We start from the raw sequence: 72,089 nt of genomic DNA on the forward strand, positions 1-72,089 counted from the left end.
CCAAATCTTAGCACATGAAGCTCATCTAAGGTTACATTTATATCAGCCTGTTTTTCTTGTTTTTCCTACCTTGACTCTACACTGGCCCTTTATCTTGATCCGTACTGAGTTCTTATTGTCCCCTCTTTTTGCTATCCTTTTTCTTGCTTTCTGTTAACCTTTGCCCTTGTTGTGCGGGCAAAATCCATCTAAAACCGTGGGTTTAGTAGTGTCCATCAGGTTAGCATTAAGTCTGGATGGTGAACTCCGCTCCGCTCGCGGAGTTTGTGGAGCTTTTACACACTCTGTGTTACACAGAGCTTGCGGATTTCTGAAAAACTTCACTCTGCATAGCGGAGCAGAGATTTTTCCTTGTTCACAATCATCAACGTGAAGTTGGCGAGCGTGAGCATTGAAAATCAACCTTCTGATGAGATATCTTAACGGGGGCAGTCAGATTTCTCATTGTGAGTGGTCGCGTATGCTGGCGACCTCTCGTGCTTAGAAGCCATCTGTTTGCGTTGAGACAACTGGTTCTCAAGTAAAAATCTACTCGAGCGGCAGAAAGGAAGCAGCACCAGCTTGCACTGTGCACGGTAACGTTTGTGATGACTGCACGGTGCACACAAGCACCTGGCACTGAAAATCACCATGAACAGCATTTATCTAAAGAAACTCCTCCACTTGCGGAGCTCCTCTTAGCGCGGCAGAGATTTCTATTTGCACATCGGAATTTCACGAACTCCGCCCAGGCTTAGTACACCCCTCTCCACAGGTGTGAGATGTTGCAATCATCACACCTGTTGGAATTCTCAGCAACTGATTCACTGGTTGGAAACTCATACATCATTTGATTAATCTGTCATCCCACTAAATATAATCACATTTCCTGCCAAACATTAAGATCCTATCCATCTAGTAGTCCTTAAAACTTCTAGCAAATTTGCTATGTTTTCAACTTAATTTCATCTTCAATGTTCTCAAATCTTTCACTCATTAATTGCACAAATCTTATAAAGTTCTCAGTGGAGTCCATTTTTGTATGACATCTGTGATGAACTGAATCTTAGCAAGAATTTTCCTAGTCTCTGTTTGGCATATTTTAACAACATTTTCAATATTCCGATTCAACAATTGTTAGAATTTGCTACGGATTTTGCTACCCACTCCTCTAAACATTTCGGGTCCTGGTTTTCAAATGAAGGCACCATGAAAATTCTCAGACTTTGATGATACTGCTACTCACCACTTGTTAAGCTCCAATCTAGACAAATTTCTCAATCTCTCATATTTTTCCTTGAGTGTAACAGTGATTCTTATATGCACACAATTCATGGTGCGTGCCCCAGTGCTTGAGTCAGAAAAGAGTTCATGCGCTTCCACTTTTCTCTTCACATCTCTAGCAGCAACAATCTTATGCACTCAGTGCTGCTCTGAAAGCACAACCATGACTGTCGTAATTCACTAAAAACAACCATCAGTCATGCTGTAACCCCTACCCTCAGTATGTTTCAACCAGCAAATAGCTGTACAATATCTGAACCACATGTACCCAGAAGCTGGCTATCACACCCTATATCACACTCCTATAGGGTAAATGGCTGCTTTCTTTGGGGGATGATCAGTGTTTGTGGGTCCGGCTTCACTACAATTCACTGCCCAGTCTGTCTCCATATCAGTCAGTTACCTAGTGAATTTTCTTCCTTTCCTGACTCTGCAGATTGTATGTCAGTCTGTCATTTGATTTTTACTTAGAGGCGTTCTTAGGCTTATATACTATCCTATTTATTAAGTTCAGACCTACTTTGCGTTTCAGTCTGTCTATATTCTTACATTTGGCCCTAGCTATTGACTTGGGTCAGTGACTGACCTTATGTTATTCATCTCGCAGATTATGAGTTTGACTATTTTGATTTAGGAAATTCATATTTGACATACTAAATACAAAATACATACAAAATACTTTTTTACTTTTCTAATGAGTTTAATTTTGAATTTACCAATAAGGTTTAACCTGGTATCCTGTCTAACATATGTTATTTGAATTGGCTTTGGGCTCAGTTTTATGAAGATTCAGATGGACACAATTATACACATAGACCCTCAAAATATTAAAATTAGAGCATCATCAAATAAAATGCTCCATATTGACCCAACATGATGATGATAATATTCTTTAAATTATGTAAGGTCTTTCCTTAATTACAAATAGGGCCAGAAACAAAATGTTTAAGGATAGTAAAACAGCAGGGGCAGCAAAATAAGAATTTTGGTTACACATATTTTTGGAAGCCTTTGCCAACTAAACTGTGAGCCTATTCTGACAGATTTCAGAAATTATGCAGTATTGGTAATAGCATGCAACGTGCATTTCATGTTGTGGTTCAGAGGTCCAAATCATAGACAGGTTTCTTTATAGATAATCTATGCAATATTAATGTCTGACATTTACATAAATGAGCTCACAGAGAAATCTTATATTCTGACTTTAGACACAAAAATCCCTCTAGATAAATTTTGACTTCAACAATTTGTAAAAACAAAACAAAACTTTCATAAGGATCTCATTTTCCTTGCATGGGTCTACCTTTTAATAAACAATACCAGCATCCCAGAAGCAATCTGCTGTGGTATCATCCTGTTTTCACATCTCAAGTTATCCTACTATCTCTTTTCTTTGTTCACATGAAAATAAGTATGGTGACATACAAATGGCAGTGGGGGCCAATCTCAATTTCTTGTCTGATGAGTTGGTGCCTTAGGAAGATTGCCTCTTGGTTACACCCAACCGTCTGAGGTTGAAATATTCCTATTAACGTCCTATTGTGTCTTCTTTTTGGAGCTAGCTTCTCAAGGTCACCCGTATGGCAGCCAGGACTTCAGTGGTGCCACTTAGAGATTAGGACTCATTTTAGCAGAGGCAACAAGCAGGGTCCAGTCACGGTCCACTTGTAAGTGGTTATCTAGTTGCTTCCAAGGAAGTATATTTTTAGGTACCTGTAATCACAGCAAACTGATCATTGAAGTCCACTTTTCAGTACTTGGTACATGTGAAAGTAGGGTCAGCACTTCAGGTTTCTCAATGGGTCACAGTCAGCAGGTTTCATCCTCTTCTGTTCAAAGATGTTCCGGGGAGCTGAGGGTGATGTGCCACTGTTAGATTCCTGCTCACCTGAACATCCAGGTAGTTCTGCCGGAAAGATCTGAAGACAGTTCGTACCCACCCTTAAGCCTCTGATCTTACTGCACTGAACATACACAGTGCGCAAAAAAAAGAAGCTTAAGGGAAGGGGAAGTGGTTAAAATAACAAAAGAGAGATAAACACTGCTCCACTCGTAGCGTCTACTGGAGGTGAGTTTAACTTGCTGTAATACCTATCAAAAGACATAAACAACATAAAGTATTACTACTCCTTATCTCTTGTAAAAGCATGTGTCCTTCCTATTCTACAACTTAACAAAAGTGCATTGTGGTCATGCATGCATGCATGTACCTCTCTGTTCCTGGTCTTTACTGTTCACCAGATAGTTTTCTTGAGAAAGAAGCGATATCCTACTAAAAGAAAGAATTACCATTAACTCTTGTTTCTAGTGCATTAAAACCAATTACACAACATATGTAGGGTAGGAACCATGTGGCTTGACTCACTTCTCACTTATCTTGTATATTCACAATAATGTTCCAGGACACTATGCAATGAGGAACTATGTCCATACACTCTCAAATCCTAGGAAGGGCTGAAACAATACCACATTTAACAAAACAGAGAGATAAACACTGCTCCAGTCGTAGCGTCTACTGGAGGTGAGTTTAACTTGCTGCAGTACCTATCGAAAGACATAAACAACATAAAGTATTACTACTCCTTATCTCTAGTACAAGAATGTGCCCTTCCTATTTTACAACTTAACAAAAGTGCATTGTGGTCATGCATGTACCTCTCTGTTCCTGGTCTTTACTGTTCACCAGATAGTTTTCTTGAGAAGGAAGCGATATCCTACTTAAAGAAAGAATTACCATTAACTCTAGTATCTAGTGCATTAAATCCAGTTACACAACATATGTAGGGTAGGAACCATGTGGCTTGACTCACTTCTGACTTATCTTGTATATTCACAATAATGTTCCAGGACACTTTGCAATGAGGAAATATGTCCATACACTCTCAAATTCTAGGAAGGGCTGAAACAATACCACATTTAACAAAACAATAAAACATGAGCATGAAAGTCTCTCAGGTAATGAGGGCTGGAACCCGTCTTAATTGTCTTTAGAACTGGAGCATATAATAATGTCTCATATCGGTTTTGATCATTTGTCTTCCAAAAGAAAGAAGTCTCTCATAAGCATAATCTCAGCGAAGAAAGAAATAAAATGCCCTAAATATTCTTTGATGCACCATAAAGATTGTCTGTGCCTTTTTCACCTTGAAATTCCTTTCCGAAATATTCCTTTCCGAAAGCTTGTTAATGTACTTACTCGAACAGCTGTTGTGGTGATTGAGCCGTAACCTTTGTCTTTTTATGTTGCAGATCTTTCCGTTTTCACTGGGGACCGGAAATCAGGAAGTGCCGGAAATGCGGGGGAAGAAGTTGGAGCCGGACCCGGAGACGACGACTAGATGCAGCCCCGAAGAGCAGAGGAGCCTGGGACGAGGGAACGAGCAACCGGAGGACAAACACAGGTGCAGGAATCAAGATGTGGGATCTCCAGGTGAGTGGGAATAGTCCGATGAGCACAAGCAACTGCTAGCGCTCCCTGGTTTCTTTTATAGGCAATGGCGGGTGGGGTTCACACGCCCTGCACGTTGGCAGGGTTTCAGTTGTAAAACGTGCAGCGCTTTATTAGTTATGTGAACACAGGATTCCATGGGCACTAGAACTTGGAAAACAAACCTTGGTAAAACCAATACCCCAATATCTGATTGTGCAACTTGGCAAAGAAACCTTAGTAAAGTCAATACATGTGCACTATTGTGGTCTTTATCAGTGATTCGTTATTTATCATGCACAAACAAATGATAAATGGCACCATGTACACACTGTAATAACAATCATCATTGCGAGGAGAGGGGACAGGCTCTTTGTTTCGAGGCAGCGGAGGCAGCGGTAGAGTACGTCAACAAGAAAGGAGTACTGTGGGCCTGTGTCGCAGAGGCCGTGATATTCTGAGGAGGCTGCCAAGGTCACAGGCCACAGCTTTGGTGCTTGAACTGGCACGTGGAGGGCCCCCTTTAACACACGCTGGTGTCAACAGGTGAGCAGTGAGGCCTGGGTGCGCAGGGGCGGCCAAGACGGGTTCCGAGACCTGTGGCCCGGGGTGCGACAGGTACATAGGATCACGTTTAACACAGCTAACGGCGTCAGTCTCATGGCAGGGTGAGAGGCTCTGCCCTGGCAGACACGGTGGCCATTCGAGAAAAGAACCACGCACAGGGCTACGTGTTTTTTATTCACACCCCTACGCTAGCCTGGCGTATGCTGGGCCATCCCACTCCACTCACGCTTTCGGAGGGAAGTAACAAGCTACATTTCCCCGATCTTCTCCACTGGCTGGGGTGACATGGTTGCGTCCACTGTCCACTACACTGCAAACAGCAGCAGTGTATGTCGACATGGATATGTCTGTGGTCTACAAACTGCAGTCTGGCCAGCATATCCATGCCACACTTGGCATTGTGTACATTCTCATTCTTGGGTCACTTGCCTCCTCCACACATGCCTGGTTCCCACCTCTCCTCACATTCTGCTATTGTGTGGCTTGGGTGCCATCCCGTTGTTGGCTCATGTACATGGCTAGCCCAGATTACCATAGTAAGTTGTGCTGTTGTGTCTGGTGGGTGGGCATGTTGTTTGGGATGTTGTGTGTGAGTTTGTAACGTGTGCATTCCCGGAGTTGTCAGTTGTATGATTGTGGAGTTGTGGTGTGTGGTGTGTTCATTTGGTACTTACCAACGAGCAGGGCATTTCCGTAGGTGCCATCCAGGAAGCACCAGTTGAAGTTGGACTGTCGGTAGATGGAGGACTCGTGCACACTACCTGGGTAGTTGGCGATGACATTGGTGAAGAGTCCCCGGTGGTCCACTATTACCTGCACATTAATGATCTGTGTGTGCTTTCTGTAGCGGTATTTGTGTACAGTCTTGGCAGGGTGCACAAGTAGGAGATTTGTGCAGTCAATTGCCCCAACACATCCGGGAAGCCAGCTAATGCGTTGAAGCTTTGCTTGGTCTCCAGTTTTTCCTGTGCAGTGGGGGGCAAGTGACGGTGCTGGGGTATCCAGCTGAGGATGGCATCAGAGGCAGTTGTGATGAACTATGATGGGGCTGGCTGAGAGACTCCTCTGACTCTGGCAGTTGATGGTTGGACGGTACCTGAGGCCAACAGATGCAAAAAAGCCAGCAGCTTTGTCTGCGGAGGGTTGTTGGTTGTCCGCTATGTGGGTACCATCAGCCTGTGGGCAATGAGGTTCAGGATGCGGAGGATGGTTGTCCTTTTTGAGCTTGTAGTGGGCAACAACATCATCTTCTGTTGCATCTGTGAGTCTGGTATGTTTTCTGAAGGTCTCCTGTCTTGGTCTGCGCTGGTTATGCGGTAGTCCGGGGGGGCGGGGTGGTACCTAGGGTAGGGCCCAGGGGGGGTCTTTTGGGTGGTGATGGTGGGTGTTGTGGCCCTCTTGGGGCTCCGAGCTGCATGATCAGTGGCTCCATTGCATCTGTTGTTTTTTAGGTGTGGCTCTGGCCTGGGCTCCCTTTTCTGGTGCAGGTTTTCGTCCGACTTTACACCAGGTCAGAGCAGGTGTTAATTTCCTGCTGCTAACACGTCTTATCACCTGATTTGGGATCTCATCGCCGATCTGGCTGGGTGTTGAGATTGTTGCGGAGTGATGTTATCACAGATTTTTGCACGGGAACGCCTACTCTGCATCTGATTAGCGATAGTTGCCGGGGTCATCTGTGGCGATGTTTTTGGCGGCTGCTATCGCAGGTAAACTTGTGATATGGGCTGTAAGCACCAGCTTGTGAATGAAATTATCACCACTTTGGCTGCGTTAAAGTACTGTTAACTTGCCAAACAATCCTTGAGAATATGCCCCTACATTTTTTAAAGTTTTTTCTTTACCAAAGGAAACTCTCAAGTTTGTGATTGGAAAAGAAAACAGTAATGGCACCAATGCCGTGGACATTTTCTCCCATGGTGTGGGGGTCATTTTTTAAAATTTTTACTGTCCCTCACCAACGCACACTTAAAAAAAGCCATTCAACTACCCACTACATAGTGCTCCCTTTAGCCTTTGGAAGGTTTACAATGATGAAGTAAATTGTGCTCCACAGATGTAAAAAGGGTGATCTGCCTGACTCAAAATATGGCGGGCTGACCGAGAGTTTAGCAGCCATGGTACTACGTGTCCATTGCGCTTGAGTACCTTGTCTGCCAAATGTAACTCAGCCTCTTGGTTACAATATTAAGCATTTAAGTTACCCTTTATTATGAATGTTTGCTAGTGGTGGTTTCAAAGCTCCTATTTCACAGAAAAGAGATCTTCAATGTGAAATATATTCCATTGTTCAATTGTCTGAATTCATATATAAGAAATTCAGCGTCTCTAAACAGATAAAACTGTTAAATCAATGGTAAATGCTTTTTTTTTTTTAAATCATGTATTCTTTGACATGCCTACTTTTACAGCAATGAGTAGCACTGGACCCAAGCATGTATCAAAGAATCCTCACCAGTGTGTGCAAATACTTATTGTAATTGCAGAACCCTGTTAGAAAAAAACCTAGATACGGCGTCCAAAATGCACTTTGTTTTCTCATTTAGCAGTTATAATAACTATAACTTGCAATCTCTCCATGCCCAGTATTGTCAGCAATTATGTCATTTCAGATGTTGCAATGATATTATCAATGATGTCATGCAACATGTCATAATTTAATATGTAAGGTGATTAACAGTGTATGGCGGGGATACGAGTCATAGTTACTTCTGTTTTATTTTATTAGACCTTCCCCACCCACAGCATTTGGCCCAACCCCATGATGGCTGCCAAACCTCAGCAGCAGGCAGCCTCTGGCTGTGCATAGTGTGAGGTTATTGCACACCCCTCACAGGTAGCCAAGACCCATTGGCTAACCCTAATGATCTTGCTGTGTCCCAAGGCTCCACAATTTTTTGGGGCGATGGGGCACTTCTGCAGTACTTCAGCAAAATGAAATAGGAGCTGCTCTTAGTATTGTGGCAGAACAGTAGTACAGTAGCACCACTAAAACATATTTGTAGTTTACCCCCAGGTAGTGTTCCCCCTCCCAATAAGGGGCAGGAAGTCAGAATACCCCATCCTGTCCCCCAGCCAATCAGATCATGTATTTTGAGCTTGCGCTTCACGGTAATCCACAGCAGTACCACTGTAGTTCCTCTTCACCATTATACATACATTTTGAACCTTACTTTCTAAAACACTAATGAATGAATTAAAAAAAGCACACTTTCTGGGTAAAGATCTAGCTTTGTGCCAAATTTGGTATAATTACGGTCAGCTGTTTTGCTTGTAGTGCTAGTTAATTTTCCTATGGGAAATTGCATCTGGAAAATGCATCCACATTTATTTTCACCAACAGGAAATATTCAGCTATGAGATTCTTTTTTGTAACCCAGTAGTCAGAGAAAGTTAAACAGGGCATTCATTTAGTTTAATTATTTTTTGTAATTAGATTGTTTGCCCAATAACAGCAAAACGAACAGCAATAAGAGAATGACCTTGTAGAAGGATTAATAAAAAGCTAAGAAATGCATTGGTCTATGATGCAATAGAATTAAGATGCTTTTATGTAATCAATCGAAAGCATATAGACGTTCTACAAAAAAGAAAACAAGAAGTACTAGAATATTAGTTTACTGCCAGAAAGAAGAGCATTACTGCTTTTCAAGTGTATTTTTGTAATGTTCAAATAAACCCCAAAGACAGAAGATCTAATGGATGTGAGACTAATTGGACAGCAAGACTATGGTATCCTTTCGATTAATTAACTGATGTAGCTTTAGAGCGCATCCAACGTAAGTAGAGCCCAATTAAGGAAATAACATGAGTGCACAATATTAAAAGGAGACCAGTAAGGAAAATTCACAGAGGAGGTTCATTGCGGGCCAAGCGACATCGTGCAAGTACACATGGTCCTGGCCCCCGGCTGAGCTCCATGCTGAGTTGTTCGCTTAAATCAGGTGTACAACTCGAGAGGAAACACCTCTTGCACATATAAGGACCGTAGCCTGGCTGAAACTAGTTGACAGCACAAGACGTCGGAGGCCAAAAGCCTACCTTGCACGTCCGAAAGCCTTTGTTTTTATGGACTGTCTGGGGCCCACCATTAAATCAGTCTTTGAGACACCCAGGACAGTATTTTAAACCTCACTCAGAGCACACTCACAGCACCCTCATGAACCAAAAAACCCGCTCCGCAGTAATCTGGCATCGTAGCACACCTGAGGTACACTCGATACCTCGGGTGGTGCCCGATGGTGAAGCATGCCACCAACTAGGTTGGTGGGTGAGGGCCTTCATAAAACCTAATGGTTTTCCTCCACCCGCAGAATTACAAGCATTTTTAACCAGTGCTAGTTCTCATTGATTGCTAACACATATCACAGTAATACATAATAAACATTGTGCTTCGTACATAAAATCAGATTGTATGGGATTATTGCTAGCATACTCTACATGGACATCAAGAATATGACTGCTAATAGAAAAGTCATTACTAAACTATACATCGTGTCTATTGTCAATGGCATTAACCTAGTGGATTAAAACCTTGTGAAAAGTGCCCTCTTTCTGCATGGTATGCCCCCACTTTTTGCTGAACTGCTGATGACCTCTGACTAAGTGTGCGCTGGGCTCCTGTCAATCAGGTACGCAGGCCCTATGTTCATTCCCTAAAACTGCATAATAAACAAAACCCAAATGGCATTTCTGGCCACAGGTCAGTCCCTGGTAAATAGTACCACAGGTGTCCAGGGCACTGTGACCAGGGAAGACCACTAAGGGCTTCAGCACTTATTGTTCTTCCCTTTGAGTTCCTTTACCACTACACTCACACACTGCCTTTGCAGGCTGCGTGTTTTGGTGCAGAACAAAGTGAAGAGTCGACATGGCACACATCCCTGTGTGCCATGCCGACAACCCACTGCCCCTGGCATAGATCAGTCACCCCTCGAGCTTGGTGCACAATGCCAGAGGTGAGGTTACACATGCATGAGCCCTGTACCTCTACAGTGTCTTAGTCCATTCTTAGACATTATAAGTCAGCAATTGGTCTGAATTTCAGTTTTTGAGTGTGTGAATTAATTTGCTGACTGACTGTGTACAACAAATGCTTAACACTGTCCTTACTGCTCGACCACAGTACCACAAATAGAGAGTAAGGTGCTATATAACTTTACTTCTGCCTACCTTTTGGGGTTCCACTGGACTCTGTGCATACTATACCTCACTTTGGTACAGTATATACAGATATGGCCAGTATGTGGGTCCATGTCTCTCACTAGTCACTCTTTACATTGGCGGTCCAGGGAGGCGATTGCTCACCTCGATTACCCTGACGAATGTGCCGCTACTTTTGAATTGGCAATGAAACATGTTGGCTGTCCTTGAAGTGGTTCACAACATGCCGCGTTTTTAATGTTGGGCGAACTCACGTTTTGGATTAAAAGCTACGAGTATGTGTGTGAGTTTAGCTAAATTTTAACTAGAGACTTCTTGTGTCTCATTTTCCAAGTGGTCTTTTCTTTATATTTAATCATCACACCCTCCCTACACTGGACACACATCTCTTTTCATATGCGAAAGTTATCAATGATGATAAGTACATGGGCAAGCTGGTGAGAACCTGGCAGTAGCTCCCCCTGTGGTGCACACATGAGATAATTTCTAATTTCTCCACACTTTTTTCTTTGTGGTACACATACACTTAATTTTTTGAGTGCTGTTTGCTGAGTGATCTGACTGATGACTGGTTTCTCCTTTCTGGTTGTTTTAAATTATTAATCAATTAGGCACAGGGGATTGCGTCAGAGTGCATAAAAAAGCATCTGAGTTTGGAAAAAGATAAGAAAATCGTCCCATACCAATCCTATATACTGATAAAATAAATTGATGAGAGTGCCCAACAGTGCTAGGTCTTTGCTGTTAGATTATATGTTGATTGGAGGGTGACCTGGCATATAAATTACGTCCGCAGTTCCTTGTTGAGAATACAGTATATACAGAGACAGCTACCTACATTGGTGGATCAGCTATGGGATATACAACTTTGTATTTGTTGGACTACTTGGTTACCACCTGACCACACACTTGAACTCTTAAATTGTCTTTAGAATTTTTTTAGGGCCTTGCTTAGGTCCCTTTAGATTTTAGAAAAAGTTCACTTTAGCTAGGGTAAGAGAGGTTAGAAATCCTGTTAAAAAAGGTCTCAAAACAAGAACCCAAATGTTAGTGAAAATAACCACAATGCCATAGAGGACCTGGTTGTGGTGCCTGAACTCATCTCTCACCTTCATTTGTCTTTCAAGGAGGTAAGGTCCCTATGTAAAATTAAACATAGTCACCAAACAAAAGCTCCAGGAGCTGTTGGCTGGGTATGCCAAGGATCACCCATCGAAAAATGATGAAGACCAATCAGATGAGGAAGAAGAGGAAGGGGATGACCAGGTAGATCAACCCCCTCCACTTCATAGGGAGAAAAGGGCACAAGTACACCTGACTCCAAGAGTCGACCTCTCAGTACTTAGATGCTTCCCATATAGGTGGATCAGGTACCACTGAGGACATTGAGGACAGCCTCAATAAGGAGGATAACCTTTTAGCAAGGTTGACCAAAAGATTGGATCTAGAGACCAGGTTGCTGGCTCTAGAGTGTGGTAGAGAGAGCAGGGAGGGGCCAAGCACCCCCCATTGGTGGCAGCATTTTACTTAATAAGGATAAAGAACAATCTTATGATCTTAAAACCCCCTCAAAAATTGTCTTCAATTATGAAGAGAGTAATGATATCACAAAATGGTTCACAGACTTTGAGAGGGATTGTGGAATGAGAAAAGTGAAGAAGTCACACTGGGGGCACTCCTTCGGGAACTGTTCTCTGGTAACTGCAGAAACTGACTCCTGACCCTTTCAGGGGAAGATGCTGGGTCTTATGATCTCATGAAGAGAACTCAGATTGAGGGATCTGGTCACAGATCTGAGGAATATAGAATTAGATTCAGGGGGTCTTCCAAAACTCCAAACCAATTGTGGATAGACTTCGTAGACTACTCAGTCAAAACACTAGATGGTTGGTTAACTGGACACAATGTGCATGATTTCAATTAACTTTACAATGTGTTTGTGAAAGTACATATTTTAAGTAATTGCACTAATGAAAGGTTACATCAGCCTTTGGTAGACCTAGGTCTAATTTCTCCCCAAGAATTGGGTAAAAATGAAGAACATTGGGTGAAGACAAGCGTGACAAAAACTACCACTGGGGGAGACCAAATGAAAGGTGTTACAAAACCTCTCCAGGGGAAAGGTGGTAAGAATACCCAAAGTAAAAAACTCTGAGTCTTTAAAAGGGCCTCAAACACCTGCACAGGGGGTTGGGTCCCAATCCAATCTACTAACAAGTACAGGGGAAAGAATGTTCATCCTTTAAAGGCCTGATGTAACAACTGTAGAAAGTTGGGACACTTAACTGGTGTTGCTGATTGACATAACAAGAATCCCCCTAGTCCTAGTACAGGACTAGGGGGGTGTTAAACTTTGCTCCTCTCGGGACTGTCTGGTTATTTTGATAGTGTATCGCCCCCCGCGCACACCCTCGGAGTTTACGGAACCATTCCTGGAGCTGGTCCAGGACTTACTCTCCCGGTACAAAGAAATGTTGCTGTTCGGAGATTTTAATTTCCATTGGGAAGTAGTCCCAAGGGAAGGTCAGGCGCAACAACTTGAGGAGGCCCTTACTGCGATGGGGCTGAACCAAATGGTGGTAGGTCCCACCCACGAGAAAGGCCAGTTTTCTTTCACCCAACAGATATCTAACGTGCCATCGAAATGGAGTACGCGGCGCAGTTGGTACAAGGTTAACGCCAATGACCTGGCGGCTATCTTATCTGGTTCCAATTACGCCCTACCCATAAATAGTATTCTGGACACGGAAAGTGCTATCTTAATGCTAAAGCTTAAGGAAGCGGTGGAGATTGTAGCACCTGCTCGTAGGGTCAGAATGGCCGACAAGAACAAGGCGACCCCTTGGTTTAATGATGCGCTTCAACAACAAAAACAATCTCTTCGCCAGTATGAAAGAGCATGGCGAAAATCCTATGACTCCACCACACGTGTAGCTTACACCGCAAAGTTAGCTGCCTATAAAAAAGCTATTTTAGCTCGTAAAGCTGAATTTTATGAGGCTATGATCACTGAGGCTGCTAACCCCCAGAAAGAGATCTTCAGGATCTTAAATGAACTCAGGAAAGAAAGGGTGGAAAAACCGGCTTTCACACAAGTAGACTGCCAAAAATTCCAAGCGTTCTTCACAGGAAAGATTAGTGGCTTGATGGCGGCAATTCAGCACACTCCAACCTTTCCCTGTACAATTCAGCCAAATTCTCCCCCACCAGTGGTGGGAGATATTCTGTCCTCCTTCCCCACTCTTACACAGGAACAGCTGACCGGGTTAGTCAGGAGGGTGAAATCAGGCTCACCGGCTGATCCTTGTCCCCCCAAGATCTTTAAAATGGCATTACCAGGGATTAAGGACAGGTTGCTCTCTCTCCTTAACTACTCATTGGAAACTGGACAGGTCCCCAGTAATTTCAAAGAGGCTCGAGTGATTCCGTTGCTAAAAAAGTCAGGCGCGGACGAGTAGGATCTGAAAAATTTCAGACCGATCTCGCAGCTGCCATTTTTAGCAAAGATATTGGAAAAGCATGTGCTGCAGTCACTTGCCCGTCACCTGGAGGCTAATCATCTCCTCAAATTCAACCAGGCGGGTTTCAGACCTCATCACAGCATGGAATTGGTTATGCTTTCCGTGCTGGATGAGATGAGAAAGAGAGTGAGTAGGAAAATGCTATGTGCTCTGGTTCTGCTTGATTTATCCGCGGCCTTTGACACGGTTAATCATGGTCAACTTTTGTCACGGATTGCTAACTTTGGGATCCAGGGCATAGTCAGGGCTTGGCTTGCTTCCTTCCTTAGGGACTGCTGCCAAAGAGTCCAATTAACAGACTTGTTATCACTCCCAGCGACCTTGACATGTGGAGTGCCACAGGGCTCAGCACTGTCCCCCCTGCATTTTAATATCTATTTACAGCCTTTGGTGACCACCTTAAACAAGTTGGAATGTAGGGTATATAACTATACAGATGATACCCAATTTCTCATCCAAATTGACCAGTCGCCAACTTCACAGGCGAGAATGCAAGATATCTTGAAATTTAACGTAAATTGGATGTCGGCAAACTCATAAAAATTTAATACAGATAAAATGGAGGTGTTGGCCGTTACCACAGTGGCAAACCCCTGGATTGAGCTGTGCTGGGCTATTGAACTTGGGCAGTTCCCAGAACCAGGGTCAACAGTAAAAAGTCTCGGCATCAAAATTGACGCTATGTTGTCAATGTCTCAACAGGTCTCAGCAGTGGTGGGAACCTGCGTGGGATTACTGCGTCAATTGCGCAAATTGTCCCCGTTGCTGTCTTTCTCTACTCTCAGGCTTGTGGTCTCAGCCATAATCCCGGCTCGCCTGGATTATGGCAATTCCCTATATTATGGGCTACCAAAAAAATCCTTGGCCAGGCTACAAGGCGTCATGAACGACGCAGCCAGACTAATTTTCAAAAAACCGAGGCAAACCCGTGCTACTTCTCTGTTGCAGGACCTACACTGGCTTCCTATACTGCAGAGATCCAAATTTAAAGGCCTCTGTATCATTCACAAAGCCATCTATGGCTCATCCCCGAGCTATATTAAGGACAGAGTGACCAAATATGTACCTAGCAGGAGGCTCCGCTGAACAGAAGCGTGTCATCTGGTATGCCCGCGTTTCAAGTGGTCGTCGATGGGGGGAAGAGCTTTTTCAACAGCAATACCAACAGTTTGGAACAGGCTTCTGGAAAGTTTGCGTAAAGAAACCAACCTCCTTACATTCAGGAGGAGGCTAAAAACTGTCCTCTTCCTGGAAGCCTGGAGTTCCCCTTAAAGCACCCCTCATGGTTGGTTTATTTTTCTTTCTTTATTGGCAGTGCATGTGTATTGCTCAGGCTACCCTACCTTGCAGTACACAAGATGCTTCTCACCTCCTTGCTATGCAATGTCTCCCCATTCTGCCACAGCACCAATTCAATGTACTCTGCAACATTTACAGTGCACTTCACTACCAAGGGCACGCAGGGCTCACACACCATCTATTCCTTCAACAAATATACATGAGGGCTTCTTAATGAGAGCCTTGTATCAACTTTGCACCATGTGTAGTGGTACATGAGTCTCGCAGGGCTCTGAATTATATTTCTGAAGCCACGCAACGTCACCCTGCATGGCTTTGAGTGACCTAAAAAATGTTGAGTAGGGCAACGCAGTGCAAATCACTGGCTCACCTTACTCTGTGCACATGAGGTCTTCCATAGGCATTGCAGTGGGTATTTCACACAGCACCCATGGATTTTGATGTTGCTCCAGATTTAAAAAAACATGCAAACCTGGGGAAGCACAAATTTCTAATGCCTTCTGAGGCGACAAGGAGTCATTTTTCCTTATTTTTTCCTATCTCTATTTGTGTTGTATTCTGTATTACAAATGGAAGGAGGAAAAAACCTCTTAGGATTGTTTTTCTGTGCCGGCAGGTACCCCTTTCTCCACAAAACACTATCCTGCATGTAAAGGAAGCACCCTTTCACTCTGGTGCAAGGGTGCATATGTTGGCACCAAGCTGATGAAACAGCACAGGCGCCGGGAGAATAGATAGGAACACATCATATTGCTTACATACGATGCATTCCTTCCCTTTAACTTTTGCATAGGGCAGAGCAATAAGTGACTTGCTGTAATGCACTGCGCAAAATTCCCATCACTGAGGCCAATGGTCCTCTGGTGTGTATCACTTGTATTCAACCCCAACACCAATATGAATTTGTACATGACAAGAGCTAGGGTGGTCTCTACCATGGAAGGCAACACCTGTGTGCGCTCTTACCCCTCACATCAGGACAGCTGTGTGCAATTCAGTTTCATGCTAGTGACTATGCACGTGGCTCTTCACATGTTCCTATGTGGTGTTACTGCACATGGCCCACACCCGACCGCCCTTGAGGTGAGGAGTTTACCCTCTGATAACCCTATTCCATTCCTTTGCTTTACGGTCCAGATTTGGCTGAATGGGCGCAAGTAAGACACACTAGCCTCATGATGCCACATGTTGCAAAGGGCTCTGTATTGTCACCGTAAGATTGGACAGGGTTCAAGTATCCATGCATGATGTGTTTATTTTATCTATATTTTTTGCTTTCTATTTTGGGAGATCAGTTGAGTCATGTTATACATTCCACTACAACTACCTGCGTACAAAGGTCAGCCTGAACTAGTACTGCACATCACATATGAAATGGACATACTTTTTTAAGTTCAAGAAAATTTTATTGATAGTAATAAGAGAGAAAACCAGGTGTCAAAACAAAGTACAACGTGGTATCAAAGTAAAGAATCTGAGCAGAGTAATACAATCATACAAATGCGAGCAATATAATAAAAGAAATCTGGGTACAAGATGAGAAAAAGGGAAAAGGCAAGGAAAAAAAAACACGGTAAGCATAAAATATGAAAAGCATGATAACATTGGAAAGTATATAAGAAAAAAGGTTGGTACAATGGAGGATAAGTGGAATGTATCGAGCGATTAAGGAGGTTTAGGAACTTCCTGTTGTGGAGGCGGAGGGTGAAACAAGCGTTTACTACATGAGTCCAGATAAAGTGTGACGGGAGTCCATAAGTCCATGCGTTTTGTAGCCATACACGCCGGGAAAACATGGGCAGTATCGAGTCTATGGTTATGACAGACATTAAACCACCACGCTTTGAAGGAAATTTTGGAGAAGTCTTTCCAGTTGACCGTTATTTGTTGGAAGGCAGCAGCAAGTAATAGGTCAACAATCTAAGGTTTTAGATCAACGGCACCCCAACAAGGAGAGAGGCTACCCACAAAAATATGTGTGTGAGAAAAAGGGATAGAAGTGTGGAAAATTAAATTAATTTGAGCCCAAACCTGTAACCAAAAATCACGAACATGAGTGCATAAAAATAACATATGAAATAAATTGGCTTGTGGTGAGGAACAAGACCAGCATGTGTGGGGAGTATTAGGAAAGCGTTTGTGAAGGTCAGAGGGTGTGAAGAGGAGTCTATTGTAAATAAAAAACAAAGTCTGAGTGAGGGTTGCTGCTCTGGAAGATTTGCAAAGTTTGGTCCAAATTTTGTCCCAGAAGGAAACCGACCAAGAGACAGATAAGTCATGCTCCCAAAATTCTTCTACTTTAGATTTAGGCCTTGGGGCCTCACCAGAGTGAAAATATTTGTAAATAGCAGCAGCTTTTGGTGTAGTGCGTAAGAAGGAATGAAGTGCGGGAGTGGGAGTGGAGGAAGCAGGAGAAGGGCATGGCTGAGAGAGGTCATTGTATTTTGTTAGGACTGTAGTTTTGAGCAGTTGGTATTTGCGTGCAAAGGAAGTGGGTAAGTCATATAGGGAGCGAAGGGTGTCAAAAGATAAGAAAGAGGAGTGAGAAAATAGTTGGGAGATCCACTGCAGACCCCGAGTATGCCAAGTTTTCCAAAAAAAGGGTCTGTTGCGGATGAGTAAGGAAGTGTTATGCCATATGGGGGAGGAAAGGAAATCAGCAATGGTAGTAGGAGGTAAGTGCGTGGAAGAGAGGAGCAGTTTAGTGGTAAACTTATGAATCGGAGTAGAGATAGAGGTGGGTTTGCGAGAGAAAGAAAGATATTCAGCAAAGGAGAAGGGAGAAAGAAGGAGGCGTTCAAATTTGGTCCATAAAGGACATGGGGTGTCAGGGTCCTGTAGCCAAAACGAGGCTTGCCTCAACTGAAACGCCTTGTGGTAGGCTGGGAAGTCGGGAAAGTTAGCCCCACCTTCTGATTTAGGACGAATCAAACGGGCTAGAGACATTCGTGACTTCTTTTTACTCCAAAGAAAGGACATTAAAATAGAGTTGATTTTTTTGAAAAATTTGGAGGGGACAGGGACTGGAATATTGGAGAGGGTGTAGAGAACAATGGGAGACAACATCATTTTAATAGTGTCAAGGCGACCCCACCAGGATAGGTAAAGGGGATGCCACTTGGATGTGAGATCCGTTAATTTTTGAATACATTTGGACATGCACAGGGAAACGGTATCTGGGATGGTAGGGGTAATATGCATTCCAAGGTACTTGATATTGGAGGGTTTCCATGTGAAGTTGGAGGCGGCAAAATCGGGTTTGAATGTGAATTTAGTCAAGGGAAGAATCTCACATTTATCGTTATTGAGTTTATAGCCAGATATTTGGGAATAAGCATGGACTTCAGTGAGAAAAGCAGGAATGGAAACGGAGGGGTTGGAGAGAAATAGCAAAATATCATCAGCATAAGCGGCCAGTTTGATGTGGGACTCTGACAGTTGGAAACCATGAATGGAGGGATTTTGACGAAGCTTGGAGAGGAAGGGTTCTAAGGCCAAATTAAAGAGAAAGGGAGATAGGGGACAGCCTTGGCGAACACCTCTTTTTAAATCAAAAAAGGAAGATATTTGACCGTTGGCACAAACCGCTGCGCGTGGGTTTGAATAGAGTAGTGAAATTAAGGATATAAAAACGGGACCGAAACCAAACCAACGGAGGGTGTGAAAAAGATAGGTCCATTCGACCCTATCAAACGCCTTTTCGGCATCCAGGGCAATGGCCGCAAGGGGATGGGGTAAAAGGCGGGATTTAGAAAGAATGTTGAAGAGGAGTCTGGTGTTATCAGTTATAAAACGACCCTTGACAAAGCCCGCCTGTTCCTCACCCAAAAGGTCTGGAAGAAGAAGGTCAAGACGTGCCGCAAGAGACTTTGCAAAAATTTTATAGTCAATATTGACTAAAGAGATTGGCCTGTAGTTTTTGCAGTGTTGAGGGTCCTTCCCCTCCTTGGGTATGAGGCAAATGTGGGCGTCTGAAAAAGAGCCTGAGGAGGAACCCAAGGAAAGGAAGGTACCAATGAGGGAGTGGAGTCTGGGAATGAGGAGCTTTGAAAAGTGGAGAAAGAATTCTACTGTGAAGCCGTCTGGCCCAGGGGCCTTATCTTTTTGAAGGGTTTGAAGCGCATTGAGTAGTTCTTGTTGGGATATATCAAGTTCTAAGTGAGAGAGGTCAAGTGGAAAGTGAGATGGTTTTTTAATGGAGGAGAAAAATGTGTCTAGAGAGTGGGAAGAAGGCTGAGTTTCAGAAGAGTATAAGGTCTTGTAGAAGGTAGAGAATTCAGTAAGAATGTCTGCGTCTGTGTGTTTGAGATTCAAATTGGTGTCGTAGATTGATTCAATGTTTAATTTGTTGTGTTTCACCTTGAGATAATTGGCTAAGATCTTGCCAGCCTTATTTTTGCCTCCATAGAACTTGGCACTAGATTTTAGTAAGTACAGGGATGCATCGTCCGTAGATTTTTTATTAAATTTAATCTTAGCACTAACCAGGGCAGTTAGAGTTTGCTGTGAGCGGGAAGTAAAATAAGAATGCTCCAATTTCTTAATATCCAGAAGGATAGCCTTGGTAGAATCGCGAGCAGCTCTACGTTTTTTAGCGACAAAGCCAATGATGAAATCTCTTGCCGCCGCTTTAAAGGCATCCCAAATGGTGTGTTTGGGGACAGGGGAGTTATCATTTAGGGAGAAAAATTCATGGGCGAAGGAAGTGAAGGAGGTAGTAAATTTAGGGTCTAGGAGGAGAGAATTGTTGAAACGCCAGCGTTTAGGGCCTATTGATTTGGGTAAGATGTCCAATTGAACTAATGTGGGGCCATGGTCAGAAAGTAAAATTGGACCAATTTCTGCATGAGTGAGAGTTTGGGCAATATTGTGGGTAACAAAAATGTAATCAATTCGGGATTGGGAATGGTGACACGGAGAGTAGAAAGTAAATTCCTGGAGTTCTGGATTACATAGACGCCAAGCATCAGTGAGTTTGTGGTGTGAAATAGCTTGAGAGAAGGATTTATGAGATTTGTTAGGGATGAAGTGTGCTTTGGAGTTCCTGTCAAGAAAGGGATCTAGGGGCTGATTGCAATCTCCGGCAAGTATAAAATTATCATCAATGAATCTGGTGATATGCTGGGAGAATGAGTACCAGAAAGTGGGATCACCAGTGGTAGGGGCATAAACATTTAGAAGAGAAATTGGAACATTCTTGATAGAGAGTTTGGTATATATCCATCGGCCTTCAGCATCGGATTCTTGGGCAAGCAAGGAATGAGCAAGAGCCTTGTGACATAAAATTGCAACGCCATTACGTTTACCATCCCCAGGAGAATAATAAACATCACCCACCCAACTTCTCTTCAATTTGACAGATTCTTCAGCAGATAAATGGGTTTCTTGTAAAAAAGCAATGTCCACATTCAAACGGGAGAGATGAGATAAAATTCTTTGTCGCTTGATAGGGGAGTTGACGCCCTTAACATTCCATGTGATTACCTTCAGAGACATATGATATCAGAGAAGAGGAAGAAGACAGAGGAAGAAGAGGAGGTGCGAAGGGGACCCAGAGGAGCAAAAAAGTCAAGGAGAATAAGAAAGTCGATGAAAGTCATTGCAGTATAACATTGAGTAAAAGGATGAGGAAAGAGAAAATAGGATGAGGAAAAGGAAGAGAGAGGCAAATGATGTGGAAAAAGTGAGAAGGTAGTCCAAGAAATAGTTAGAATGATAGAAAGAAGACGACAATAGAAGAGTATTCGAGAGGCAAGAGAGAGAGACACCTGTGAAACAAGGGAAATTGGGGAACTTAAAAGTGAGAGAGATACAAAGAGGAAAGTGAACAACCGGGAGGAAAGGGAAAACATACTTACGAAGGGTAGAGATGGGGAGGGTTGAACACCAGGGGGAGGATGCGCGAGGAAATGGATGAGGGGGGAGCGCCAGGCAGAGGAAGCAAGCATCCAATGCAAGCGAACCAACAGGTCGGGGGGAAGACGCCATACGTATTGTAAAACCTGCAGGAAAAAAAGGAGGAAAAACAATAATGCATGAGAGGAATGAAAGAAGAGGAGAACAAAACAATGACGAGTAACAAAAAGGTGTGCGAAGAAATAGTAGTAAGCAATACTAACTGACGTACAAGAGTACAGGAGAAATGGCGGAGGGTAAGGGGGAGAGCTGGAAAATTAGAGTCGCTGGAAACGTGACATAAACAAACAGTAATACATGCAACAGTGCATGATAAGCATGCGGAATAATTGAAACTGCAATGCTGCGTCACGCAGGAATCATGGTATAATCATCCAACCGGGATGCATGAGAAATGGGGAAAAGCAAAGAAAGGAACATAGAAATTGAAGTCGCTAGGAAACCTAGCAAAGGGAAACAACAGCGCAATCTGCAACAAGTAAAAACATATAGGTTAAGTAAAGCATCTAAGCTACATCATGCAGAAATCATGGAGGGAAAGCTGATGAAGAACTGGAGGAGTCCATTGCAGATGATTGCGTTGCATTCAAGAAGCTTCGGAGACGAACAGGATCCTCGTAAGTCGTTGTCTTGTTGTTGTAAGTTACTCGGAACAGACAAGGATGAAAGAGGCCGTATCTGGCTCCAAGGGCACGAAGTTCTGGTCGCATATCCAGGAAGGCCTTGCGGCGACTGGCTGTGGCCTTGGCGTAGTCCTGCGCGAAGAAGAGATTGGAACCTGACCATTGAAGACGAGGGGAGGCACGGGCCGCTGAGATGACTTTGAGTAGGTCAGATATTCTAAAAAGTACATGATGACACCTCTTGGCCGTGAAGAGGGGGAAGGAGTAGAAGGTAGGCGACCTAGCCTATGTGCACGCTGAATGTTAAGCGTTGCGCCTTCAGGTAGATGAAGAAGTTTGGGTAAAAATGATTTGAAAAAGGCAATGGGGTCAGTCCCTTCACAATTCTCCGCCAGGCCGTAGAGACGGAGGTTGTTGCGTCTGTTTCGGTTCTCCAATTCTTCGACTTGTTTTTGGAGAGAGGAGATCTGAGACTGCATGTGTGTCACCTTGGAAGATGACTCCTGAAGAGATGTGATAGAGTGTTCTACATTGGTCACCCTAGCATCCATCTGAGACCAACTATCAGTAAGAACTTGCAATTTAGAATTAGTCTCTTCCATGAATGGCTTGAGGGCACGGATCTCTTCTAATAACAACTCCATGGAGACAGCCGATGTGGACCCAGTCGGTGATGGAGGGGCTTTTTTGAAATGGACATACTTGATGGAGCTGAACTGAGCTGTACATGTGACTGGGCAGTAGGACTTACATTGATGTGACATATGACTGTACATGAGGAAGATTAATACCCTTTCCCTGCATGCAGTGCTGCGTAACTATATAGGTTGGTGTGCTGCACAGCATAACATTTTTACCCATTTTGTTCCTTGCTGCAACTTACCCTGTAGGGCTTGTTTGTTCTTATGGCCAGCACTGTCTTGTCCGGGAACTCCTGCCACCCAATCTGCTGGGATGACTGCTGCCACCTGCTGCTCCAAGGTGATCAGCTCCTACAGCTCCTCAGGTCCTCCTACTCCGGTCTGTATGGCTGCTCCCAGGTTTGTGGTTGGTTTCTCTGTGGTAAATAAATAAATAATACCCTATTTTTGACTAGACATATATCATAACAGATAGCTCAATAAATAAGAGTCAAGATTCGAGGTAGTAGGAGTTTTGCAGGTTTAATACAGCATAAGGACAGGAACAGGACAACCTGCATAGGAATAGGATGACAGGGCCCAGCAGCTGCTGGGGCTGGGTCTGGGATGAGCGCGCTAACTTTTGATAACAATACACGAGCATATATACATAGCGCAAACACATAGCATTACATTGCAGTAGGCGTGACGCGTAGCAGTCGCGAAAGATAAGAGTAAAAGTAGGTGTAACTGGGCGTATACATAGACATGTGGTGCAGACGTAACAGAATATGTCATGAATGGGCGGAAACATAGGAGGGGGCTACCTAAGGAGCCGGGACCTCTAACCTGGTAGTGCGCGCAAACTGGCAATGACGTGTTACTAGAAGAAGCTGGGGCTATGAACTCTGTGCTAGGAGCAGAGACTAAAGTCTGGAGGGTCGGAGCGACATGTACCTAAGCAGTATCTAGTATCTGATGTTTAGAGAACATGTTGATATAAACTAGAAGTCAGGAGGGGAAAGGCTAACTGACTCTAAGACTGGACCATGCATTATTCTACATGTAGTGCGTGATGAAGAATATTAAATGACCATTAAATACAGTATTTCTCTTAACATGGAGCCCTGAAGGCTAGACAATGACGGAAACTATTGATGCAGTTCAGTAGCTTAGGAATGCAGAGAAGGAGGACTGAACTGATAACTGGAACTATAACATAGTCTTGGCAGACTCAGAGGCAGAGCCAAGCTGCACCGGGCACTGCGAGGCAGGAAGTAAGTGAAAGGTCGAGGATACAGGTGGGGGCTGTATCGCTCCTCAGCGAGGCTTCAGGAGACAGGAGCTGAATCTGATGTCCAGGCCCTTTTGAGGCCTAGAAACGGGGACTTTATAATGAAATAACGTGCACACTGAGAAACGTGGCAACATTATTTTACATAGGCCTGATATCCGTAGTATTCACGAGGACTGGAAACTAGCATACTAGAGGTGGACACAACTGTAATTGCGTCATTAATCGGACATGGGGAATAACATATGCATATTGGTCATGCACACATAACATATGATGGATGACACGTAGGGACACAGAACATGACAAAATTTACTTTTCCACATTCCCTCCTTGTCACTACGTTTCCATCAGGAAACATCAATATTCATGATACCATCTATCATTTCATACAGTACCATTTGTTCATCTCGAATTGTCTTGGAACGAGATTTAGAACGGGGCTTGGGACTAGGAATACAAGAGGTAGCACACATGCCGCAAATCGCAGGGCCACATTGTATACAGAGGCAGCAGCTGAATATGATCGCTACTGCAATACCTAGGAAGGACAAGACTTTCCATCCCCATGTGGAAATTATATTCCAGAACCAACCGGACCATGTCCAGGTGCCTGGATTTTGGTGTAATAGATGGGCAATTTTATGGAGTCTGGTTATAGCTGAATAAACAGACGGCGCGTTATTTGGAATGAAAATGCAACAACTGGATCCGAGGACTCTACAGGCCCCGCCCCTATCGGCCAGTATGACGTCAAGGACGAGACGATTCTGGAGCACAACAATTCTCATAAAGGATTGCTCTTCGGTTAAGTTACCTAGAGCGGAGGCAGTCTCATCTACTACTGCTTCAAGGGTTCTTGTTAACCTACGGATTAGCTTACTGTTTACAACTGTACCTAAATAAGGGAACACACCTTTATCAATATCAATGAATTGTTCTGCAGCAGTTTCAGTATAATCGACAATCGGGAGGTTTCTCTTGTGTCTAGTATGTACTAGGAAGGAATTCCTATGGTAGTCAGGTGGGGCTAGGAAAACAGGTGGCAGTAGGAAAGCAATGTAACAAGTTCCCTCCCAATTGAGGGGCAGACGAACATATGCAGTTTGACCACAAACAAAATAAGAATGACGTGAAGCTTTAAAAATAGATTTCCCACTGTCACTATACTTGACAATAGTAGTACAATCACTATGTCCTACGTGTACGGAACCCTTATTTCGGACACATAATTCGCCTTTGACTGGTAGTACTGAAATAGCAGGTGAGTCTGGAGTAGTATCAGACTGAACATTCAGGACCATAAAATTCGACGAATAATTACCTAAATTATATACTTCATTTTCTAGATCTAAACCTGTTCTGTGGGGGAGACCTTGCTTGTCTGGGAAACATGTACTGTTAAGAAAAGACATATCTGTTGAGGATGACGTTAACGTGGACCATGCTCCACACGAACCATTATGTGAGAACGGATAAGGAAAGAGTGGCAGAACTCCCTTTGACGTCATGAAAGGGGGGAGTCGACCACACACCCAACAATTAGTGGCATTGCTGGTCTGGTGTGAGTAATGTAACATGCGGATAAACGAGTTATTACGCATAGCGAGGCGGTATGAATATTCGTGAGGAGGCAGATCACTAAACGTGTGCTCTACGGTAACATTAGAATGCTTATTTACATGAGGAACTGGAAAACACAGGAAGAATGCGTAACTAGTGCAGGAAATCAAAAGGCTGAGAAATGATATGAAACTTAGAAAAACGATACATCGGTTTGAGTTATGACTGACTCTCTCACTATGGGGGTCTATTTTATACATGTCAGAAACAGTCTAACCGTTTCACCTAGGGGAGGACTTAGACAATCAAACTGGCTGACTTATTTTACTAGACCGGAGTTTTTGCTTATACTCCTGCTGCGGAGTTTTCTCTACCAAGGGAGGGGTTGTATCAATGTCATTTGCGGGACAGTCCTTAGGAACAATGTTTTGACAAGTCTTGATATCCTGGGAAATGTTTTTAAAGACCGGCTTTAATCCGTAGAATTTCTTGACGTGCGAAAGATGCACCCAGCCGCGGCGTCCTTCCAATTTCACGGCTGTACGGGTGGTGAGGAGGACCTGACGGGGCTCTTTCCAACGTGGCTCCAGCGGACTTGATCTGTCAAAGTTCCGGACGAGCACCATCGAACCTGGAACGATTTCATGCGGTGCCACCTCGGTATTGTCTGGAAATGCGGCGGCAACCTGTGAACGACATGAGTTGAGGGCAGACATCAAGGAAGCTAGGTAATCTGTCAGCATATTACATGAAACATCAGTAATACTTCGGGGTCTAGGAGTACCCCACATGTTAGGGGGGCGGCCGAAAACGACCTCATACGGGGACAGACCTGATCTGGAATGTGCGACCATGCGCATATAAAACAAAGCGACTGGCAGAGCTACTAGCCAGTCCACACCCTTATCTTTACATATTTTGGCAATTCGAATTTTCAGAGTCTGATTATGTCTCTCGACTAGACCGGCTGCTTCAGGATGGCGTACACAATGGAACTACCACTGGTACCCTAACAACAGGGAAACGTGCTTCATCAACTCAGATGAGAATGGCTGACCGTTATCAGAATATACGACTCTAGGGAGTCCATATCGAGGGAAGAACTCACGAACCAACTGCTTGGCAGTGGTCGCGGCTGTGTAATCTGGGACTGGATATGCTTCTGTCCACCTGGACAAAGCGCATACAACTACAAGGACATACTTGAAACCTCGACATCGCTCCATCTGAATATAATCCATCTGGAGGACCTCAAAAGGGTGGTCAGGGGGCTGGAAACCACCTTGTTCCACCGGGACACTTTTACCTGGATTAAACTGACAACATATCATACAGGTACGGACTTTCTGCTTGGCTGCAGCTCGTAAATGTTTGTTGAACCAAATGTTCTGGATACTGTCTAACATAGCTTTTTCTCCTAAATGTGCTGGACTATGTGCGGTATTAATGATGACTTGAACCATAGAGTCGGGGAGAAACCATGTGGCTCTACCCTTCGTTAACCATCCTTGATCTGTCTGGACCCCTCCTTGTTCAGACCATTTCTTGATTTCATCGGGAGTAACATGTAACTGGATATCTATGACATCTTCAGTAGGGTCCTTAACTGTCATACATGTAATCGGATCTGGAGTGTGTGTCAGGTTAACTGGAATGTCTAGAGTCTGTGCTGTAAGCTTGGCTGTGCGATCTGCTAGATCATTACCTTGAGAAATAATGTCAGTGACTTTCGTATGTGCTTTGCATTTCATGATAGCAATGGATGTCGGTAAATGTATGGCATCTAACAGAGCTTGAATAAGGAGACCATGCTGAATCTTGGTTCCATGAGAAGTCATGAAACCTCTCTCCTGCCAGAGCACTCCGAAGTCGTGTACAACTCCAAATGCGTAACGTGAATCTGTGTAAACATTAACTTTCAGGTTCTTGGCGTGTATGCAGGCTTGTGTCAGAGCAACTAGCTCTGCTGCTTGAGCGGACAGAATGTCAATACGGTGTGTTTCAATAACTTCGGTGTCAGTAGTTACTGCATACGCGGCGACTAGTTCTCCTGTACTAGTTCTCATACATGAACCATCCACATAAAGTGTCAGGTCAGGATCTGGTAACGGAATGTCTGTCAGGTCCTGTCTTGGCTTTGTCGTAATGTTGACTACTTCCACACAGTCGTGTGTGGCAGAATCTGAACTAACTGATGGTAACAGTGTAGCAGGATTCAGGATGTTGCAGCGTCTAATATCTATGTGTGGCTGGAACAGTGTCAATTCATAACCGGTTAAACGTGCAATTGTCAAGTGCTGAGTTTGTGTTCGGTTTAATAGAACTTCCACGGAGTGTGGGACTTGTACTGCCAAAGAGTGTCCTAAAACTATGGAATCACTTTGTCTAATAGCTAGTGCTGTGGCTGCAACTGACTTGAGGCACGCAGGCAAAGCCTGGGCGACTGGATCTAATGTGCTCGAAAAATAAGCACAGGGCTTGTATTGTCCTGCTTGATCTTGTGTGAGAACAGATAATGCTGTACCTTCGCGTTCAGTAACGAAAAGTGTAAAAGGCTTACTGTAGTTCGGTGTAGCTAGAACTGGAGCTTGGCATAAGGCTTTCTTTAACTCGTTGAAACTAAGTGTATGTTCAGATGTCCAAGGGAGGACAGTCGATGCGGCTGCCTCCTGTGTCGTTAACTGTATCAGTGGCTTGGCTAGAAATGCATACTGAGGAATCCATTGTCTGCAGTAAGAAGTGAGGCCGATAAAGGCACGTACCTCCTTCTGGGTCCTGGGCTGGGGAAGACTCGCTATCAACTGGATACGGTCTGGTGTCAACTGCCTACCCCTCTTGGACAGTAAGTGTCCTAAGTATACCACTTGCTGGACACAGAATTGAAGCTTCGAAGGTGACACCTTGTGCCCCATCTCGGCTAGGAAATACAAAACCGTGAGTGACGCTCGCTCGCAGTCACGTTCAGAACGGGCTGTGATCAGTAGATCATCGACATACTGGAGCAGGGCAGTGTCAGTTGGCATGTGAATGTTGTCTAGTTGTCTCTTGAGTGCTTGACTGTAAATACTAGGGCTTTCTGTGAAACCTTGAGGAGCTCGTGTGAACATATAGCTCCTTCCATTTAAACAAAATCCGAAAAGAAACTGGCTGTCTGGATGAATAGGAACACTAAAAAATGCATTCTTGAGGTCTATTACTGTGAAGAACGTGGCTTCGGAATCAATGGCTGTCAATAGGGAAGAGATGTCTGGGACAACTGGGTACTGCGGAATAATACATTTGTTAATTTCTCGTAGGTCAATCACTAATCGATATACTGGGGGTGCATTTGGATCAGTACGTTTCATGACTGGAATGATCGGAGAGTTACATACATTGGAGTCAGTTTCTACAACTACTCCTTGAGCCATGAGCTCGTCTATAATTTTGGATAAGGCTGCTACAGCCTCGAGTGGCAATCTGTACTGTCTGATTCGTGGTAACACTACACCTGGTTTGAGAGTCACACGATAGGGTGTGATTTGCATGTAACCTACATCAGTTGGACCTTGCGCCCATAAATGCTGCGGGACATTAGACAGTCTGGAATCAAAATCTCGTAATACATAGTGACCCTTAAAGTCACGTAGGAACAGACGTATTCCCTCTGGGGAACAACATATAACGGCACCTAACTCTTTCAGTGTTTTAATGCCTAATAGGTTTTCTGGACATGACTTAGTAAGTAACAGATCAGTAGTGCGGGACAATGGACCTACTTCTAGAGTGACTGGCTTTGAAATCTCATTAACGATAGGTTTTCCTGAAAATCCAAGGGAAACATTTCTTGAGCCTGAGAGCGGAGCCCCTGGAACTTCGGCGTGACTAATTGTGGTCCTACTTGCCCCTGTATCAATCAAAAACTTTCTGTCTTTCCCTAATACTTGACTGTGAACATAGGGACCTTCTTGATCTACAGGTATCTCGATGAGAGGCAAGCCTACCTCCCTCTCTAGGCTGTTTCATGAATATGGCTGGTACTCTGGATACTCAGACTGTGCATACTGGTACATCTGCGATGTAACGTGCTGTGTTGCAGCAATAGGCTGCGGTGCTGTAACTGTCTGTTGTGCATTCTGTGGCTGAGGAATCTGTGAAACTTGTTCCTGTCTAGGCGGACGTGGTCTTTCTTTAGTCTTACCAGTAGCTATGTTGTGTTTCAGAACTGCACACTCATTTATAAAATGACCTGGCTGTTTACAATAATTGCAGTTCCCTTTAACGGGAGCTGCAGAATGACTGGCTTGATTCGGACCCCTCTTCTGACTGTCTTGAGGAACAGATTGTGCAACTAGTACTTTCATTTTCGTGTCTTTCATACGTTTTCTTTCGTGTTCTTGCTCTTCCCTGATTCTATTCTGGTGATACTGGAGCATCTGGAGCATCTGGGACGGGGTATTAGCTTGCCAGGTGCTTTCGACTTTCAAAACTCGGTTTTTAATTGGTGGACTTGAATTCTCGACTAATTTAGTAACAAAAAGGTGAGGGTATGACTCACTACTTGTCTTGAGACCACTGTTGATACTGAAACATTTTTCAAATCTAGAATAAAAATCACTAATATCTTCATCTTGTTTCTGTTTACAGGCTGAGATTGCATCCCAGTCTTCTTTTCTCGTTGTTAATAATCTGGGTAAAACTTGAATTAATAATTCTGGTAATTCTTTACATTTCTCCCCAAGACCAGTACCTGGTACACGTATCTTATCTTCTGCTTCTAGGACTGCCCAATCTATCTTTTTCTCTCCCACCTCCCATTCTTTTTCCTTTAGCTTTTCATACACCCCTGCGGGTAGCAGAACCTTTAACATTTTAATGATATCTGGGTATGTGTATTCTCCCATACGGAGCATGTCTTTTAATTCTCGATGGAACCCTGCTGGATCTTTGTCATGACAGGGAATTAATTTCTTCATTTCAAGGAGTTCCATCTTTGTGATTGGAGTGTATACAAACACTCGTTGCATTTCGCCACCCGTTCCTTTAACTGGGTGGACTTCTCGTAACGGATTCTGTCTGTCTATGTAGAATGGTTTACTTTCTGGGGGTGAGACATGAACAAAATGCGGGTTCAAGAATGTTCTATATTTGTGACGCTGTTCTAAAATGACACTAATTAAATCGGTACCTAGACCTCTCCATTTATACTGGAGTAACTCGTTCAGGATATCATGTAACGGGCCTGGATCAGAATGTTGACCCTCATACAGAGTAATGAGGTGCTGAATCATATACATACCCACCAGTCGCTGCTCGGCTGGGGGCAATTTCAGAAACATTTGTGCCACTATTTCGTCTGGAAAAGTGGTAGAATCAGTAATCCATCGGACTGCTGATCGGGCTAGTTCTTGTTCATGCATAGTACTTAACTCACTGTAACCGATTCGTGATTTCAGAATGTGATCGGTAGCTTGAAATACTTGTTCTAGGGAACCTTGTTCTGGTGCTGGATGATGGAAAATAGACTTGTGTTCTAGACGTAAATGGCGATCTGGAAATCTAGGTTTTCCTACGTACGCTATTCTGACAGTATTCTCGTCGTCTTCCTCTTCAGGATCAGAGGTACTTTCTTTCTCGCTTACTTGTGCTGCTTTACGCTGTTCGTGTATCTTTATTATCTCTCTACGGATTTTCTTGTACATACTTTCCATGGCACCAATGGTATTGTGCTTTCCTTCGGCTATATTATCACTCCACTTTGTTAGAGTTTTCATTTCTTCCGGGTCTTTAGACGGATAATCTTGTTCTCTTATTAGACAGTTAATTAAAAACTTTAATATCATGCGCTGAATCTCGGCTTTCCTTTGAGACATGGCATCACTAATACTTTGTGGGTCATCCCCTGTACGGATGAAACGATATATTCTGTCTAGATCTTCTTTCATATTCGGCAAGGTGACTAGATACTCGGTCACTCTCCTTACGCGTACGGAATATAAAACCATATTAAACTCGCCTGGAACTGGGTCATAGACACATTCGCCAAGGGTTTGCCTGATTTCTGCAACAGACTTATTACTCTTGGGAGTACGCTGTGATGCTTGAGCATGTAATTCGAGTGCTGATAAACGCTTGTATGGCGGCGGGGTTTGAGGAAGACCTCCCCCTGCGGCCCCTAAACTAGAATCATCAACTGATGCTTTTCGTCCTGGCAGGGTCGGTAATTGTAACGTGGGCTGGACTTGTATGGCGGGCTGACCCGGGGGGGCTGTTAAGGGCACCCCGGTGTCTGGAGGAGCAGGAATTACCTGATTTACAGGGACTGGCGGAGCGTGAACAGGATTTGCATATTCGGGGACTGTGTCGTCCAGATAGGACGAAATAAAAATATCAGCTGCGGTCGGTTTGTGACGTAGCTTGGTCGGAACTAATGGTGGCGGGAAATTACTGGATGCCTCTGGGGTCGCTTTTGGCAAGCCCTCAGCAAGAAGAGGATACATACCCTTATTAAGGGCATGCCTCTGTCTGTCTGATTGCTCAGTTCTAACTCGTTCACCTATCTCGATTAATTCTCTTTCTTGGGCTCGTTCTTGGGATTCTCTACTTAGTTCTGACTTTCTGATTTCTTTTTCGGTTCTTTTATGAGCTTCTTTGCGCCATAACTCGATGGCATCTTTCTGTGACTGTCTGGCTTTCTTTTTCCATAATGCTTCTTCTACTCGCATGATGCATTCGGCATCCCATGTACCCGATACGGGCCATCTATACTTTTCTTCTAACTGTCTGGTATACTCTACCCATAAATCTAGATACAATATGGCGCTTATGCCATGTTTCTGATACATAAAGTGACCTGGACTGTCCCTAGGCGGAACAGGAACTGCTTCTTCTAACAAACCCTTTCTAGTTTTTAACTGACGTAATCTCGAAAAGAGAGACATTGTAAACTTGAATCGGAACACAATACAATAGACGAGGAACAATAACAATTGGGAAAACAATTCAGGCATACCACGACATTGGAAATACATTGAACAACATCATAACATTACAGTTCGGACAGAAATATTACCTGGAATACTGAGAACAGAAACACAAGAATTTCTCGAGAACGGAACAGACTAGAGTTACTGGATGCACTGCTGAAACAGTACGGAACATACCGGTCCCATAGAGGGACGCATCAAGACCCGTATCCACCTAGGTGAACACTTCGTTTGTGGGCCTGGGTACCACCAACCCACGGACCAGAGTCAATTTAGATTGACCCTGTCTAGATACTACCCCAGTAATGGTACTCACCGGGCAGCAAGAACGGAAAGCTTCGGACTGGACTGGACTGCTACGACGACGGACGACGAACTTCGGACTTCGGTTACGGGTGGGCCTCCGGATACCTCGGACCTTGGACTCTTGGCTTGGGCTCTGGTCGGGACTCGCCGCGTTCCTCCACCGTCTCGTTTGGATGCTGGACCGCCTCCTCCGTCTCCTCCGTGGGCCTGAGGGATACTTGAAGCAGAAATATCTGCACGTGGCCGGTATGGTTCCGTCACGGCTGCAGAGGGTCAGGGGGTCGGCGTGGCTTCACCGACGCGTGGGGAAAGGGCAAGTCCCTATTCGGGCGCCATTATGTGGTAAATAAATAAATAATACCCTATTTTTGACTAGACATATATCATAACAGATAGCTCAATAAATAAGAGTCAAGATTCGAGGTAGTAGGAGTTTTGCAGGTTTAATACAGCATAAGGACAGGAACAGGACAACCTGCATAGGAATAGGATGACAGGGCCCAGCAGCTGCTGGGGCTGGGTCTGGGATGAGCGCGCTAACTTTTGATAACAATACACGAGCATATATACATAGCGCAAACACATAGCATTACATTGCAGTAGGCGTGACGCGTAGCAGTCGCGAAAGATAAGAGTAAAAGTAGGTGTAACTGGGCGTATACATAGACATGTGGTGCAGACGTAACAGAATATGTCATGAATGGGCGGAAACATAGGAGGGGGCTACCTAAGGAGCCGGGACCTCTAACCTGGTAGTGCGCGCAAACTGGCAATGACGTGTTACTAGAAGAAGCTGGGGCTATGAACTCTGTGCTAGGAGCAGAGACTAAAGTCTGGAGGGTCGGAGCGACATGTACCTAAGCAGTATCTAGTATCTGATGTTTAGAGAACATGTTGATATAAACTAGAAGTCAGGAGGGGAAAGGCTAACTGACTCTAAGACTGGACCATGCATTATTCTACATGTAGTGCGTGATGAAGAATATTAAATGACCATTAAATACAGTATTTCTCTTAACATGGAGCCCTGAAGGCTAGACAATGACGGAAACTATTGATGCAGTTCAGTAGCTTAGGAATGCAGAGAAGGAGGACTGAACTGATAACTGGAACTATAACATAGTCTTGGCAGACTCAGAGGCAGAGCCAAGCTGCACCGGGCACTGCGAGGCAGGAAGTAAGTGAAAGGTCGAGGATACAGGTGGGGGCTGTATCGCTCCTCAGCGAGGCTTCAGGAGACAGGAGCTGAATCTGATGTCCAGGCCCTTTTGATGCCTAGAAACGGGGACTTTATAATGAAATAACGTGCACACTGAGAAACGTGGCAACATTATTTTACATAGGCCTGATATCCGTAGTATTCACGAGGACTGGAAACTAGCATACTAGAGGTGGACACAACTGTAATTGCGTCATTAATCGGACATGGGGAATAACATATGCATATTGGTCATGCACACATAACATATGATGGATGACACGTAGGGACACAGAACATGACAAAATTTACTTTTCCACATCTCCTTGGTCCTACACGTATAATTGTGCCAGCATGTCTTGCACTCTGGCACTGTCCTATCAGATTGCCCAATACTACATCTTGTCCACTATGGACTCCCAAATGGCCTCTTTATTCACTAATAGCAATGTATAGGTTACAAAGAGTTGATGTTCATGCTTTGTCACCTCTGTTACTAATAGTTCATTCTCCTCCTCACTAAAATTACTGTTCCTCTCCCCCTGGGGGTCTGTCTGAACATCCTGGCTGGGTTTGTTGGAGTTGTTGTCCTGGCTGCTGCTTCCTGCTGTTTTTGTTTTGAAGTATGGTAACACTTTTCTTTCAAAATGCAACCCTTTTAAAGTGATTTTTGAAACTTGACACAAAGTGACACTAGGGTGTTTTGTGGCAAGTAAACAGTAGCTTACGGCACGCAAAGCAGCCCACTCCTAAGAAAGGGAACCCCCTCTAATGGTTCAATTAGGTCTGGGAGAAAAAGGGGACAAACTTAGCAAACATTATATCAATAAGCCTCCCACTTGACCTCTATTTCTTTGATTTTTTGGGATAGATCTGCTCGAACGTGCTATCAATGTGTACTACGAGACATGATATATACAACATCATTATTTAATCAAAACATTTCATTGACCTTTTAATATGTATACTCATTTTCATTCGTAGGATCAAAAATTTAAAAAGACATACATTTTATTAAAAAAAGAATCATGCTTTTGTTTTTCATACATTTCATAAATAGACAAACAATCATGTATCAAATTACACATAAGATACAATTCTCTTCATAAGACCCCTATTAATTCACCACACAATTATACTGACCGATCATATCCACATTCATACTCTACCAAACCATACATACTGACAACCAACCCATACCCCTCAAGATGTTTAAGGTCTCCATGACCATGTTGTGGGCTGGGCGCACATACAAATGGGTCGACGCGTGTTTAGGTGGTATTATCCTTAAGTTGACTACCTCCCTCAGGACTTTCCACAATTGTGTTTTTTAACGAATGGTAGGGGTACCTATATCATTTAAATAACATGGCTCAGCAAACCCATACAACAATATTTGCGTTGAATTGATTGAACTAAACTCAGATCCAAGTTCTGAAAAATCAGAAAAAAGAGAAATGGGGTGCAAGAGCCTTATTCCAGTCACCAAAACTGTGTATCCGTTTTAGAGAGTCCAGGACCACAAAGGTGAGGGGAGATGGGAAGAAGTGCATAGATATGTCCAAAGATACCCCAGCCATCATTCCATACCATAATAAAGAACCCAACGCGAAAACGGAAACATGCCAATAATAGTGCTCCAAGTAACCTGCTAATATGTTGCCTTACATGTGTCCCAAGTGTGTGCTAGAGAGTACACTCTTCTAACTTACAAGTGATGCAGTGTAGAGAAAGTCCTAGCAGCACCACTACTGGCCGGTACGCAGATGTCGACGTGCCACCAGGGTCAGATAAAAATCTCACCTTACACGCGAGGCTTTTAGATATATTTATTTATTTATAAAACTTATATAGCGCACAAATACCGATGGGTGTATCGGCGCAAAGCAGCCTAGCCTCACTATCCCTGCACTTGTATCAGTTTTCACTGTGGCAGCCAGCCCATTAAAGCATAATATTTGTGACGTTCCAGGGGACCTTACTACTCATCGCTGCTTTACCACAGCGATGCAACAGTTCTCATAAATGTGGCCCACAAATGCTTACAGCAATTCAACAAACGTTTCTAAATTGTGGACTGAGATGCAGTTGAGGTCAAGACTATAGCATTTGAGGTACTATTTAGGGACGTTTTTACAAATATTCCTTCAATAAGAAAAGATCTAGTTCATCCAATTGGCGAAAGTAGAAATTGTGTGTTAACAGTAGTGAGACATCAAGGTTAATTAAAGCATGCGTGTCTTCATATGCTTAATTTAGTTCCCGTGCCTCGGCAAGTTTTAAGAATTAATTGGAAACCGCTTTCTCTATTTCTATCAAATATGTACGCATAAACAAACCATTATTTCAAAAAGGCCACCTTAGCCCTAAAGGTTTCATAACGTAATGAGTAAAAGGAAATCTGGGAAAGAATAGCAACAACATTAGTATTCAGTAACAAATCCTTCCTTGTGGTCATTCTCGTTACTAACCATGTCCATTTTCTGCCTCACCGTCCTTAGTAAATGAGCTGTGTCTCCACACTGGACTGGAGTCAGACATCAAGCTGGATTTGTGCTAAAACGGGGTTCCATTCGAAATGCAACACATTTTGAAGTGTGTATGGCAATTAAAGCAACCCTCTCACCATCTTCTACTTTGTATCCCATTCTGCCATCTGAGGGATTTACCAGGATCTGCAGGGATGTTTCCTTGTCCCTGCTCCAGTATACCTATCAGCCGCAAATTACTTTTTGTTGCAGTCTTATATAGCACAAACGCACCCCAAACGTATTGCAGCACAGTACAGGAGCACCAGCTACATTAAACAAGTACACTTTCATTTTTTTTTTAGATATTCGGAGATTAGGGTTTTACAGAATCAAAGGATGTTGAGCCGACTCCAAGATTATTGCCCACATGCATCAAGGTAAATTGCATTCACAAACGGTGCGAATCGCAAAATTCGACCGTTTGTGAATGCAATTTCCTTTTTTGGGATGCATTATTTTTTTTCATTTTTTCGCAATTTAAGAAATCGCAATTATGTTGCGATTTCTTACATTGCGTTTGCATTTAAGAAATCGCAATTTGTGATTTCTTAAATGCAATGCATTAACATTTTTTTTTTGCGAATTCGCAAATAGGAAGAGGTAAATTACCATGAAGTTGAACTTCATGGTAATTTGTGAAAACTTTCAAAAATGCACAAAAGTGCATTTTTGAAAGGTTCATTTTACACACACACATGTCCTTTGGACCCCCCCCTGCACCCATGAAATAGCATTCTCATTTTGCGATTCCTTAATTGCGAATCGCAATATGAGAATGGCTTCCCATTCATTCCTATGGGCCTCTAGGCCCATAGGAATCAATGGGAAGGGATTCCTTAATTCCGATTCGCAAAGTGTGAATCGCAATTAAGGATAATTAAGAAATTGCAAAAAAAATGCGATTTCTTAATGCATAGCATTTTGCGATTTCTTAATTGCGATTCCTTAATTTTCGCAATTAAGAAATCGCAAAATGTAACAATGATGCATGTGGCCGTTACTGTCTTACGTAGGACTGGCACTAGGCATGGGCAGTGTGAGCAGGTGCCGAGAGCCAGCACTCAGCCCAAGAACAAGCAGCCCTGCACGACAGCCAGCCCACTTCTTCCCACACTGAACTTTTTGTGCCCCTTCCCCATCTATTTGAGAGTGAGGTGTGTCATGTTGCGATTTGGCCTGGGGTGGGAGGACAGCTAGCCTGGAGCTTGCAGCTCTTGTGTAGCGCAATAAGGCAAAGTGGAGGGGACCCTCTCCTCCTGACTCAATTGCCACGAGACACATTTTTCAGGTTTGACCTGAAATCATGGCTTCTGTCCCACTGCCACACAGTAGCACCGCAGGATGCACATTGTAACACTTGTTGTTCCTCCGCCACTCTCAGGACAAGCAATTCTTACTTTTTCATCTCAAATGAGCTTTATTAGAGGTGCTTGTCAGTGGCTTGGAGGGGCAACCTGCAGCACTAGAGTGGAGCTGCACAAAGAAGCTTCAGGAACACATTTAGCTATTGAGATGATAACAGCCTTGAATGTGAGAACTAAAACCATGATGGGTACCTTTCTTGGAAGTATGCCATTGGTGTTAATTTCTTCTATTGAGCCTATTTCAAAGTGCTGATGAATTGCAAAATCAGTGGACAGGAACCGAGAGAGTTCTATTTGCCGAGGATCAAACAGTTTATTAAATTAGTAGATACTAGAGTGCAGCACACTAATTGCTGAAAGACTACACATTATACAATTGTTGAAAATGGCCCTTCCTGCATGGTCACCCCCAAGCTTTATGCCTTCCTCCTTCTCTTTTTGCTGAATTCGTTTTTGTTGGGTCTCTGACTCTTGGCACCTTACCACTTCTAACCAGTGCAAAAGTGCATATGCGCTGTACTCAAAACATGTTTACATTGGCTTATCCACAATTGGCATATTTAATTTACAGACAATCAGACAATGTCAAACATTCACCCCTGTACAGATCTGGACCTAAATCCATCTTTTTTTGCTCCCCATGCCATTCAAGTTAGAACTCAGATATATGCAATTCAGTCCAGACCCTGCTCATTTGGGAACAGTCCAACCCGAACTGCCAGGCCAGGTACTCCCTAGACCAGCAAAAAGAAAGCATCCTAGGACAGGTTTTGAGGTTTCACCTCTCATCAGCCAGGCTAGCTTGACGCCAGTGGTATGGAGAGCCCCAATACCACATCTGGGTATACCCTCCCACTCAGGTTGAGAAATGCAAAAAGAACAATTGATGAGCAGTTGTTGAACAATGTTAAAAATTCACTCCAGTACAGAGATCTGTGCCTAAATCCATCTTTTGTGCTCCCCATGCCAATCAGTTTAAACCAGGCATATGCATATCAGTATTGACCCTGCTCCACCATGAGAACAGTCTAGCCCAAACTGCCTGGCCAGGTCCTCCCTGGATAGGAAACAAGAACCCTAGGACCAGTTTCGGGGTTTCACTGCTTATCAGCCAGGGTAGCTTGACTACAGTGGCATGGAGAGCACAGGACCCACATCTGGCCATGCCCGTCCCACTTGGGTGTAATGTAGCCCCTATTAACCTATATAGGATCTGTGCGTTTAGACAACATAGACTGTAGGATTGATGTCCAGACTGATTCCAGACACTCCCACTGGGTATGTTAGCCTGTATACAAGCTAGCTCACAGTGCCACTGCAAACTCCTCTTACCAAGAGAATAGTTCTTGGCAACTATCGAACATGACAACTATGTCCCATTACGGATCATGGAAATAGTGCAGTACTTTCCGCTCAGTCACTCTTGCTCACTTTGTCTCAGAGAGGTACACCGAATAAACGGTGGGTACGTTTTCGAAAAGCTTCTATTGATCCAGTGTCATTCTAGTGTAAAATTGGTGTGCTGAAACAACCGTAAGACAGAAACAGATGTACATGATTATAAGCATCAACAGAGTAAAAGGATAGTAGATTTCTACCATAGTGTCAACTCAATACAATGAACACGGGCAGGTATAAAAATACATAACAGTGATAAAGCATACTCCTACGATGCAACCCTAACTTGATGTACCTAGCATATATACAGGGGTGGAGCCAAGAATCCCAATAGGATAAAGTCTACCCCGTTACGTGAAGTGAGGGACTGTGGGAGCCCATTTTAATCTTGTGATGGACACCCCGCGAGGGATGTCAGACCACTGTGAACTGGAGTGTCCGCATTTAGGAACCTCCGCATCTTTCGTCAGTATGTAAGTATGGAAGTCCTTTTTCTCCTCTTCCTGCCTCAGCAAAGATATGGTGGTTATATACCCAAAGTGGTGCTCTCAAGGGATCTACCTTGCTGTGTCATGTCAGACTTAGGATGACAGAAGGAATGACCCTTATGCATAGTTATTACGCAGGAGATTGTAGTCATGCTGAGTTTCCAAGAATCTTCATACAGAATGAATGAGGCTAGTTTTCATGGAAAACCCCACATCCTGTAAACAGTACTGTATTTAGGTAAAAGGTTAGTTCCAAGAACCGGTATGTAGTGTAATGGCAAGGGAAATATAGGTGAAAGGTTGGGTTGCGTCCAGAGCCTATATTGGGGTACCTATATAAAACATAAAACCTACTCCTCATTCGACTAGAAGACATACTGAAAATGTTAATGGTTTTCTAGGCACTGTACGCAAGCAACTAAGAAGTCCATCAAATACTGTGTTAATTATATATTTTTTCTAAATGATAACAATGCTAAAATTGTATTTTAAGAGGTAGAAGTCTTACTAAATTATGTTCGTATATATAGTTCGAACAACTATGAATTCCTAGAAAGCCATGCAGTTCACCAAGAAAAAGTGTCTAATGTTTAAAATTCCAAATTTGGTTGTTTTGAAAAAGGCAGAATTTTTCCCAGCACACGATGAGCCAAATGTTTATGGGCCTGTTTCACAGAACTAACTTTAGACAAAATCCTAAACTTACTAACATTGTGGTATTCACAGAAGGCACTCACTCATTGTGCTATTCACAGAAGGCACTTACTTATTTCGGTATTCACAGAAGTTAGGAGTCCTAACTTAAGGACTCCTAAATGCCTTCTGTGTATACCAAAAGCCTTTAAAGTTAGGATTTTTCTCTGTTTAGGAGTAGTAAATTTAGGAGTCCTAACTTTACCTCTCCTAAACTGAGAAATTTTTTTTTTAATGTTAATACTTTTGGTATTCACAGAAGGCATTTAGGAGTCCTAAAGTTAGGAGTCCTGACTTTATTACTCCTAAACTGACGTTAAGGGCATAGTTTTTTGCAAAAGCATGGCTTTCATTTGGCTCAGAGTATCAAACTGTATAAAGGAAACATTCAATGAAGGCCATAACGGCGCCTCCCTGACTGTGTCGGCTGGTGAAAACAATACTTGCATACAACAAGTAATCCTGGAGTTAACAGTGACAAGATAGGAGATGCCCGGAAGCATCCCACAAGACCTTGATCTTTCAGCATCAAGTAACTCCCATTCGAGAGCAACTTGAACACCAGATTAATTTCGGCAGCTAGGGGACCCTTTCAAATGACAGGATACGTTTGCAGCTTAACCGTTGCCGGCCCTGTGTAGCATGATAATCGGGCATATGAGAGATGAACTTTACAGAGTTCTCGCAGTTTGCACCGCTTAGAAACACTTCCATGTCCCCACTCCTGCATCGAAATATGTATGGCAATCCCAAGATTCCTTGATGAATTTCCTACCCATCGCTTCATATCTGCATGCCTGTTGTCCTTCTAGGCAATACTGAAACTGGAAAGTTGAGACTGGTAATGTTATATGGCCATGGATTAACCATTCTATGGATGGTGCCACAGTAAAAGGTAAATGGTGCAGTTTTCAATACGCAGCATTATATATTTTACTCTCCTTTGTTCCATTGTTATCTTGTTTTTAGTAGATTGTATGCAGAGAACAAGGACTTACTGTTAATAAATTGCCAAGGCACACAACCTAAACACAATGATCGTAACAACCAGCGTAACAACATAATAGAACGTAGCTGAGACTGTCCATTCTGTAGTATGGAGAAATCCTGTTCTAGTATAGCAATAGCAGAAAATACAATATTGCCCAATAAGTAAATCCTGGATGTTAATGTACTCATACCATGATCAACCACCGCTAAGGCTTTTTCTTGGTTAAGTCTGTCAATTTCACGAAGTCTCTCCGCAGCTTCCTGTTGAGAGATTTTCCAAATTTCATTATAAACAGCGTATAAGAAATGTTTCTGAAGTGGCTTTAGGGGGCCTAATAAAATTTCCCTTAGATCCATGTCTCTGATTGCAAGAATAAGTGTTGTTTTACCTGGGACAGTGTCAAGGTTTTGGCCAATCGAGGCATAGCTTCCAACACTGTATGTTGTCACCACCTCCGATGTTCTCTTTGTGCATAGCGCTGGTCTGGTCTATGGATACTAAACCCTTCAGTGGTACCTCTTAATATTTACTGATACCTATTTGTGTCTATGGGCCAAACTAACCATCCCTTCCAATCAAGGTCTGATGAATTGTATGCAACTGTATATCTGATGTCATCTACTGTATCTCCACCATGTGTCATAAAGTTCTGTCACCCCTCAAAGTGTGATAGCGATGGGATCCGAGGTGTGTTCAAGTCTCGAAATAGAACTTCTGTTCCATGAACTTTCCATTCCTTTGAACCCCAGTCTGATTTTATGTCTATAGTGTCCTTCCATATATTGAAAAACTGTTCAGACAGTTGGGAAATAAAGGATGCAGAATAAATCTGTTTGGTGTGAGTAAGTATGTTTTTCTGTGCAGTTGTAGGTGCAACCTTATAGTAATATGAGGTCAGGTCAGAAGTGTTAAACGCTGAAAAACAAGAACTTTTCTGTGCAAACATTTTCGAACTACTTTTCGGTGGTGTTGGGCAATGCTCCTATTGGTGGTATGTAAAAACATTTTGTTGTATACTGGATTTATGTAAAATTGTATGACCATAATGTTGGTGCAGTACATTGTGTCATAAGCAGCTGTTTCCCCTAACATTTCAATGCTTGAAAATGCAGCAGATTGTTCTGAACCAGACAACATATTATTTACAGTTTCGAAGTCCTAACTGTCAGAAAATGTACTGGAGGTAATGATATAATTATAGAATTTTAAACACATGAGGTATTTTCAAAAGTTCAGTGGGACCAAATACAAAATATGAAACTCTGCCCCAACCTATACCATCAGGAATTGGAACAGCTGTAATGTTCTCGAAGGAGAGGTCTTTTTGTTCAAGATTACGTTACATATGATGTTTCAGGACCAAGTTCACATTTGATATTGTAGAGCGTTCTGGGAGTTAGTTTCCATTCATGAGTAAGCAAAAGACAGTTACTAGGCCAATACAAATAGAAAAAAAACTATATTCCAGTTATTATCCAGAGCTGTAGCCATGGTGAAACCAGGTAAGCCTTTTTCAGAAAACTGTAGAAGTCATGAAATTGTTGTTTACGGGAAACTTGAGTTATTTCAGGTTCACTGAGATTCAGAGAGAAGGTATCAAAATCTATGAAGCATCCAGATGCAGTTTGAGATATTTTTGGTAGCTCAGCAGGTTTAGCTGAATAGGAAGACATCTGTTGTAGAGGCATATTTAGGTATATATCAGTGGTAGGCCGAATTGATATTTGTCTTTCATTTGTGTTTTGATGATCTGTTTCAACAGGAACTAGTTCCATTTCATTGTTGGAAAGTCCATTACTTGGCATTGGTGACTCTTCAAATGTCATGAGTCTTTCTGCCTGAACATCCTGTATGGTAGCAAGAGGAGAGCGTCGGCTATCCAGGAGCCCATGAGGCCTACTATTCAGTATCAGCCACATAGTGTGGTTTGATCAGATTGATGTAGGCAAATCTCTTTTCTTCTTTACCGGCACTTCTGTTCGTGTTCCTTCAACAGCCAGGACAGGTACAGGCTTTCTGTATGATGGCCCGAATTCGTTCTTGTCCACAATCTTTTCTCTGACCATATCCCCGACTTATGGGATCCAGGCAGGTCTTGGTGTGACTGATTAGACTTCCCCAGTAACAGTGCGTTTTACTTGCATGTACCTTTGTAGTGCCCGGAATTCATTAGGATCTTGGAAAACAGCAGAACATTGATTGATGTCAAATGGTTTTTCATCCGCCACTATGCTTTCATAGTCAAGATCAGGTGCCCACAATCTCATCCCAAATAGGACTTTGTAAGGAATGACACCTCCTAGGGAACTTGTTGGCATATTGTTAAGGGCTCTCTGGACCCAATATAGGTGATTGACTTGAAGTTTAGTTTTTTCCTCTCCACAACCTGAGTTCCCTCGGGATGGCACAGAGAGGAGTACAGCAACATCCCTTGGCTTCCTTGTAAGCCCTGGAGCTAAATGCGGGGCTGCTGTCAACATGTGATGTGCTGACTGTGTATGTCCCTTTAAAGACTCGCATATCTTTTATAACAGTTTGTGCATCAGCCGAGGACTGAGGCCATACCCACAGGAATCTAGAGCAGGAATCCACTGCCACCAAGATACACCTGTAAACCCTGTCTGATTGTAAGGGACTGCAGTGGTTGAAATAGACACAAGCGGCTGGTCTGTCGAATATCAATAAAGATGTCTGTGCCAGGCGCGCCACGGTGGAACCCTTCATCTGCTGACAGATGTCACACTTTTAGACAAAATTCTTCATTCGTTTAGTTAGTCCTGGCCACCAATAGCCTTGTTTCAGTAAATAAATCATTTTGGTAAATCCTGCATGTACAAAACATAGTACGTCGTGTTCAGCTAGAATTAAACCTAACCTACGATCCATATTTGGTACTACTCTATCCCCCAATCCTGGAATTTGAACATACGGAATGTTATTTGCATCTAACTTGTGTGAGTACTTAAGTGGAAATCCTTTCGGGATGGCTGTGCTATTTTTGCTTGTAGCAATGACATGTCAGTCTGCTCTTGTTTTGGAACTAGTTATTTCAACTATGGCAGCAGTTCGTTCTGCCCCCTTTGCGGCTTCATCAGCCAATGAATTCCCTTCAACGTGAACGCCATCACGTTGATGAATCAGCGTGTGTATCACATGAGCTCTTGGTAGTTTGTTTTTCAACTCAGCTACCTGTTTCCATAGCATTGTATGCTTAATTGTGCCACCTTTTGAGTCTTTAAAACCATTTTGACCCTAGTAGTGTAGATATTCTTTGTATAACAGGACACAGTAAAAAGAAGGAATTCTCAAATTGTATTTATAAGTGCCATTAACAGGGATTTTAATTCTGTGCAGTCTCCTAGAGACTATGTCTCCGTACTGCTAATATGGAATTTTCCTTCCTGCATATTACCCTTCACAATTGCACATGCGGCGCTGTTTTATTGTTTACTACGTATAGCCGGCTGAGCAGAACCGTCAGTATAAATAATATATTTGTGCTGATCTAGAGGCATTATTTAATGCAGGAGAGGATATTGTTGTTGTTCATTTTGCAGGATTGCTTGTGTTTTAATTGGAGTCAAATTTGTAATCTACATCTGTTCCAGCGAGAGAATTAGCCTATTGTATCCATCTTGGATGCAAAGCTTTAGCATTCTGAACGCTAGCGTTTGTAACAGCCTCTTAGTAGAGCCTTTAGAACCTCAGCGTCTCACGTCAGTGTGTCAGCATGGAAGCCCTTTTTCTCCTCTATCTGCATCAGCAAAGAGCTGGTGTTTATATACCCAAAGTGGTACCCTCAAGGGATCGGCCATGTCGGATTAGGATGATGGAAGGAATGACCCTTATACATAGGTATTATGCAAGAGATGGTAGTTCTGCTGAGTTTTGAAGAATCCTCGTGCATAATGAATGAGCCTAGTTTTCAGGGAAAACCCCAAGTCCTGTAAGCAGTACCGTAACAAAGTAAAAAGTCAGTCCCAAGAACTGTTATGTAGTGTTATGGCAAGGGAAATATAGTTGAAAGGTTTGGTTGCTACCTGAGCCTTTATTGGGGTAACTATATAAAACATAACAGGGATGAAAAACGCAAAAAGAACAATTGATGGAAAGAATGTTGAACAATGTCAAACATTCACCCTAGTACAGAGATCTGGGCCTAAATCCACCTTTTTTGCTCCTCATGCCATTCCATTTGAAACCCTGCCGTATGCAAATCAATGTTGACCTTACTCCACATGGGAACAGTCCAGCCCGAATTGTCAGGCCAGGTCCTCCCTGGAACCAGAAAAAAGTATGCTGGTACCAGTTTTGGAGTTTTGCCCCTCATCAGCCAGGGTAGCTTGACTCCAGTGGCATGGAGAGCACTGCAGCACTGATTGTGCCACCCCCCAGTAGTCCTTATTTGTGGTTCAAGCCTGCCACTGTGGAGCCTGTGTGTACAGTTTTGAACTACCATTTTGACCTGATAATTTAACCTACTTGCCAACCCAAACCCTCCCTTTTATTACATATAACTCACCCCTAAGGTAGTCCCTAGGCAGCTCAATGGGCAGGGTGCAGTGTATTTAGAAGGAGGACATGTACTTTAGAGTTTCACATATCACGGTAGTGAAAATCTTCTAAATTCATTTTTCACCACTGTTAGATTTGGGGGTCTCTAGTTGGCACAGGTAGGTACTCGTGACATATAGGGAACATTGCCTCTAATCAGGGTAAGGGGGTACACTCCTAAAATAACCCCTGCTCACCCCCTTGGTAGCTTGGCACAAGCAGACAGGCTGATCTCAGAGGCAGTGTGTAAAGCATTTGTGACCTCCTACAGTAATCCAGTGACAACACTACAAATGGACACCGCACAAGATTTATATCAAAAATAAATATTCTTTATTTAGACTTAACACAAGAGCATTAAACAACAGAAATCCAGAATACTATACTTAAAAATGGTAGTTTTAGATTAGTTCAGTTCAGTTCTTAAGATGCAACACTTTGCGTCAATGTACCTTACGATGCGTTGCGCTTCCACAACTAGTAATGTTGCAGTGATGGAAATGCGGCAATGTTCCAGTGTAAAGAAATAAAGACGTGAAGATCTTCCAATCTGCACGCATTCTTTGAATAAACAGGGCAAGTTATGTAAAGCAGGAAATACGAGGTGTGCATCCTGTTCTCACATTGATAATTAGTGACTGATGCCCTACATCAGGATAGCACCCGCTGGTAAAGAAGGATTAAGTGACAGAGTCATTTAATAACGCACAAATCCACACATGAGGAATAACAACGTGGTTCATTAAAGACGGTGTTGAAAATGATCAAGGAATGAACTTTAAAATGATCATGGAATGAACGTTAAACACTTATGTCGAGTACGCGGTTGCACATTGTGATTTACCATTTGACCATAGTAATGACTTTAATTGAATTGAATTATGGGCAATGAAGTCTTTTAAACGGAAAAAGCACCTTGTGTAACTAAGCGTGGCGCGGGGATGGCGGCAAATTTGAATCAGTGGGCCAATTGGGTGGCTAGAAGCACAGGTTAAATAATAGAGGGATTGTGGGATGTACAATGAGGTGTTGGAAGGAACAGCGAGGACGTAGGGTGTTTAACACTATACGGCAGGTATGGACAAGATCGCAAGGCAGATTGTTGTGGAAGGGTAAGGGTCGAGTGTACGATTTAGTTATAATTAAATGGGGTAACAGACAAACGTGAAAGTGTTGAGTGTAAGAATGGAGAGTGGGAAGCAAGTAAGAAACATACAATATGGAGGTTCATGCTGCACATTGATCGTAACTCAGAAGGAAACATAAGCTGGGTGGAAATGGAGGGAAGGAGGTGAAATCATAAGGTTAAACATCAGTGGTATACTGTTTTAAAAAAAAAGGGGAGGGACGTAGTCTGTTGTATGTGGGATATTGAGTTGTCAGTGTAGACGGGGGAACCCAAATGCCGAATCGGAAGGAGTGGTCTAGTGTGAAATTTTCCGATGTACAATGCAATGTAATAAAACCTTTTTATATATATGAAATAATCTTTTTGATACAATACAATGTTGTACCTTTATAAATGGTATAGCAATGAGAGAACGTAAACCATAGTGAAGATAATAGTTGGTGATTGTGTTTTTCTATGATTATTTACAGTGACCCCTGAAGAAGTGCTAGTATGCACGAAATGCATTGGGTAGGTATTTTCGAATAAACGCTGCCTGAAATGAATTATGCTTCAGTCATGTTCTTGCAAGAGGCAGGAGGCAAGCTCTGTTCCCAGCCCTTGGAGATCCTTCACAAGTTAAAAACAAAGTACACAAAGTTCTTTCTCCTTTCTTTGGCAGTCAGGCAACTACTGCAGGCCAATCCCCTAAGCAGCACTTCAGCTTAGGAATAGTCTCTCCTCCGTTTCTTCTGGTTCCTCTCCTCAGTATAGGTATCTTCTTGTAGTCCAAAAGTCATCTAATTTCATGGGATCAGGGTCCCAATATTTATACTCCAAATTCCTTTGTTCTCTGAGGGGAGAGGGGCCTTTGCCCAGTCCAAACCACTTCTGGAGCTCTTGTTTACAAGACTCCTTCTTTCCTTTCACAGTGCAGGGCAGTACACATCAAATGCCCCACAGGAGGTGGAGCCAGCATTGTGGAGGGAAAGCACAGCCCTGGAGCATTTTGTTGACAGGATTCCTTCTCTTCTTTCACTGGGCAGGGAAGAGGGTGTTTCATCAGCCACAACCCAGGAAGTGGAGCCAGCACTGTGGAAGGCAGGCACAGCCCTAGTCAAGGTTCAGGAGCAACTCCTCCCTCCCATCTATATGCAGATCTCTCTATTTACCACTGGGCTGACTCATCCTGTCACTCACAATTTCCAGACAAGGAATACACAACATAGCAGAGGAAGGCTTGAAAGGTTAGGCAAGAAAATACCTACTGTTAAAAGTGGTATTTTCAAACACAGAATGTTAACACCAACTTCACTAAAATATGTATTTTATCATTCTGAGTCCAGGCATACTAAACTTGAATTTCCACCATGTTCTCTGAGCCAGTTATGATTATAAGAATGTAATAATCTAACTGCCCATTCTTGCCTATAGAGAAGAGGGAGCCTTGCAATAGTGAAAAACAAAAATGGCTGTAATTCACTGTTAGGACATGCCACACACACCAGGGCATGTCCTACCTCATCCTTACAATGCACCCTGCCCTTGGGCCTACCTGGGGTGTCTGATATAAAGAAAAGGGAAGGTTTAGGGACTGGCAAGTGGGTGCACTTGCCTAGTCGACATGACAGTACCAGACTGCACACACGCTTTGCAATGGCAGACCTTAGACACATTGTACAAGGTTGCTTCTGTGGGTGGCACAAACAGTGATGCTAGCACACCAGCAGCATTTCGATTTACAAGCCCCGGGCACACTCAGTGCACTGTACTAGGGTCCGATAAGTAAACCAAACAAGCCAATCATGGAATCACTAATCCATACATCAATTTACAGTAGGGAGCACTTGCACTGTGGCACTGGATAGCAGTGGCACAGTGCCCAAAGCATCCAACACCAGCAAAAACACATGAGGCAATAGTAAAAATGGAAGGGAGACCCACGCCAATGATGTCAGGTATAGTAACCACTGTATGGCCTATCTCTCACATTGGTTAACATGGGAGTCGCCTTAAAACATCTTTTAAGAGTAATTGCTAATTGGTAAAATATAGCGATTTGGAGTTTGCTGTCTCTGGACTCCTACTTGAAAATCACAACTTATGGTGAAGTTGGATTTTAAATTGTAAGTCTGAAAATGCCACTTTAAGAAAGTTGCCATTTTCTTACTTTGATTATTCTGTACCTCCGCCCATCTCAGAATATGCATCTGGGTTGGGTGACAGCTGGGATTTGTGCATTCCCTCTAGACAGTCACACAAAGGGACCAAGGGTGTGTCATTTTCATCCTGATGGCCCATCACCAGGCTGATGGGCCTACATGAGGTAGGTTGTGATGGAGGAGCTAACACTTGCACCTGAAAAGGGCTGTTCCTGTACCCACACAAAGAGCTGCATACCCACTGTAGTGAGTCTGGGGCCATGAAAGGCAGGAAAGTTGTGATCTTCAAAGGTTTCTTTGACGTCTCCCCCATTTCAAAGACAGATTTGGGTATAAGTACTTGACACCTAACACCACCAAATGGAAACATGGACATTTTGCCTGCAAGAAGAGCTGCTGAAGGTTTACATTTGCTTTTGCCTCCTGAATCAGAGGAAGACCTTGATACTGGTGAAGTCTTTAATCTGATAAATGCTGAAAAATAATATGTTGTGAGAGTCGTCTTGCTCTAGTCTAGAAATGTATTCCACAGGGCAGTCAATTTGCTAGTATTGATTTGTTGGTAAAAATAATTATTAGTGAACTACACAAGATGGAGGAGAAAAAAGAGGAGGAGGAGAAAAAAGAGTCAAGTTAATACTCATTACGATCAAATGATTAAGTTCTGATGAACGCAAAGCTTTGATTAGCCTTGGGAATGACAACCCAATAGTTGCACAGGAGGCAGTCATAGGAGGCAACATCGTCATTTTACGAAGAGAAAATTATGACATTGAGATCAAAAGACAGATAAGTGACGCAACATGTTAACCTAAATGGCCTACCAATCCACTCATGGAGGCCAAATGCATTATTTTGACAAACTGCATGCACGAAAAGAGATAGGACTATTGGATGAAGCAAAATATACCTGAAGGTTGTGACTCATAAGCCTCATTTTATTTATATTGCCCTAAACATTCACAAATCTGGAGACTCCCCCTCCTTGGAGACCTATTGTCACAGGCATAGGTTGAATCACAGAACAATTATGTGGATTTTTTTTCCAACCCTTGGTAGTTAATTTATACATTTAGACACCATAGATTTTTGTCAATAAACTTGGGGATGTAACATGGGATACCAGTATGGTGTTTGTGTCTTTAGATGTAGTTGGGCTGTATACATGTATTCACAACAGATTCTGATCACTCCAGAATATTGGTAGAGATGGCAGAAATAATACTGACATATATTTTGTTCCTACTTGGGAAGGATTGGTACTAACAGATACATGGAACTGCATTGAGGTCTAGGTTTTCGCCCTCTTTTGCCAATGTTGTTATAGTTTGGTTTGAGAGGGTGCATACTTGGGCCTCTTCAGCTGGCGTCTGGATTATCTCAATATTTTTCGGGGGTTGTTTTATCGAAGACATCCTCATTATTTGGACAGGCACTATAGATGGATTAAATGCATATGTTATTTACTTGAATAACAACATGTATGATGTTCAATTGACTATGCGCTGTGATTCTCAAAAAATCAATTGTTTGGATGAGGAACTCTATGCCAGGAATGAAAGAATAGAGAGTAGACTGTACAGGAAGGCCTCATCTATGAATAATATACTTAGAGCCGACAGTGCACACTCATATTCAGTAATAAGGGGTATCCAATTTTGAGAAAGGTGAGACTATGCAGAAACTAAAAAAGAGACTACATGCCCCGGGCTACTGGCATATCTTCGTAATCAGGCAGAACATAGGATCTGTGGTATTAACAGAAGCCTGAATTTGATCCCTAAGACTAGTCCATATTACTACATACATGAGTGAACATACAGAAATCTATAAAATAATGGCTGATGTTGTTTCAGAGACACCTTTAGAGACTTGCAGAAGAAGCCAGACTATTATGGACCGGATCATAGGAAACTTTGTGGGACCACCTAAAAACATTAGTGGTAATTGATTACCAGTAGAACCTAATGGGTTTTCAATTGAAGGAGGAAGCAATATGTGCCATTATGGAATTACTAAAGTTCTTTAGGTATATTACAAGTAGAATTTTCCAAATTCAACAATACACTAATTGCAATAGTCAGTCTGTTATTTATACTATTGTGTGTACTTGCCAAATAGTATACATTGGAAGTACCAAGTGGGCTCTTAAGTTGAGAATACTGGAGCATTGTAGAGCAGTTAGAGCTGGTGATGTGAGATCTCATCTGGCTCAACATATGAAGGATTGTCACTCTTAGAGATTAGATATCTAATTTCATGCCATCCAAAAAGTCGCAAAGGAGCTGAGAGGTGGAGATTCATTTTTGACATTGCGCCAAACTGTAGCTAATTAGCAGATTGAGAACTTTGGAGATGGGCTTGAGTGTGGAAAATTAAATGCACTACTCCTTGTAGGGATTAGGTGTTCCATAAAGTGCCACTTCCTTTTCTACTATGGCTCTTATGTATTGGACAATGGCCTAGTCTTTACGTGGTTTGAGCATGAGTATCTAGACTTCGTCAGAATGGTGGTTTTGGAATAATACTCTGTTTCCTTTATAACTTGTTCTTCAAAAGCAAACTGCAGTACTATGAGCGGCTGTGGTTTTTGATTCACTGATTGAGTAACCTTGCATGAGTTTTAATGGTTACCAAATCAGGATGGATTTTGTGGATGATGGTGTAATATTTCTCCAGAAACTGAATGGTCAGAGGACATATGAGTTTTTAGAATTTGTTGAGCTGTAGAGTAATACTTGTCATTTGGACCATGCAGATAATTATTTGTATGGTAGGCTTGCTTGACATTGGATACTAATTTCCTCACAGGCTTGGAGAGTGGAATTTATGTATACATTTGGGAAATAAAATACACTATTGTGAAAAGAAGCTCTTACTGAGATAAGGTCAGTCATTACCCTTTCTTGATTTAGTTGTGGTGAATACCATAACTTTCTCTTTTTAATCATGCGGTATGGTAGACAAACCAATAGGCATCAGTGATAGTATGTGTACTTTTGGAATATCAGTTGCATGCAGTTCCCTTGTTTAGATGAGTGGTTAAAGACCGCTATCATTGTGGGCCTAAGAAAAGAGAATATTGATATTTTCTTAGTAATGTCCTACTGTTGTCCCAACAGGAAATATGCATTGATGTTAAGGGAAAATTATGTGAGGACAGCAACATTGGCCAAAATATACAGGGCCATCCCTACCTTTATGATTGGCCAATGTGAGGAACCTATAGGGATCACGGATAATGCTTCTCTTGTTCTGTTGGATACCTATTGTAAAACCAGTAGAAAGGTTTCTACAAAGAGGGTATTCTACTTCTTTTGATAGGATTGAATTTGTCAAATGTGGAATTCCACTTGGCAGACTTCGACCTAACAGATTTGAATCTTATAGTGTACTCTCTGGTAGGTCTTTCTGATAATGACTATGGAGCATAAAGGGTACAGGGATCAATGCAAGAATGATTGCCTTTCTGACGCGCCTTCTGTTCCAATGTTTTTTTTCTCCCCTATCGATTTGATAGTGGAATGAACCAATGAGCTTAAAGGGGGGACATATTTTTCCTTAGGCCAATATGGTGGGGAGAATAGCAGGAGAGATTTTTTATCATGTGATTGAACAATGCGAACAATCAATTGACATTTTCAATGGACTCACGGGGAACAGATCATTTTCTTCAGGCCACTTATTCCATTTAGTGAGTGGCCTTTTTTCCAGAAGCTGTTAGGAGGTTGTTGTGAGGATGGCATTTTTCCTCCAGGAACAGAATTATAGTTGAGACTAATGGAATCCTACCTAGCAGACTTACATCTAACAGTGTGCTCTCTAGTATGTTCTTTTGATACCGACCAACGAGCTAAGTCAGCAAAGGGATCCATGCATGGATGATTACCTTTCTGATGTGGAGAAATCATTGCTTTCTTTCTATTCCAACTGTTTTGTCCCCTTTTGATCCAATAGTGGAATATACTGATTTGCTTACGGGAATATATGTTTTTCCTTAGGCCATAATAATGGGTGGAATATTAAGAGATTGTGTTTGAACATTGTTATTTAACCTATGGCCTTATGTAATGGGCTTACAGCAATTATATATTCTTCCTTAGGCCACTACAGTGGGAAGAATGGTGAGAAATGTTTGACTCATATGATTGGGTAATTGTTAGATCTGGGGGTCTCTAGTTGGCAGAGGTAGGTACCACTGTCCAAATAGGGACCCTTGCTTCTTGTCAGGGCAAGGAGATAACCCTCTGAGATAACCCCTGCTCACCCTCTAGGTAGCTTGGCACGAGCAGTCTAGGCTAACCAGAGGCAATGCGTAAAGTATTTGTACCAACACTCACAGTAACACAGTGAAAACACCACAAACTGACTCCACAGCAGTTTAGACAAATAAAGGTATTTTTAATCTAAACTACACAAGACCAAAATAACAAAAATCCAACATACACAGTTCAAGAATATGGTTTCAAAAATAGTTCTTAAGGTTGCGTTAGAATTCTCTACGTTGCAATAGAATTCTCTACTGATGCGTGAAAAGTTCACAGTTGCATCACGTTTACTCACAGTACCTTTTAGTTGCAACAAAGTTCCAAAAGCAGAAGCTGGTGCGGTGGAAAACAAGCGATGCGTTGCTCCTGAGACCCTGGGGAGGTGATGCGACAGCCCCGCTGCAGCAGCGGGCGTGTTGCGACGAATCCGGTCTGTATGGAGAGGAAGGCCACTTGTATGGATTCCGATGCGTAGGTTCCGTAGGAAGTCTATTCTCGCAAAGGCACGATGCGACGATCTCGTAGGGGCTGCGACGATCTCCGGGGCGACGATGCGCGGTCCAGCGGGGATCCTCTCCCTCGCAGCTCCTCGATGCGTTGATTCTGCGACGATGCTTGCAGCGGCGTGATGCGGTCCGCAAGCAAGCGGTGCAGCGAACTCACCCAGTGACGACAGGCTCTGCGACGATACTCGCAGCGATGTTCGATTCTCCCGTACCGGTCTGGTGCGTCCCGCAAACGAAGGATGCGACGTCTGTGGCAGCGGCGTCAGGCGCTGTGACGATCTCGACCTCCGTAGCGGCGGGAAACTTCTCGCACTGTCGGGGATGCGCTCCGCAAGCGAGCGATGCGACACTTTTCAGATTCAAAAGTCACTCAAGCTTAGTTTCAAGCTTCCCAGCTCAGGTACAACTTCCAGAGGCCCCACAACTGGATCAAGCACTCTAGGAAGGACAGAACTCTCTCAGCAGAGTTCAGGGAAGCTGGGGGTGAAGTCCTTTTGTTCCTGGGACTTCAAAACAGGGAGCCAGCTCTTCTCAGGCCCTTGGAGATTCCTTCAAGACAGGGGACACAGCTCAGCAGCAAAGTCCTTCCCCTCTCCTTGGCAGCAAAGCAACAGGTCAGTCCAGCAGAGCAACAGCAGGACAATCTTCCTTCTTCAGTCTCAGCTTTCTCCTTGGCAGAGGTTCCTTCTTGATTTCAGGATGATCTAATTTTCTGTTGTCAGGGGTCCTGTACTTATACCCCTAAAGTCTTTGTTCTCTTGGTGCATGTGGGCCCTGAGCCCGGTCTGAACCAGTTCTGGGTAGATCCTGAGCACTTTGTTTTGCTGGCTGCATCTTTCCTTTCAGAGTGAGGGGCAGGGTCCTCAGCCGCCCAGCAGGAGGTGGAGCCAGCATTGTGGGGGGAAAGCCCAGCCCTGGAGCACTTTGTTGACATGATTCCTTCTCTCCTTTCACAGTGCAGGGCAGAGACATCAGACGCACCACAGGGGGTGGAGCCAGCACTGTGGGGGGCGGGCACAGTCCTATTCAGGCCCAGGTGCTAACTCCTCCCACCACTCAAGTTGCAAATGCAGTCATTCAGCCTAGGGCTGACTCAGCCAGCCTCCTGGGGAATTCCCCAGCCCCTGTCACTCTCAAACCAGACACTCAATACACAAACAGGCCCAGGCACACAGAAGGGTCAGACAAGAGAACAGCAACTTTCTAAAAGTGCTGTTCTCAAACACAGGATTTAAAAACAACCTTTCCTAAAAGATGTGTTATTAAATTCTGAGTTCAGGGATACTAGATACTTATGTCCCATCTTGTTCCTATGGGAAGAAATGCTGTTAACCACTGTAGCCAGCATCCCCCATGTTAACCTATGGAGCAAGATAGCCTTACAGTAGTGAAAAACGAAAATGGCTGCCATTCACTACCAGAGCATGTCACCTGCACTAGTACATGCTCTACCTCTTACATACACTGCACCCTGCCCAGGGGGGTACCTTGGGCCTTCCATAGGGGTGACTGATGTGCACAAAAAGGGAAGGGTTAGGCCCGGTCAGTGGGGACACTGACCAGGAGGACATGGCAGTTCTAAACTGCCCTTAGGCACTGCAGTGGCAGGCCTGAGACACAATTTTAGAGCTACTCCTGTGGGTGGCACAATCAGTGCTGCAGGCCCACCAGTAGCATTTGTCATCACCAGCCCTGGCACACCCAGTGCACTTTACTAGGGACTTCATGGTGATACAAATATGCCAAACATGTATATCATGATAACAATTTACATAGAGAGCATATGCACTTTAGCACTGATCAGCAGTGGTAAAGTGCGCAGAGTCCTATTGCCAACAGCCACGGGTCAGGAAAAATAGGGGAGGGAGAAGCAAAAAGTTTTGGGATGACCCTGCAAGAAGGGCCAGTTCCAACAGTAATACTATTAACCAATGAGTTCACTAGAAAGGGTTTGTACCGTGTGGTCCAATGTTGTTTTTGGACTGGAAAGTTGACACTAGTAGTTATTGACATTTCACCTCATTTTCATTGGATAGTGGCCAGAAATTATGTGACCATTGAATATATGGATATCACTGGTTCCTCTCTGATCCGATAGTGACTGGTGGGGTGGTGGTTTGTTGTTTTGAACCACACTGGATGGTGATTAGTGTAATATGCCTACCCCGTGCCTTCTACAAAGATTCAAAAGAAGGTACTTGACGGTGGTGGCACGTTATATTATTCAGTCTGGATGTACAGATCACTGAATGAAAGTGTGAATAATTGTTTTACGTTTTTTGACTTGAGTGCTTTTTACTAATTTACGGGTCTGTAGATAGAACTTTTGTGCAATATTGATATAATCATTTTAGAGAAGATTTACTTTCATTAGGAGATATTCTTTGATCATATGTATCTAGCGGATCATTTCGGATGAAATTGAATGTTATGATTTTTTAAGGAATATTGATATTGATAATTTGTGGAGACGGTGCATTCCATGGCTAAAGCCCCAAAAGTAGAGGTTTCCTATGGTACTTGAGGAGACTGACATTTCAAATCTGCCCCAAAGTAGGAATGACCCCAGTCCGCCAGTCTCTGACGACACCCAAAATTTGTGGCGCTCCGAGATAAATCGCCCCCTCCTACCTCTATGATTGCTGACCCTTCATGTAAGGAATTAGGGGAGTTGGAAGGGAAGGAAGATAGAGAGATACCCACATTTAATGAAGGGGGAGCGGAATATACATGGGAGAATTTTAAAGTACATATTGACCCGGAAGTAGTGCACAGAGGAATCAGTAAAGATCATGATTCAGTGAGCCTAACAGCACCAACTTATCCTGCTGTGTCAGATTTAGATCAGGCCGAGGATAATGTCCCCTCCATCCTTTCAGACCGAGGTACTCTCCCAGTAGGGATTGATTCCGGCCAAGGGACGTTTCTAGAAGGAGATCCCGACCTTGCTACTCGCACAAGGCTGGGGGTCTGATATAAGGTTCAGCGATAATTTAAGTGCTGAACCTCTCATGCTTTTGGAGGATTGTTGTAAATGCATATCCTGGCTCTAGTCAGGAAAATCCCATCTTTAGGTTCGAGACGATATTGGCCCTAATTAGATTGTGCGAAAGCAAAAAGCAAGTTAGCAGCAGTAATCTTTTAGTGGCTAAATCATGGGAGGTAAAAAAACTAAATATGTTATATGTTATATTGCATTTATAATGCGAACTGTTACTCTAGAGTGTCCTGGCGTGGGGGAGAACAGGGGTAGGAAGCTAGAATCAGATTAATGGATCATGCTGAACATATGTGTTTTAAGCTGCTTCTTAAACAGTTGAAACTCCGAGATGAGTTGGAGATCAGTAGGAAGCGCATTCCATGCCACAGCAGCCTTGACAGAGATAGACTGTGACCCCATCCGCACTCTGCGGAAGCGAGGAACGACCATCATGCGGCTATCCGCCGAGCGCAGAGGGGGATTTGGGACATAGAAAGCGAAACGCTTCCTAAGGTAGGGAGGGCCCTGACCATGAAGAGTTCTGTGGGCCAGAGTAATCACTTTGAACTGCACCCGCTGAGCCACCGGCAGCCAGTGTAGTTCCCGTAGATACTCATGTGCGCTGGACCTCTTTGGGGCATTGAAGAGGAGCCTTGCTGTGGCGTTCTGAATGATTTGGAGCCTGCGCAGAAAATAGCCAGGCAGACCCAGGAACTGAGCATTAGCATAATCCAGTCTAGAGAGATCAACACTCTAATAAGGGAACAATTTTAGCAATATTCAATTTCCTAATGAAGGGAATCTAATAGATTAAAACAGGCAGGAAAAAGAAAACTGGCATTGGAGAGCAGACGGGTGAAAGATGCGAATTGGATAAAATTAAGAGAGACTGCACAGACGGCGATACACCTAAATATTGGTCTTTAATAGCCACATTTTGAGACGGCAGAACTAAGGCAAAACCTAGTTTAATATCTGATTTAGAATGGATCATATACATTTCTCAGCTATATGTATTAAATCCCTTTGCTGGGTTGATTCCAGATTTTGCCTTTTATTCCTTTGTGGGGAGTGATCATGGAGCCCCTATTGTAATGAAATATAGGATTGTATTACGAGGGGAGGTATTCAGATGTGATGGGCCCCAAAGACGTACCAACCGCTATAGTGAAACAGGACGGGTCAGAAAGGGCTCAGTGCTTATGTCCAGTATTCTCTTACTGCAATGCACATGGGATTTTTCTGTCCTTCTTCAATGTAAGTGTTGTGGTACCATTATATAAAAATGTATTTATTTAGTGTGTTTTGTATAGCGCGCAGCTACCCCAACGGGGTGTCCTGGCGCTACTGTGTGTTTGCTGGGTCTTACTTAGATGGAATTAGCAGAGAGAAATGTTTTCAGTGCTCTGCGAAAAGGTAGCTCCTCCTGAATCATCCGAATGGAGATCGGGAGTTTGTTCCAGAGAGAAGAAGCACATACCTGAAAGGTTTTCCCCCCAGAGCGTACTTTTTTAAATCTGGGGGTAGTCAGGAGGTTATTTGAGCTGGATCGGAGGAGTCTGGCAATGCTGCAGGGGCAGAGACAGGAGGAGAGGTAAGCTGACCCCTTTCCTTTGATTGCACGGTGTGCCAGTGTGAGGTCTTTAAATTCTGCCCTTTTTTGGACTGGTAACCAGTGAAGTCTTCGCCGATGAGGGACCTGAAAATTCTCCTGCTTGCTTTAGGTGGATCGAATTAATGGATGCGACTGGAAAATTGTTTGCCAAGAGCATACTCCTCTAGCTTCAAGACTGGGCTTTTGGAAATGGTTGTGTCCCTGCAGAGCAAGCCAGGTTACACAAACATAGTGGTATCCTAGACAATATTACTGCTCTGCAAACTTTAATCGAAAAATACCCAATAAGCAGGGGTATGCCATTATTTGCAGCCTTTATAGATTTCTCCACAGCTTTCTACAGGGTCGATCGGGGGACACTGTGGAGAAAATTGGCTACAATGGGGATTCCCATGCACCAGCTTCGATTAATCATCGCATTGCGCATCTCCACTTGGACTCAGGTACTGATGAGAGGAACCCAGGGCTTGTCTAGCAAAATAGAGACTCACAACGGGCAGAAGCAAGGGTGCCTACGGGCTCCCCTTCTCTTTTCTCTTTACATTAATGATATGCCGAGTAGGGTTGGGCTTTGCAAATGTATTATTCAAACATATTTTTCCCAAAAACTGGGAAGTTGAGTGGCCTGGGAAGTTGAGTTTGTTGAATTAAATGTATTATTCAAACATATTTTTACCCAAAACCTGCTATATGCGGACTACGCCATTCTGTTAGACTTAACTCCTATTTGACTCCAAAGGCAACTTAAAGAGTTAGCATTTTATTCAGATGATCATTTCTTAAAAATAAATATTCCAAAAAGTAAAATTATGTTTTTTAGATATCGAGGATGCTGAGTCAGGAAGTTATACCCTTATTTAGGGAGAATTTTCACAAGGAAGTGCTCCAGTAGTGACTACATTGACCAATGCAGATGTAAGGCAATCTTTCAGGCTTCTGCACTTAGTAGTTCCAAGTTCCAAAAAGTTCCAAAATTTGTATAGCGCACTACTCACCCAGAGGGTCTCAAGGCGCTTGAGGGATGGGGGTGATTTACTTCTCGAATATCCAGGTTTTTAGTTGCTTTCTGAAGGAGAGGTGGTTCTGAGTGAGGCGAAGGTGAGTGGGGAGAGAGTTCCAGGGTTTGGCCGCCAAGTAGGAGAAGGATCTTCCTCCCATGGTGGATCTGTGGATGCGCGGAATTGCGGCGAGGGCTTGATTGGACGATCGTAGTTGGCGGGAGGGGGTGTAGAAGGATAGACGCGTGTTGAGGCATTCGGGTCCTAGGTGGTAGAGGGCTTTGTGTGCGTGGGTGAGGAGACGGAACGTTATTCTCTTGTTGACAGGGAGCCAATGAAGGTCTTTCAGGTGGCCAGAAATGTGAGCATGCCGAGGGATGTCCATTATGAGTCTGGCTGAGGCGTTTTGGATGCGTTGGAGTTTTTACTGTAGTTTGGCTGTGGTTCCGGCGTAAAGGGTGTTGCCGTAATCCAATCAGCTTGTGACCAGTGCGTGGGTGACCGTCTTTCTTGTTTCAGTGGGGATGCAACGGAAGATTTTTTTGAGCATTCGTAGGATTTTGAAGCAAGATGATGAGACGGCGTTGACTTGTCTGGTCATCAAGAGGGAGGAGTCCAGGATGAAGCCCAGGTTACGTGCGTGGTCTGTGGGTATGGGTGCGGTTACGAGGGCCGGTGGCCACCATGAGTCATCCCAGGCAGAGGGGGATGGCCCTAAGATGAGAACTTCTGTTTTGTCCGAGTTTAGTTTTAAACGGCTGTTCTTCATCCACTCGGCTACATCTTTCATTCCTTCGTGTAAGTTGGTTTTGGCGGTGATTGGGTCTTTGGTTAGGGAGAGGATCAGCTGGGTGTCGTCTGCGTAGGAGATGATGTTGAGGTTGTGTTGGCGAGCGATAGAAGCGAGAGGACTCATGTATACGTTGAAGAGGGTGGGACTGAGTGATGAACCTTGTGGTATGCCGCAGATGACTTCGGTGGCCTCTGATTTGAAAGGGGGGAGGCGGACCCTCTGGGTTCTTCCGGTGAGGAAAGATATGATCCAGTCCAATGCCTTTCCTTGTACTCCAATGTTGCTGAGGCGTTGTATAAGGGTGCTATGACAGACTGTGTCGAAGGCTGCGGAGAGGTCAAGTAAGATGAAAGCAACTGTTTCTTCGTTGTCCAGTAGTGTTCGGATGTCATCTGTTGCTGCGATGAGGGCGGTTTCGATGCTGTGTTTGGCTCGGAAGCCGGACTGTGAGGGGTCGAGGGATTTGTTAGATTCTAGGAAGGCGGCGAGCTGACCGTTGACGGCTTTCTCGATGACTTTGGCGGGGAATGGGAGGAGCGAGATGGGGCGGTAGTTCTTAAGTTCGGTTGGGTTAGCCGTGGGTTTCTTCAAAAGGGCGCTGAGTTCGGCATGTTTCCAGTTTTCCGGGAAGGTGGCGGAGTAGAGGGAGCAGTTGATGACGTCTCGGAGATGGGGTGCGATGATGGAGTTTGCTTTGTTGAAGATGTGGTGGGGACATGGGTCGGTTGGCGATCCTGAGTGGATGGAATTCATCAGGCGGATGGTGTCTTCAGTGGTGATTGGGTTCCAGGCGTAAAGGTTGTTAGAGGGGGGTTTTGGTTCAGAGGTGGGTGGAGTGGGCTGATCTTCGGATTGGTTTTGAAAGCTGTTATGTATTTCGGTGATTTTGTTGTGGAAGAATGATGATAGAGAGTCGCAGAGGTCTTGGGAGGGGGTAATGTCGTTAGTGCCTGCGGAGGGGTTAGTGATTCTTTGACGATGTTGAATAGTTCCTTGCTGTTTTGGGCATTGTTGTCAAGTCGATCCTTGAATGCTGATTTCTTGGTGGATCGGATCAGTTGGTGGTGTTTGCGGGTGGCGTTCTTGAAGGTGGCTAGGTTGTCAGTGGTAGGGTTTTTTCTCCAGGTTTTCTCGAGAGTCCGACAGAGCTTCTTGGATTTCTTAAGGTCATCGTTGAACCAGGGGGCTTTTTTGTTACCTTGCTTGATTAGATGGTTTTTCAAGGGTGCTAGTTCGTCTGCGCTGTGGGTGATCCATTGTGTGAGGTTGGTGGCTGCTTGGTTTGGGTCCGATGAATTAGCAAGGGGGTTTTGTTGAAGCGATGTGAAGAGCTGGTCGGTGGTGATTTTGTTCCAGTTTCTTCGGGGAATAGGTTGTGGGGGGTTATGGGTCGTGGATTTTTTGTAGTGGAAGTGAACGCAGCTGTGGTCCGTCCAATGGAGAGCTGTGGTGTGATCGAAGGAGAGGTGCTTGCTGGAGGTGAAGATAGGGTCAAGCGTGTGTCCGGCAGAGTGGGTGGGGGTGTCAACAAGTTGTTTGAGACTGAGATTGGCCAGGTTGTCCAGAAGGGTGGTGGTGTTGTTGTCGTTTTTCTTATCCAGGTGGAAGTTGAGGTCTCCCAGTAGAATGTAGTTCTCGGATGGGAGGGCATGAGGGCTGATGAAGTCAGCGATGTCTTCACTGAATTGTGAGCCAGGTCCTGGGGGTCTGTAGATAAGGGTGCCTCTGAGTGTGGTTTTGGGGTCGGTGAGAATCTGGAGGTGAAGGTGTTCGGCGGTAGCGAGGTTATCGTCGGAGCTGGTCGTGATGCGGATGGTGTTCTTATGGACGATGGCTATGCCTCCTCCTGTTTGGTTGATGCGGTCCTTTCGGTTGATCTTGTAGGTGTCCGGGATGGCTATGGCGATGTCGGGGGCTGATGAGGCGTTCATCCATGTTTCTGTAAAGAAGGCGACGTCCGGCGATGTAGTGTCAAGTAGGTTCCAGAGTTCGATGGAATGTCTGTGGATTGAGCGGGTGTTGAGCAGGAGGCACTTTAGGTGGTTGGTGTTGGAGCTCTGTTTGGAGTTAGAGGATTTGGTGTGGGTTCTGATGCAGTCGAACTTGCAGGAGTGGCAGGTGAAGGGTCCATGGGTGTGGCCTGGGACGGCTTGGATGCAGGTAGGGAGCCGGCCGGTGTTAAGCGCAGAGAGGGTAGCAGCGTCGTATATTATGCAGGTGGAATGGGATTTGCGAGGACCAGGGGGTCTGGCGCTGGGCGCGGTCCAGGCGCGGACGTGCGTAGACGGGCTTACCTTTGGCGCACCTTCGTGTACGCTGACTAGTAGACTTTATAACCACTGTGGGAAAAGACACTTTGCACATGTTCTATCAGTTTATAAAATTAAAATTCCACCCAGCATTGAGTTATGCCTGTGAAAGAGTAGATGAACAACAGTGGGATAATTTTGAGAAAGTAGAGGGGCATATTTGCCGTTGAATGTGTAACCTGATTCGTGCAGCCTTTATAGCAGCGATACGGCTTGAATTGGGGCTACTTTCCACTTACGTGATCTCTATGACTGTGTGCTGAAGATGGAGCAATGCACTATTGAACAATGTTGAGAAATCTAGCAATGCGTGAGGACATATTTTACACTCTGAAGCTAAAAAGTGTTCTCTTCAGGAATTACGAGTAAGCTGTAAAGTTTGATTTTGAAAATAGCTGTATGGCCATTCTTCCTAAACAAGTATTGAAAACTAGACTGAAAAAAACAATTTACCATGTCTCTTGTAAAAGAGACACCACACTGTGTGCAGGGCATTCCAAGAAGGACTTCATAGTGGGGAGTAGGATTTATAAACGGCTCCAACCCTATGTTACATGTAATCTCCCCCACTGTGTGCGCACTTTTGTGTCTTCGGTTAAATTTGCTTCCCTTAAGAATTTTAACAGAAGCTTGGGAAAATCTTCCAAGGCAGGTATGTGGTACCTGTGTGCAGGGCTTAAATTATGTCTTATTTGTCTGTCCTCTACTACAACCTTAACAACGCTGATATTTTAGACCTTTTTCTCCTAAAGTAAAACATTGCCACAGCTGAGGAGGCCCAACATTGTCTTCTGCCACTCCTGAACCAGTTTGCTTCAAAAAGTTTAGCTTTTTTAGACAATTTTTAAATATATTTTAGAGAAGGTACAGGGTGCCCCGTTTAGTCGTAGTAGGCAGCTTTGGTTTCCCTCAGAGCAAATCCTAATGAATTTTATAAGTAGTACTCTTGGGTTTCTTTTAATAGAAGGTTTGCATTATCAGAGAGGTAATCGCATGACATGTTGTATATTAACTATGTTATTGTTGCACTTTAAATCGGCGCTAGAGTTGCACGCTTGCAAATTTATCTCTATGTGTGTTGCTGCGAATACCCTCATGGACAATTGAATATTTACTAACCAGAAAAATTGTATCCGTTAGATCTTGTGCATGTAAATGGAATAAGAATCAGAATTTCTTTTGTTCTGGAGGATTTTGATATTTGCTTTCATGTATTTTTTTGTCACCCTTTATGTTGCTAGTTACTGTGTACTGTATACCAAAATTTAGAACTTTTTATTCTCTTTCTATTTTATCCTTAAGTTTGTTGAATTAAATGTATTATTCAAACATATTTTTAGCATCCTCGTAAACGCGAAGTCAAAGTTGTCGAAGGATTTCATGGTATAACTTGCCTGTCCAGCCCTTGTTATTTGAAAGAACTCAGAAATGTATCCTGTGCTCATATTGCACTTCTTTGCAACAAATATGAATTTTTTAATATTTTATGAAAACTGACTTTTTGATGCTTTGTGATTTTATTACCTTGTTTTAAGTGTTGGATGATTTGGTAAATTGGCTATATGTTTTCATGTGGAACTCTTTGGAGCTACAAATCATAATAAAGATTAAATTGTGGAAACTCAGAGGAGTATTTTATGTGATGGGTAAAATCTTTTTCCTATTTTTATAAATCAGAATCCAATAGGGTGAGAATATAAAGCAACATTATTTATATTTGGCCTTCTGTTATTTCCCTATGATATTGTAGGATATCCAAGTATCCGAAAAGAGTAACAGTATATGCTTTGCTTGCTTAAAAGCTAGAAAGATATCATATGCGTAGCTAAATATCAATCAGATTTTCACCATTATGATATACTTCTAGTAGTAAAGATTAGCTGTATGATTTTCTTAATACAGTAAATAAGAAAACAGGTACCCCTCCCTATGTTTTTTCAATGTATATATTTCTGGAAGACCTGATTCACCTTACACTTAGACTACAATGTGATGCTTCTGCAAAGAAATAAATAAAGATTTTTGGGTAGGGTAAGGGGAAATTTATTAGTGGACAATCACGAGAAAGGTATTGTATGTAGTACTTGATTTGGTAGTGAAAATGATGCAAGACGATTTTCCATAAATTTGTGATTGGTGGGTGCATTGGTTTTTAATGTTGGAATGTTGTGAAACTATGGGACAGAAGAATAATGTGTATGTATTAAGTGATGTATAATAAAATATGTTTTGCATGTATAGGTGGTTGTGTGTGACACTGTAGTTGCATGTTGTATTATTGTTTACACATTGTGATGTTGTAATGCCTTATTTGAATCTTTTTTTTTTGTTTGATATGTTTGAATATGTATATGTATTTTTTACAGCTCTGATGAGGACGAAACACTTTGGCTGGGCTATTTCATTGATGTGTTGAAGATTAATAAAGAAAACAGTTTTGAGACTAAACACTATGCCTCCCATGTTATTATGGTATTGGAGAAGAGTATGTTGAGATTGACAGCATTGAATTATGTGTTCTTTATGAAATGAGCTGAGAAAAAAGAGAACAAACTCTATAATACAATTGTTGGATTCTTGAGGGCACTCCCTTTTGTGTGTTTTTCCATGTGAAAGTTAATAAAGTCAGGAAAATTATCTCTCTCCCCCAGTGATTTTTGACGTTTTCACTTTGTCAAGTGATCCAAAATAGCTCTTGGGTATACGTATAGGAATTCTCATGAGACAAAATTGGTAATAGGGAGAAACATAATTTTGATGGTATCTAGACGGCTCATCAGGAGAGAAAATGGAGACTATTTCTGAGAAAAAAAAGAAATCTGAATAAGTATGTCTTTAAGACTATTACCATTCCATGATCTTGGAACAGTTCCAGGAGAGGTCTGCTTCTATAAAGATAGTGTTAGAACAGTATTTATTCAGTTGCAATACTTTTGCCATATCGACATTTAGTGTAGATCCCGATGCAGCAGAGTACATGCCAAGGTGCTGGAAACAAGTAAAAAGCAGGAAGAGAGCTTCCTGGATTTGACATAAATAAAAGGATATCGTCTGCACAGGCTGTAAACTCTATGTGGCTATTTTTGGTTTTGAATCCTGTAAACTCATCTGAAGCTCTTAGTTGATAAAGAAAAGGTTCCACGTCGACAACAAATAATAAAGGAGATCAAGAACATCTTTGACGCGTTACTCTACCAAGAGGGAAGTAGGGAGATCTTATACCGTTTGCTATAATCAAAGAGATCAGTGAGAGAAAATGAGGTCTAATGCTGTGCCAATGCGGAACCTTTTAAAGAAACATCAATTTACCCTATTGTAAGCCTCTTCTGCACCCAAAGATAGTGCTGTTAATGGATCCAGTATCTTGTGAGTTTCATTAATGATGTTTAGAAAAGTTCAAGAAGCATCTGAAATATTTCAATTAGGAATTAAACCAGATCGTTGAACATATACAAGGTTAGGCATTATAGTAAGTAAGTGTAGAGCTAGCATCTTGACCCTTAATTTGCAATCTGTGTTAATGAAATTGGTGGGTCAATAGTCTTTTGCATTGGGTCAGGTCATATTCCTTTTTACGGATTAGGCTTATAGTAGCTTTAGCGAAGCAGCCAGATGCACAATTTGAATTAGTGAAATGGGTAAATCATTTTAAATGTTTGGTGAAAATGCAAGTGAGCGAAATGAAGATGAAATTCAACTGTGAAGCTGTCAGGGCCAGGGGATTTACCTTTAGGAAGGGAATGCATTTTCGCCAACAGATGTGTCACGCATCTGTCAATGCTTGTGCCACGGTGCGCCACATTGTAAATGAGACGCATCCATGGTGGCAGAAGGCTTTTTATGCATGACACAAATTAACTGACACACCTCTACTGATATGCAGAGATGCGGCAATTTTTGTAAATCTGCCCCACAGTCTTTTAATTCAGCTTTTGCTTCTGCTGAAAAAAATAGATTAAGTAGATATGGGAAGATGGCATAATCAGAACAGCAATGGCAGTTGGAAGCATTTTAAGGTAAAGTGACAAATAGCAGGTGGGAGCCAGATAAAGTGGGGCCAAGTTTTAAATAATATACTGTAGTAGAAATATCATGGCCTAGCAAGTTGCCAATTAGTGGTCGAGGGCTAAACATGAAGAGAAGAAGCTGGATTCTTAATTGTTCTGGGCATAGTTAAAGGATAGAGGCTATGATCATTTTCAATTTAGTGCACAGAGATTGTAAAGCTACTGCCAGGGAAACAGCGACTATTATTACAGTGGAACTCTGGACTACTGTTATGAGGATGCTGGAGGAAGAATGAACAGACTGAAACCTGCCTCCCGAGGTGTAAAATGTAGGCTGCATTGTGAAAACAAGGAGAATGGTGGTAGCGAGAGCAACTTCCTGCCTGGCAAAATCCCTACGCATTACACCAAAGACATGGAAGACAGTGCCCACTGTTTATCTATTTGTTCACAAGCTGCATGTAATTATAGACCTATATTTGACATGACAGGATAATTAATCCCCCTTCAATAATGTTTTGAAACCATCAAACAAACCTACACCGCCTGCAGCGGAGGACTCCGGATTAAGGGCCTTATTTATGAGGGCTTGCGTAATTTTTATGCCGCCGGTGAATCACTTATTGTGACACACTGGTGGCTTAAATAATACGCCATGTTGCATCCTATTTATAAAGTGACACATCTAGGCAGTTGCGTCACTTTGTAAAGGCCTGCGCCACATTATACCTGTACTAGGTATAATGGATACAGGGTGGGCGTTCCCCCGCAAAAAACCTCTTAGAAGTGGCGCATTGAAATCTATGAGATTTCAGTGCTCCTCTTCTAGGACGCCGTTGCGTCAATATCTTACGCCTTCCTCATAGCAGGCGTTAAGTCTGACACAGTACCTTTCACATGGGGCACATTGCTGGAGTTAAATCTGTTTTCAGACACACCCTAGCAATTCGTCACTTTTGCGCCTACAGATACATCAGAAATACTGACATATCAGTCACTCCTTGCGACATGATGTGTCATACAATAAATATGACACATCCATCATGATGCAAGGAGGGTGCACTGAGAAATGACGCATCGCTGTTTTCACGCAGCAATGCGTCACTTCTCATAAATAAGGTCCTGAATGTTTCAGAGCAAATCAGAGGATTGAAAGGACCTGGGGTGCTCATTTTTGTTTGCGTCGGGTTTAGCCCTCCCTATTTTCTGTCTCTTTTCTATAGTAAAAAGACAATGCGGAAAATTATTATTATTGAATATAACATTATTGGTGGTAAAAAAGCAAACCCTTGCAGACAGTGTCAGGCAGTCTACACCAGCAATCAGACAGACTGCGCAGGGCTGACACGGTTACAGCCCAGGCCATAGCAGTCTTGCCGGCATCAGCGCCCTGCACCCACCCTCTGATGAAGCACCATAGCGCCACGGGAATATATAGCTTGGGTACTTTATTATTCGGTCCTGCAGCCACGGGGCTACACACAAATCAGCCTGTCAGCCCACTTTTTCTCTACTCCTGCAACTGTGATGGGGGGCGTGGCTTGCGCGCCACTGCGAGATGGCGGGTCGCGCTTGAGCTCCGGGGTGACAGAGGCCGGCGAGGCTGATTACGACCCCCAACCTTGGTGAAACTATGCAGAAACGGAGCCGGAAGATGAAGTGAGCAGTCTGAGCTATTTGTTGCTGCTCCCCCTCTCCGGTTTGGGTGTCCTTTGGTTACGGCGACATCCTCCACAGGATTCTCACGGGCGGCCGCCATTTTATGCTGAGGCGACGGCGCTCGCGTTTTCTTCTCCAGACGCGGTGGCTCTCCTGAAACCCTTTGCTGCCATCCTCTACAGTGATGTTCCTCATGGACATAGCGCCTGGCTATCCCTGCGAAGCAGTTTGTATTGCTGTTATGATCCTGTTGTGATGTCTAATATTTTGGGTCCCCACACATGGCCGGTTACTTCTAAATGGTCATACATGCATGGAAGTTGCTCCACTTTTTACTCCATGTATGCTTGGCAACCTTTGCGACGCGATATTTATGACTGTGGTACAGGGGTCTCTCTGACGGAGAATTTTCTTTGTCCTAAGACGACTATTGGAGCTCCAATGTAGTCCTAATTGTCAGTCCTGTGGAACTACGCGGTTTGTTGGAGTACAATGCTGCTGATGCTTTTTTTCTAAAGTGCCTGCTGCCCTTTTTCTCACTATTCTGTCTCAGTGACCTCAATACGTTGTGTTCCATTTTGCAATTCAGTCAGTATTTGGCCCTACACTGCATATTCTACTGGTTGTTAGGGTATTCTGTTTGAAGTGTAAAGTCTCTCCAACCGTTCTCATGGCTGACAACATGGGCCTCTCTCCCAACGCCAGAGACTTGAAAGGTAACTTTAAAAGATCTAAACAAACCTCTCCTACTCAAGAGTTATCTCAGTAAGAGGCTAGTACTACGCTGGATACTATTTTGTCTCGTTAAAATGCTGTTCATGACATTGCGCAATCAACCAAACTAATACTGATCTACTTCAGGTTGAAGTTGCAGCCATCAGAAATGACTTTAAAACCCTATCACTTTGTGTGTCTGCTGCTGAATCCAGAATAAGTGATGAGGAAGACTCTGCACGACTTCACTCTAGATCGTTGCAACAAATGCAACGCTCTATGTCTGCGTTGCGGAGAGACCTTACGGAGCAGGAGGATCGAAATCGTTGAAGCAATTTACGCATTTTTGGCCTGCCCGAGGATGCGGAGAAATCAGCGTCTTCATTGATAGACTTTTTGTATCAGTGGATCCCTTCAGTTCTACAGTTTTCCTTTGAAATTGAAAGAGCACATCGAGTTCCTACATTCCGACCTAAATCTTCACTTCATCCTAGAGCGGTGATTTTTAAGCCTCTGCGTCATCAACACTCTGAGCAGATCAAGTCGGTCTCTTGGGAGGGTCACAAGATTGCTATTTCCCAAGATTTTGCTAGAGACACTGTTATCAGACGGAAAGGGTTTCTTAATCTACGGAGAAATGTATTTGATATGAACATTCCATTCTCATTTGCTGGTCCTTCACGATTCCGTATAACTTTTAAAGGTCATACTCAGCTCTTTTATAAACCTTCAGATCTTTCCACCTTCCTGGACATTCAGATGGAGTCTCAGATGGATTCGACAACTTCTCCTGGTCCCTCTGGCTCCTGAGTGTTCTCTGCAGAGTTTCTTGTTTGCACTCTCTTTGGCTTTGATGTCTTCCTGCGTGCTAATTTTACAGTTTTGTTTTTTTCTTTTATGATATATTCTATTACTCTTTAAGTCGACTTTTCTCATTTCTTTCTTTGTACCTATATATGTATCCTTATGTGATGGCTATTTTCCTGTTTTTTAGCCAGTTTAATATATGGGTCCCTTTGGGGATCATGTTCTAATCCTTTATTCCAGACCCTTTTTTCTTTCCGTATTGTCGTCTGTCCTTCTTGTCCTCAGGTACTATTTCAATTGATTCTGTTGTTATGTTGTTCTTAATCTTGTTGGTGCTTTGATTTTATATTTCTTCTTGCTCTTTCTCCTGTTTAATATATCATACTGTAAACTCTACTGTTTTTGTTTTTGTTGAGGATTTCCATTTTGTGAGGTATGAATGGTGGCAGAAGGCTTTTTTGATTTTTAAGGTTGAATTGATGATTTATATTTATTACTATTTATTGATATATTTATCTTTTATTTATTATCTTTTTGATTAGTATATTGAATTGTACCATCAATTGGTTTTTGTTTTTGCAATTGACCTATAGTTTGGGAGCTATGAATTAATATCTCCTTGGTTTTTATGGTCGAATTGATGGAATTATATTTATTATTATTTATTACTAGATCTGTCTGTATTGTTATCTTTTTGATTAATATATCGAACTGTACAATCAACTATTTTGTGTTATTGTCATACAGTTTGTGAGTTATGAATTAATATCTTTTTGGTTTATGTCGTCAATTTGATGAATTTTCTAGTTACTGCAATTTACTGTTATCTTCATATTTGTATCTATTTCGACTGTTTTCCATTACGATTTAGCTTCCTACTATTTTATGCACTTATTGTGTAGGTTCCTCCACTGTTGATAGTCTGTTAGGAATTAGCTTAGTCCTCTTTCTGTGACCATGTTGCATGCATCACATGACTTACCTGATATGGTTAAAGGCTGTGTGCTCCCTGCCTCTTTGCTTGGTTTCTTCTCCTTGTTTGGTTTTGCTCCAGGTCTTGGCTCCTGCCCCGGGTTGGGAGGTTTCCTTCGCTGTAGTCCAGTGCTCTCGGGCTCGTGAGCATTATTTTTGGCTGCTTTACGTCTCCACGTCCATATATCGAGTCCTGCTTCCTGGTTTGTTTTGTGTTTTTTCTGTGCACGGGTTTCCCGGGTTTTCGGGGGTTACTGGGCCCAGTACCCTCCTTGCTGGATAGCCGCCTCTAGTGGAGTGTGATTGTAGGGGCTTGTACACACCCCGCGACTCCGTTCTCCTCTGTAACACGCGGATGCGTGTAGAACGGCAAGACTTTCTTCCGCGTTTGGTGTATTCGCTCCACATCATTGTGGGTGGTTTTTGGTTCCTTTCGAGAGCCGGTCCCTGAACGGCGTTAGCGGCTGCTGCGCCTATACTCTAGCGAGTTCCATCACGAGTTTTTGGCTTCCCCTGTGAAGATTTGGACATTAAAAGGTTTTTTTTATGTCAATTACTTTTCCCCCCTTCATACGAACACGGCGACGGGTGGGAGAGTGTTATGGTTATTTTTTGTTCCCAATTGTGAGACTCCATCGCTATCTTCACCTTGTGTTTGAAGCAGCCAGCCCACTTCTGGGAGTCACGCGCCATAACCATTGGTAAGGGGCCTTTCCTTTTGATATTTTTTCTTGTGTATGGGTGCAGCATGGTTTAAGGGAAAGAAGGGGTTTTCACAGTTACTGATTGTGTCCCTTTAGTAATCATGTGTCCTTTCTTGTAGGTGCTGTTCTATGGTGGCAGTCTAGGCTCCTTGGTGGTTCCACAGCTGACACAGTGGTCTCCTTGTCTTATCCTTTTTTATTTCTCCCACCCCCTCCCGGTGCTCCCCTGTTAGCTCATTGTGTTATTCCTGTGAGCGGCATTGGTGCATGGGTAGAGGTTTGGGTCATACTTCGTTCCTGCAGTATTACGGGCATTGAGGTGAAACCTAACATAGTCCATGATTTTGCTTAATTTTCTCTCTTATCCCTTATTATTGTATCTACTTTAGGTATATTTATTTTATGTGTTTACGAATCTTTCATATGAATTTTTGTGCTTTTCCTTCTGTCTATCTTCAGGATATGGGGTGATGGCTTTTCAGCTCTCTCTCCTTGTTGACCTTTCTGCTCGCCTTTCCATGTTGCCCCCTCGTATGGATTTGGTCCCTTTCAGACCTCCCCTGGTGGGTTTCTCTCTCTCTTCTTTCTCTCTTTTCCCCTTTCTTTTCCTCTTTTCTATCTTCTCTTCCTCTCTTTCTTTTCCTAGATCTCTTGTTGGCACCTCTTATTTGTTTTTTTTCATGTTGCTGGGCCTGTGTTGCTTTGAGTTCTTTTGTTTCTGTTTTTGATTTATCTTCTTTACT

Source organism: Lissotriton helveticus, chromosome 3_2 (genome assembly GCF_964261635.1).
Source record: "Lissotriton helveticus chromosome 3_2, aLisHel1.1, whole genome shotgun sequence".
Lineage (NCBI taxonomy): Eukaryota > Metazoa > Chordata > Amphibia > Caudata > Salamandridae > Lissotriton > Lissotriton helveticus.